Source organism: Lucilia sericata, unplaced genomic scaffold (assembly GCF_015586225.1).
Source record: "Lucilia sericata isolate MDLA Ls3-8-SP2 unplaced genomic scaffold, ASM1558622v1 Contig000500F_arrow, whole genome shotgun sequence".
NCBI lineage: Eukaryota > Metazoa > Arthropoda > Insecta > Diptera > Calliphoridae > Lucilia > Lucilia sericata.
In genome coordinates this window covers 15141-76088 of record NW_023994514.1, presented here as the reverse complement: position 1 = coordinate 76088, position 60948 = coordinate 15141, and the positions used below count along the sequence as shown (strand labels likewise).

General features: G+C 30.1%; 1 protein-coding gene across 1 annotated transcript; it reads right to left on the bottom strand.

Moving 5' to 3' along the window:
* Positions 1 to 3202: 3202 nt before the first annotated feature.
* Positions 3203 to 26889, bottom strand: LOC119605598 (mushroom body large-type Kenyon cell-specific protein 1). The gene is made up of 5 exons (XM_037958806.1): positions 26452 to 26889; positions 26058 to 26380; positions 23894 to 24089; positions 23608 to 23815; positions 3203 to 6970 (listed from the first exon to the last, which is right to left on the bottom strand). Exons 1-5 carry the CDS (start codon positions 26864 to 26866, stop codon positions 4165 to 4167), a joined length of 3948 nt encoding a protein of 1315 aa, XP_037814734.1. The 5' UTR covers positions 26867 to 26889; the 3' UTR covers positions 3203 to 4164.
* Between the last annotated feature and the right edge of the window lie 34059 nt (positions 26890 to 60948).

Here is a 60948-nt window from a genome sequence, read left to right as displayed (position 1 = left end):
TTATAAATTTTTATATTTTTTTGTAATACCAAAAGTATGTTTTTGTTTACTATAATTTATTTTTAAGCCAAACATTAATTTTTTTATATAAAAATGTTTTTTTTTACAAAATTTATTTTTCAGCCAAAAAAGTGCTTTATTTGTTTTTCGAAAGAAATTCTAAAGGAAATAGTTATTAAAATTTTTAAAAATAATTTATGTTTTTTGGTTTAAAGTAGGGTTTAAAGTTTTGGATCGTTTTTTTTTTTTTGTAATATTTTTGATTTTGTTGATATTTTGTGTGCTTTTTTTAAATATTTTTTTTTGTTATTTCTGAATATTTTAATATGTTTTTGTTTAATATTTAATTATTATTTTTTTGTTTTCTTTATATTTTTTTTGTAAAATTTGAAGGCAGCTTTGTTTATTGATTTCCGTTTTCTTGTTAAAAATCAAAATGTGTTTTTTGTTTGTCTAAAAATAATAATTATTTGAAATTATAAAAAAACTTAAAAATTTCAAAATGAATTTTGTTATCTGCTTTGAATTTGAATTTTAGTTTTTGAATTTTGAGTTTATTTTTTGAGGGTTTTGGTTTTGGTTATTTATTTTTTTTTAAATATTTTATTGTTATTGCTGTTGCTGTTATTGGTTGTTGTATTATTTATATATTATTTATAATATATAAATTTGATCGGATATTGTTGTTGTAGTTGTTGTTGTTGGTAATTATTATGTAACTATTGTAAAAAATATAACAGTTAATTGAAATTGTATGAAAATAAACAATATTTGCTAAAAACGTAGCTTTAGAAATCTGTTGTCTGTATTGTAATTGTTGCTTCAACATGTTGCTGAACTCAAATATTGTTTAAATGTATTTTTAGTTTAAATTCAAATATGAATCATGGGTTGTAATAAATATTAATAAAAACTCTTTTTATAAATATGTATGTTTGTTACGAAAAATGTTCGTTTAAATCGCCTTTGCAACATGTTGCTGCTACAAATTTGTTTTTTTTTTTTTTGTACAAGTTAACAAAAAATTTGATTTGATTTATTTTAATTGCGATTACTTTTTGAGTCTCAAAGTTATTTTTGGAAAAATCTTCAAGAATTTTAAATTTTCATTAAAAATGTTTAATGGCAACATGTTGCCACAACAAATGTAGTAATTTTGCAATATTTTTCTTTAACATTTGTACACAGGCCAACCAATTTTATACCAAGTTTACTTTTCTAAAGGATTGAGCATTGCTAAATGTTAATCTGGCCTTAGAATATTATCTCCATCACTTTAGGTTTTTGAGATATCATGTCTTATTAAATCTCAATTTTTCGCTATATTTGAGTCGTGATAACAGTGCGTAGAAATCTTTGTTGATAAAATCTGTTATGCCGTCTGAAAGTTCAATATGTTGACTTTAAAATAACACTTTAATCTTCGTCATATCTGCATGTTTCTTCGAGATATTTTAAACTAAAGTTTTTGGGGGATTTATAGTTAAATCAAGCCCTAAGTTAAAATATCTCGAAGAATGATGAAGCTATGACATTAAATGAGGTTAAATCCTTATTTTAAAGTCCACAGATTGGATTTTCAGACGATATAACTGATTTTATAGATAAAGGTGTCTTCTTGCTTTTATAAGGTCTCAAATATGGTCCAAATATGAGTTATTTTCAGCTATTAGAACCCATTATCTCAAAACCCTGATCTGATAGAGGAACTCTGAGGCCAGATTCGGATTTAGCGATGTCAAATCCTTTAGAAATGTATACTTAGGTCTCTAGATTTCGACTTTTTGCAAATTATGTTGCCTAAGTTAGTATACAAAGCAACATGTTGCTTTAAATAGATTATATTGAAACATATAAAGATATGTTTCTGAATTACTTTGCGAGTTACAGAGCTTTAATAATAAAGCTTTTGAAGGTATTAAGAATTGCTGATAAGATGTTTATGCAATTAACTATATTTAGAATGTTTCTGTAAACAAAATGGTTTAATTTTTAGAAATAGCAACATAGTTTTTACTTGATTTTAAATAAAAAACTTCTACAAGCAACATGTTGCTTAAACAAAAATAAAACATATATACGCTGCTCGCAAGAAAACTTTAGTTTAAACTCATTAAAGACATTTACAAAGGTTGATTGTTAAAGTTAGGTTGTTGGCAACATGTTGCAAATATACAAATGTTTCAGAAACCATTTATTTTTCAAATAATTAAAAAAAATATTTTAAATTTGAATTGAAATCCTATTATCGATTAAAAAAAAATTATTTAAAATTTGTTGCTATATACATGTTGCTAGCGATCATATTTAGTTGAAAAGTTAAAAATACCCAGGAACCTTGCAAGGTTTTAAAGATCTTAAAACAAAAAAACAATTTCAAAACTGTTACATTTCAGAACGTAGAATTATTGCTGTTTGTTGCGGTTGCAGTTGTTGTAGTTGTAATATTAGTAGTATGTATTGTATATTTTGTTTTTGTATTTTGGTTAAGTTTGTTGTAGTTGTAGTAGTATATTTTATAAATATATTGTTTGTCTGTCTAATTGTTGTAGCTATTGTTTGTTTAGCTGGTTTTTGTCTTGGCTTTGTTATTGGTTGTAGTTTTAACTATTTCATTTCTGTTGATTTGCTGTTTGATTCTCATCTTTATCAATTGTTTAATTAAATGTCTCATTTTGTAGTTGTAGTAGTGTTGTTATAGTGAATAAATTTAAATTGAAATTAAAAACAAAAAAAACATTTTTAAATAGAAAACGAAATTTTGTTGTTGTTTTGTGTAATATGATTATTTTAGTTAAAATATTTATTTGTTAATTTAACCAATTTATGATTAGATTTATTATTGTTCTGTTTTAGTTTAATATTGTTGTTGTTTTTTTTGTTAATATTGTATATAGTTTGTTTGTTTGTTTTTCTTTGTCTATATTTAAAAACACAATATTTTCTTTTGTTTAAAAAAAAAAAAAAAAGATTTTTGTACAAGTGCCTATTTGTTTATTATTTATTAATGATTTTAATTGTTTTAATTATTTGATTTATTTACTTATTTAAGTTGTTTTTGTTTCTTCTGTTTTGTTTGTCGATTGTCAAAAAAACAAAATGAAAGAGAGAATCATAGAAAATTGAAAAAGTAAAAAATAAATACAAAAAATATTAAAGATTATAAACACATACTAACAGAAATAAATAGTAGAGTTACTTATTTATTTATTTGTTTATGTATGCATTTATATATATTATATATATAGATGTTTGTATATACTTATTAGAAAAACAATAATTTTTTATAATATACATACATATGTAAATAGATTTATATACTATGTATATGTATATAAAGAGAATGTTTGTCTTTATAATAATCTATATAGTACTATTATGTTAAGTAGTTGTTGTTGTTATTATTATTATTAACTATATTTGTTTTGGGCTTAAAAAAAACATGTTTAAAACATTTTTTACTTTTCTTTCTTTTTTTTTGCTCTGTACAAAGATCATGTTTCTTCTTTCTTTTTATTTTAACTTGTCTTCACTTTTCTTTAGTTTTCTTTTTATATTTATGTGTATGTTTGTATTATTTTTTAAGTTTTTTTTTCTTTATTAAAATCTATTTATATATTTAAATTTTGTGGGTTTTCTGTTTAAATTATTGGTATTTTTTGTTTTTTATTGTTTCTTAATTCTTGTTTAATAAACAAAAATAAATTTTGACTAAATCCTTTTTACTTCCTCTTTACTTCACTTGCTCTCTTTAGAAATGTTTTTTGTATAATAAATGTAGTATGTTCGCACTTCAATTGTTTACTTTTGTTATTTTTGTTGTTTAACTTAATTTTACTAAATTTAATTTGTTGTCTAAAATATTCCCTACACATTTGGTTGACAAATATTTTAGAGCAATCAGTAACTGTAATAGTTATTAGCTAATGTTTCATTACTACTTTGGCCGGGGCCCAAGGCACCGCCCACTCCAGCATACCAGTTGGCATGAGTTTGATGTTGTGGCTGTTGAGGCTCATACCAGGTGTGTTGCAGATGAGCATGAGAATGCTGATGATGGTGGGGCTGGTGATAGTGTTGGCCTACGTAATGTTGTGGTGCCATAATGCCTACTACTCCTCCTCCTCCTCCGCCTATACCTGCTGTTCCATATGGCATTTGCTTCTATAAGTTTTCCTCGCTCTCTTGCTGTTCGGCCTTGATTTGTGAGAGTTTCTCTTGTAGTATAGAGGTGCCCGTTTCGAGGTTAGGAATTTCGGTTTTAACATTAACGCCGCCACAACTACTGCTACCACCGCCACCCACTCCAACTCCATTTATATCCAGCATATTGATGGCACTATTGCCATTATTGTGATGTCCCTGATGTTGATGGTGCAGTTCACTTTTCAAACTGCTGTTGTCCGTTTCGGAGTTGGAGTCTCGTGAACCCAAACGACTGCGCTGGCTCAATGAACTCTTCAAGCCGCCGTTACCACTCTTGTTGTTGTTATTCTCGTAACTCTCGTCTACACCACTCTGGGAAGTTTCGTCGTCATCATCACTAGCTGGGCCACTGTGTGGCGAATTACGTTCCCGTTTAATGGAGGTTCCACTAAGTGAAAGTGGACTGCCCGAACGTTTGATGGCTCCTAAGTGAGAGGGTGATAATGAGTTGTACTCATTGCTACGATTGTTGGTAAATGGTAGAGGGGTCTTTTTCATCAGCAACTGATCCAGCAGCACACCACCAGACGTACTGGTACTGGCCGCACTCACTTCATTACTTTTGCGATCGAGGGATTTGCGTATAATACCGTCGAGAAATGAAGCTCCATTGGCCGCATTACTTTCATATAGCTCTCGCGCTCTATTGATATCTTGACCCGATAGTATGGGACTCGATACCGGACTGGGACCATTGGAGGAGTTTGTTGTGGTATTACCACCTACGCTGCCAGCTCCACCACCACCTCCTCCCGTCATATCTTGATATCTCTGCATGTGATTCTTGAGTATGTCACTGTTGGCTTCATTTGGTGAGGTGGCTGAAGGCGCTGTGCTATTGCGGTTGAAGTCCATTTGAAGCTGACTGAATGCCGCCGCCTGGTTGTGTTGCCAAAAGAGGGGTGATGTATACTGCAAGTGGGCTAAAGAGGGGTCGAATATTGGCAGTTTCATGCCATTTGCGGCATTACCCGGAAAAGCGTTCGCACCAGTGCCTCCATTGTTTTTCATACCGGCGCCACCCAATTTCAAATTGGAATTGGCGCCACCATTTCCGGCCTTCAGTTTATCAAGACCCGTTAGTCCTGCAGGAATGTTGGCATTTGTTTTTGAACTATTGCTAGTGCCGTCTAAGCCCGGTTGGGGCTTGGGCTCCCGTTTGCGCGGTCGCATTAGATGGCGTTCTTTAACCTTGTACTCTAGTGTCGAATGTGGAACTCCGTAATAACTACCAGCTCTATGCACCGACATTTCACCACGCTGCACGGCTTTAACGGCCTCTACCAAGCTATCGCGATCGTAGTTACGATATTTTCCACGTTTGGGTCGGGTACCTTTGCCAGCGGCCAGAGCGGCCGCCTCTTGGCGACTTAGATGGTGGGCATGTTGTAAATGAGCGGAGTGATGGTGGTGTTGCACCAAATCTGCTGCTAGCAGGTTTGGTGCTGTACCAAAGCGTGAGGTGTCCGTGCCTCCTATATTCTTGACTACCGATATGGTGGGCTTCTTATAATCGCCTGGCGTCGACATGGACCCCACACTATTGCGTTCAGTGTTCGCACCATAGCCAAGGAGGGAAACAGAACCAGCATGCACAGCCTCCTTGTTGACCTGCTCGTTCATGGTGCGATGTATGCTATTGGCTATGACATCACTTATGCGCAAGGACTGTGGTGACTGGTTATCGACGCCAGCGTGTAGTAAAGGAGGTGTAACTGAGAGGTTTTTACTGCTTAACTTTTGGGCGACTGCTGCCGCCAGCAGCAAAGGTCCGGGACTGTCGCCGTTGCGATTCGAGTTGCTGTTGCTATTGTGACACACTAGTGCTGGAGAACCACGCGAACTGCTGGGACCCATGGAGTTGGAAGGTCCAGCCACTGGAGTATAGGACGGAATTTTCAATATCGCCGAGGGGTCATCGCAGGCCTCATTCGGGTCCAGTGAAGAGTTCGTTTCGGGTGTATCAGACTTTGGTAGGCGCCGACCGCTAGCAAACGATGTCGGTTGCTGCTGTTGTTGCTGCTGCTGTTGCAACAACATCTGTAAGAGTGGACGGTAGTCCTGCTGTTGATTTCCATTATTGAGGCTATTATTTTCACTACCACTGGCCGCAGCAGCACTGTTAGCAGCTGTTGTAGCTCCCAACAAAATATCCTTCAAATTATTGGTGGAATTGAGAAGCAGAGCACTAAAGACATCTCTTAGGTTTTTATCGGACAGCAGGAGAGTTTGCAAAAGTAGCGGTAGTGCGGCATCCAAAGCTGTTATTTGGGCTTGGGTATTGTGTTCAGGTAGTCCTTCCGTGGTTTGAGGTTTCGAGGATTCCGCATGAGCTGGTTTGGGTGAGGCATGTAACATAGAGTTTTGATCCTCTGGGTGACTACCAACTTCCAAGCCCTCACCATTATTGATGCATAATTTTTTCAGCAAATTTGGTGTTGAAACGCGCGTTACGACCACATCATCCGGTTGAGGCGTTGATGAATTACTCTCCAGCTCTGGTTCTTCATCGCCGGACATTTCTTTTTCGAGTTCTTGCTGCAACTGTAACAATTCAGGCGAAGCTTGTTCGTTATTACGTTTCGCCTCGGTTGTTAGTTTGTATATCTTATTGCGCAGCGTTGAACGAGGTACATTGAATTGTACGGCCGCTTTGCGCGTGCCCAGTCTACCGGAGAGAATTTCTTGCAGAGCGTTATTTAAATCTTCTTCACTATAGGTGCGACGTGTTGAAGGAACCGGTGTAGCACGTGATGATTTTATTCTGCAAGTTGATAGAGACATTGTAATGATTATTAACAAGTTTAAAGTAATTATTATGTGTATATTAATTAACTTGATGAACATAAAATTTGGCTTTTCTTAAAGGACTGATTAATTTCTACCTATTGTCGGGGGTTTTTAAAATCTTTAAGACTTTCAAAAATAATTTGCAAATATCGCTTTGTATCTTATATTGCTTAAAAATTACATCATTTTTAAATCATTTTTTTATTATTATTATTGTTCGCTATTATTATGCAACATTTTGTTGCTATATTCTTTATGCAATTATTGTTTCTGGCGTAGAATTGATTGCATTGATTGACGAAATTTGAACTGATAAATGAAATTGAAGGCAATTTATATTAAGAAATTCATTCATGTGTTGTTGTTATTTGCTACGATTTTATACGCAATTTTATTGATATTCTCATAAATATTGTGTCATGGTTTTTTGGAGTTGTGATAAGATTTTTTGTTGTTGCCATTGCATTGTCATTTTTGTAATAAAAAATAATGAGGACATTGATATTTGTGAAATTAAGGAAAAAAAATAATAATTGAGATAGTATTTATGTATGTTATCGTTCATTTGTCCCCATTGCTAAATGTACTGGAGCTTATAGGATTAGTATTAAATTTGGAAAGGTAGATAACCACACTAATTCATAGTAAAAATTAATAGCAGAAGTGCTTTAAACATAAATTGTAAATATGTTCTAAATTTTTAGAACTTGAACTAAAGTAAATCTAGCCTAAAAATTCTCTATAACAGAACTGGAACTAAATCAGAACTGAACTAGAACTGAATTAGAACAGAACTAGAACAGAACTAGAACAGAACTAGAACAGAACTAGAACAGAACTAGAACAGAACTAGAACAGAACTAGAACAGAACTAGAACAGAACTAGAACAGAACCAGAACAGAACTAGAACAGAACTAAAACAGAACTAGAACAGAACTAGAACAGAACTAGAACAGAACTAGAACAGAACTAGAACAGAACTAGAACAGAACTAGAACAGAACTAGAACAGAACTAGAACAGAACTAGAACAGAACTAGAACAGAACTAGAACAGAACTAGAACAGAACTAAAACAGAACTAGAACAGAACTAGAACACAACTAGAACACAACTAGAACAGAACTAGAACAGAACTAGAACAGAACTAGAACAGAACTAGAACAGAACAGAACTAGAACAGAACTAGAACAGAACTAGAACAGAACTAGAACAGAACTAGAACAGAACTAGAACAGAACTAGAACAGAACTAGAACAGAACTAGAACAGAACTAGAACAGAACTAGAACAGAACTAAAACAGAGCTAGAACAGAATTAGAACAGAACTAGAACAGAACTAGAACAGAACTAGAGCAGAACTAGAACAGAACTAGAACAGAACTAGAACAGAACAGAACTAGAACAGAACAGAACACAGAACAGAACAGAACAGAACAGAAAGAACAGAACAGAACTAGAACAGAACTAGAACAGAACTAGAACAGAACTAGAACAGAACTAGAACAGAACTAGAACAGAACTAGAACAGAACTAGAACAGAATAGAACAGAACTAGAACAGAACTAGAACAGAACTAGAACAGAACTAGAACAGAACTAGAACAGAACTAGAACAGAACTAGAACAGAACTAGAACAGAACTAGAACAGAACTAGAACAGAACTAGAACAGAACTAGAACAGAACTAGAACAGAACTAGAACAGAACTAGAACAGAACTAGAACAGAACTAGAACAGAACTAGAACAGAACTAGAACAGAACTAGAACAGAACTAGAACAGAACTAGAACAGAACTAGAACAGAACTAGAACAGAACTAGAACAGAACTAGAACAGAACTAGAACAGAACTAGAATAGAACTAGAACAGAACTAGAACAGAACTAGAACAGAACTAGAACAGAACTAGAACAGAACTAGAACAGAACTAGAATAGAACTAGAACAGAACTAGAACAGAACTAGAACAGAACTAGAACAGAACTAGAACAGAACTAGAACACTAGAACAGAACTAGAACAGAACTAGAACAGAACTAGAACAGAACTAGAACAGAACTAGAACAGAACTAGAACAGAACTAGAACAGAACTAGAACAGAACTAGAACAGAACTAGAACAGAACTAGAACAGAACTAGAACAGAAATAGAACAGAACAAGAACAGAACTAGAACTGAACTAGAACTGAACTAGAACTGAACTAGAACTGAACTAGAACTGAACTAGAACTGAACTAGAACTGAACTAGAACTGAACTAGAACTGAACTAGAACTGAACTAGAACTGAACTAGAACTGAACTAGAACTGAACTAGAACTGAACTAGAACTGAACTAGAACTGAACTAGAACTGAGCTAGAACTGAACTAAAAAAATTATTAGTTGAAATATTTTTGAGTAAAATAAATATTTGAAAACAAATTAGCCTTTTTAATATTTTTCTGATACCCATTTCTAAAAATAGAATAAAACATTTATGGTTATTAAAAAACTCCAATCAAGCAACAAATATAACTTTTTGAAGTTCATTTCACATATTTTTGTTTTATTTTGGTTAGTAAATGATTGGTTTTGACAGTTATTTTCTTTATTACTGTTTTAAAGCTTCTTTTTGAATTGTTGCATGCAACATTCAAATAAAAGTACTGATTTGAAGTGACTTCATTACGAAAGAAAAAAAAAACAACTTCATTTTTAAAATTCTTTTTTATTTTTGGTAAAGTCCCCTGATGATTTTAGGAAACAGAGACTATAAAGACAAAGACAAACAAGAGTAGGTTTTTTTGCTAAAAATCTTGGACAGGCAGCAAAAATAAAAAAAAAATTCCCTTTGCTTATATAAAGGATGAATAAAATTCTGTTGCTTTTTTTTTGGAGGGAGATACCAAAATACTTGATGGAAATAATGTATGATGACGAAAGTAATGACGATGACAATGTTCATTATGAAGAGAATGATTATAATGATGGTTGATGGGTCATAGAGAGATATAAAGATGACAAGTGTTGTTTTCAAACTAAGAAGACATCTAACATCTTTTTTTGAAGTTCATTAGATGACAGTTCTTTTCTGTTGCTTTCTTTGTTTGTGATTTTTTCATAACTGTTTTTCATTTGCACTTGAAACATGGAAAAAAATGTCGGAAAATGTTTTCAATTCAACTGCATGTGCATGTTACAACAAATTTTAGGGACACTTCCTGCAACCATACAAAAAACAAAAAAAAATCTTCCCAAAAAGGATGTTTTTAAACATGTCCGCATGTGTTTAAGCTAAAAAAGGTAAAAGTAACATAGAAAAACAAAACGTAACGGAAACTCCACATCTTTATGCTGCAGTAAACCGGAAAGTGACTACGATTTTTGTGTGTTGTTTTTCTTACATTGTTCTCTCAATTCGTAACAAAATTGTATAGAAAAAAAACACATTTAACAAAAAGACTTTTGCTGGAAAATGAAGGTTATACAAAAGATGTCGGAGATGTAGGTAAAAAAATACCAAAACAACAAATTTTTGACAGACTACTTCTTCTATACAGCCAAACGTACTTATAGATGGGGAGCCAAGGAAACACGAAGGTTGACTGACTGGTTGGTTGTACATATAAAGATTTACCATACCCGTGTTTTTGTTGCAAATTATACTCAGACTTGTGAGCAAAGCCAGACAGGTGAGGAAGCTGTTGTTTAAAGCATGTCGAATTTGCAAGTCCTTAACATCTTGTCACAGACAAATAATTGTGCATGTATTTTATTTTATATTTTGTTTAGGGTGAAGACCAGGGGAACAGGAGTTCTTAAATGTTATTCGAATTATTGGAAACCTTTTTAGAAAATTTGGATAAAAATTAAAAAAAATATTGTTGTTGCTAATTGTCTTAAAGAAGATTTTTCAAAAAAAAAAAAAAAAAAAAAATTCCAGTTATCGATAAATTTTTATAAAAAATTGTAGATATCGATAATTTTTCCAGAAAAATCGTGATAATGTTATTTATTATAGAGAAGTTATCGATATAATATGTTTTTTTCATACTAAAACTTATTATTGAAAAAAAAATCTATAGAAGACCTAAGTTATCGATAAATTTATACAGAAAATTCTAATTATCGATAAATAATCTATAGAAAATTGTAGTTATTGATAAATATTCTATACAAAATTCTAGTTATTAATCAATTTTCTGTAAACAATTCAAGTTATCGATAAATTTTCTATCAAAAATTCATGAAAATTTCAGTTATCGCCATATTAGGTAAATTTTGTTAAAAAAATTTTTATTATCGATAAATTTTCTGTAGAAAATTTTAGTTTTCGATAAATTTAAAAAAAAATTCTTTAAATAAAATTCCAATTCTCGATAAATTTTCTAGAAAATTTCTCATAAACTTAAATTTTTACAGAATATTCTAGTTATTAATAAATTTTAATAGAAAATTCTGGTTATCGATAAATATTGTATATAAAATTTTAGTTATCGATAAATTTTCTGTTGATAATTTTAGTTATCGATACATTTTCTATTGAAGTTTTCAGATATTCTATAATTATAGTTATCGATAAATTTTTGCAGAAAATTGTAGTTATCGAAATATAATTTTTACAAAATTTATACTAGTGATACATTTCTTGTAGAATATTTGAGTTATCGATAAATATCTTATAATAAATTCATGCTATCGATAAATTGTCTATATAAAATCCTAGTTTTTTACAAAATTTTAGTAATCGATTGATCATCTAAAGAAAATGTCAGTTATCGATAAAGTTTCAGTAGAAAATTTATGTTATCGATAAATTTTCATTAAATAATTCATGTTATCGATATGTTATTTAAAAATTATGCAATATAAGAGATTTTCTAAATTTTTTTTTAAAAAATCCAATTCCAAAATGTTGTTTGCGAATCTCTGTTTTTATTTTTTTAATTCATACATAAATATACAAGTTAAATCAAAATGCATTCATTGCATTCTACCAACAACAACAAAATATGCAGCATTTAAATACGAAAAAAATACATCATCATTCTGCTGTCTGGAGGTTTGGGTATTAAAAACATAAAAACCATTTGGATTTTTGTCATTAAATACGTTTTCGTTTTTTTCCGTCAATTTCTTTTTTGTTGCATTTTTTTTGGGTTGTAATTTGGTGATTTTTATTTACTTTTTTTCGTTGTCGTTGTTGTTGTTGTTGCTGCTACCAACTGCCATCTCTGCTCCTGCCATTAAAACCCCTCTCTCTAGTGTGTCTGTGTTGAAAATTGCAACAGCAAAAATGCAAAAAAAACTTTGTAATTTGCAGTGAAATAATAATAAAAAAGAGAACACAGTATAAAAAAAAAACAAATAAAAAAGAACACTGTTCTAGGGGAAAAAAACGAAAAAAATATTCAGTGTCGCTTGCGTGTGTCGTCTACCTTTTCATCATCATCATCATCATCATCGTTGTACTTGTGTTCACAGACACACTTTTAAACTGCAATTGCTGCAGTTCTTTTTTTTTTGATTTTCATTTACTATTTGCTGGGGTGTGTGTGTGTGTTTGCTCTGTTGCAATTGCAGTTGTAACTGCTTTTGTTTTTGTTGCACGATTATTGCACTATGTTTTATATGCTGCTGTTGTTCTTGTTGTTGTTGTTGTTGTTTGCTTTCGTTTTTTTTTTCCTAATAAAAACACACGCATGTAATACAATTGTATGCACAAATCCATTCCCACTCATATTCACTCATTTATTTATTCTCATTTTTCCGTTGTTGTTACTTTTTTTTGGGGGTTTTTATATAGACTGCGTTTATTTCTGTGTTTTTTGTCGTTTATTTGTGTGCGTGTTTTAGCATTTTTTGTATAATATGTTTATGTTAATGTGTTTGTGTGTTTTTCAGAAATTTCGTTGCAATTTGTGTTAAAATAAAAAGGGTTGATTTTTTGGTTTTTTTTCGGCGCATTTTTCGTTGCATCCCACACTTAGTAATGTGTGACGATTGCAATTTGTTGGTCTGAACAATGAATGCAGTTTTCGTTTTTGTAAATTTATTACATGTTGTTGTTGCTGTTGGTTTTAATACCGTAAAGGTATGGAGAAATGTTAATTGTAGTATTGTTGTTGTTGTTTATTGCACATGACTTAATCTGTATCTTTAAAAAAAAATCAACCAAAAAATGGTTTTAAACGATTTTTGTAATTAAAGTTGTTGATATGTATTTGTTGTAAAAAAGTATAAGTTAACTGCGTAATAAACCTATAATAAACGATTGATAATTTTATGAATGAGGGGTAAATTGAAAGGGATTTAAAATTTAAAAAATCCATAAGTTAACAAAGAATTTTTGAAATAAACACAAAAAATATTGAGTTTTAGTTAAAAATTGGACACAGTCCGACAAATTTTTAACCCAAACACTAAAATATACATTTCTAAAGGATTGATCCGCGCTTAATTCGAATCTGGCCTCAGAATTTCTTCATCACATCTAGGATTTGAGATGTCGTGTTTTTGGCCCAGCACCAAGATAACTTTATTTATAAAACGTACAACATTCTGAAAGTCCATTCTGTCATCTTCTCCAAAAAGCTTGATATAACAATAAATTAACAAAAACTTTATTTGTTCTACATTTCGCCTAAATCTTTCCTATGAAACTACTTTTTGAATTGTTAAAAAAACTGCTGTAGTTTCTGTGATATCATCCATTGAAATTAACGGACGGACAGACATCGTTCAGTCGAAACAGAAAGCGATTTGGAGTCGATTGGAACAATCTTAGATAGCTGTGGATGCAATCTTTTGCTCGTTATAAACAATATTTACAAAGCATAATAATCTTCGAACTATAATAATGTATGGAATAAATACCAAAATATACCGAAAACAATGAGTTTTCAAGATTTAGGTGAAGTTATCTCGAAAAATAAGGAAGATATATCAGATGTTAAGCCCTCATTTGAAAGATGACGGAATAGACTTTCAGATGGCCTACAATATTTTATAAACAAGGTTGTCTTGGTGCTGTTGTAACGTCCAAAAAAAAACCCAAAATTTCAGGACACAATCTCGGATATGATGAAGAAAATCTGAAGTCATATTTGGATTTGGCGGATCAAAAAATAAGGAAGATATATCAGATGTTAAGCTCTCATTTTAAAGATTACGGGATGGACTTTCAGAAAGCGTACAACATTTTATAAATAACATTGTCTTGGTGCTGTTGCAACGTCTCAAAAAACCCCAAAATGTTAGTACACAATATCTCAAATCCCTGATATGATGAAGAAAATCTGAAGTCATATTTGGATTCAGGTTTCAGCGTTTCAATCTATTAGAAACGTCTAAGTTGGTCTCAGGGTATAAAAAATATTTTATCGGCCTGAGTTATTAACAACAAAATTTCTTTGTAAGAAATTATATTTTTATCGGTTTCGTTATCGATATTTTTTGTTTATCGATAAACTTTCTACTGAAAACTTATGATATCGCAAAAGTTTCTTAATAAAGTTTGTTAGGCTTTTTAAACAAAGAAATATTAAATTGTTTTAAAACTATTTTTTTTTGTTCATATTTCTGTCTTAGTGATTTAGTTTTTTTTTTTGTCGGGAATTCAAATCAATATTTTTTGCGTTCGTCTGTGTAAATAATGGAAAACTTCTTTAGCGTGGGTTACTTTAATGCATAAAATAGAAAACTTCAAAAAAAGTCTATCCTTTTCAAAAACTATGACAAATTGCAGCTTTTTTTGTCCTTCGTTTGCTTTAAACTAAAAATTCTTCTTCCTACTTTAACAAACAAAAGTAAACACATACACAAACAATGTTTACTAAAAACATACTCTCCCGCACAAACACACAATTACGTAAAATAAGGTGAGTATGAGTAAGGGCTTAGAAGGACATTTATAGTGTGTGTGTGTGTGTGACTCTTCTACTATTTTTACTTGTGTTTTATTTTAATGTTAGTCGTTTTGACATTTGGGTCGGTGGACTTAAGGAATATACAACAAGAACAAAAAAAACTGCATAGACAGACAGTGACATAGACAAATCATACTTATAGAAAAACGATTTTTGTGCACATTTTATTTTCTTTACACATTTTCTAACGTCTTTTTTTTGTGTTTAAAATTTATAATAAAAAAACCGAAAGACATTATAAAAATGTAATAAAGAAAAAAGCACGTTGTGGTTAAAAAAAATAGTACCAAAAACAACTACAAAAAACTGCCAACGAATTATGAGTAGAAGAACAACATGAAAGAAAAAAAATCAGAAAGTGAAGGAAGAAGAAAAACAAAAAAAATACATAAACGATCGATATGATGCACTCATTTCTGTCTGGTGCGCAGTGTGAAGTGCATGGCATCCAATGTTTTCATTTCATATAAACGCACACACATCCAAAATCAAACTTACACACATAGACTCAATTATTTACACACAAAAAATATTCAGAGCTTAAAAAAAATAACGTACTTTTTTTGACTTAAACTGACACCAGATGATGTTGATGAGAATGACGACGTTGTTGAGGGAAATGAAAATGAAGACGATGACAAAAATTACGTTACAAGCTACAACTGCTGTTGCTGCAGCCACAGCCGCCACAAGAACAGGACAATAATGAGAATGTTGTTGTGTTAGTGATAGTAGTCAGTCAGTGAGTGAGAGAGGTCTATAGGTGCCTTCGAAATTTCCACACAAAAAAAAAATCACCATAACAAAATGAAAGAATATAGAAATATTGTAATAATGCAGCATAATAATAGAAAATAATAATAAACGTTCAAAAAATCAAAAATTTTTGCAACGTCAGATTTTTTGTAAAGTGGTTCTTAATTGTGTTGTCCTCGTGTGTGTATATGTGTAAAACACACATACCACATACTCAGACATTTTTTTACATTTTACAAGAAAAGTCTAAATATTTCATTCTTCATATGTGTTTAACGGGTGGTATGATGAATTTGGGTTTTTTGTCATAGAAAAAATATTCCACATACTCATGTACTCTATGTACCAGGCATGGAAAATTTAAATTTTTAAATGGTACTAACTTACAACGAAATAAATAAGAATAAGCCATGGCCGGCTATATGATACCCTACATCTGTGATTATGTTACAAATGTGTAATATTTTGAAGCGTTATATGGGGGCTAGGCGAAATAATGGATCGCTTTTAACCATATTCGGGCAAGAATAGAAAAAGAGCATAGACTATAGACTAGACTATAGACTAGACTATAGACTAGACTATAGACTAGACTATAGACTAGACTATAGACTAGACTATAGACTAGACTATAGACTAGACTATAGACTAGACTATAGACTAGACTATAGACTAGACTATAGACTAGACTATAGACTAGACTATAGACTAGACTATAGACTAGACTATAGACTAGACTATAGACTAGACTATAGACTAGACTATAGACTAGACTATGACTAGACATGACTAGACTATAGACTAGACTATAGACTAGACTATAGACTAGACTATAGAGACTATAGACTAGACTATAGACTAGACTAGACATAGACTAGACATAGACTAGACTATAGACTAGACATAGACTAGACTATAGACTAGACTATAGACTAGACTATAGACTAGACTATAGACTAGACTATAGACTAGACTATAGACTAGACTATAGACTAGACTATAGACTAGACTATAGACTAGACTATAGACTAGACTATAGACTAGACTATAGACTAGACTATAGACTAGACTATAGACTAGACTATAGACTAGACTATAGACTAGACTATAGACTAGACTATAGACTAGACTATAGACTAGACTATAGACTAGACTATAGACTAGACTATAGACTAGACTATAGACTAGACTATAGACTAGACTATAGACTAGACTATAGACTAGACTATAGACTAGACTATAGACTAGACTATAGACTAGACTATAGACTAGACTATAGACTAGACTATAGACTAGACTATAGACTAGACTATAGACTAGACTATAGACTAGACTATAGACTAGACTATAGACTAGACTATAGACTAGACTATAGACTAGACTATAGACTAGACTATAGACTAGACTATAGACTAGACTATAGACTAGACTATAGACTAGACTATAGACTAGACTATAGACTAGACTATAGACTAGACTATAGACTAGACTATAGACTAGACTATAGACTAGACTATAGACTAGACTATAGACTAGACTATAGACTATAGACTATACTAAGACTATGACTAGACTATAGACTAGACTATAGACTAGACTATAGCTAGACATAGACTAGACTATAGACTAGACTATAGACTAGACTATAGACTATAGACTAGACTATACTAGAACTAGACTAGACTATATAGACTAAGCTAGACTGATAGACTAACTCTAGACTAAGACTAACTATAGACTGAGACTATAGACTAGACTATAGACTAGACTATAACCTAGACTAGACTCTAGACTAGACTATGACTACTATGACTAACTATAGAAACATAGACTAGACTAGATAGACTATAACTAGACCATAACTAGACTATAGACTAGAAAGACTAGACTATAGACTAACAACTAGACTAAACTAATATAACTAGACTATAGACTAACTATAGACTAAATATGATAGATATACTATACATAACTAGACTAGACTAGACTATAGACTAGACTATAGACTAGACTAGAACTATGACTAATATAGACTGACATAGACTAGACTATAGACTAGACTATAGACTAGACTATCTAACTAGACTAGACATAGACTAGATATAGACTAACTATAGCTGACATAGCTAGCTATAGACTAGACTATAGACTAGACTATAGACTAGACTATAGACTAGACTATAGACTAGACTATAGACTAGACTATAGACTAGACTATAGACTAGACTATAGACTAGACTATAGACTAGACTATAGACTATAGACTAGACTAGACTACTGATCAAAAGTTTATAAGTTAGAAGAAGTACCGAAAATGTCCTAGGGTTATCGCTATTAAAAAAGTACTAAAGTATTGAATTTTCCTTGCCTGCTATGTACTAAATTAAAGGTAGAAGTTTACACACACATTTATTTTGAGATCAGAACTTTAAAGGTTAAATAATTTTGGTATAAAATTCAAGTTTGGATCCCAAAAATTTCCAAATTAGCTGATATCTGTACTATTTCAAAAATTCCCATATTTACACTTAACATCATATTTTTCTTTTAATATTTAAAATTATAGAATTTAATCTAAACAAAGAAAACTTTCTTAAGAAACTCTGTATAGGGGGGTACTATATGTATGTAATATGTGTATGTGTAAGAGAGTGTTGATTTTTTTCTCCTCTTCATTATTTTTTCCTTATAATCATAATCATATGTACATTGTACATACATACATACATATGTATGCATGTGTGAGATTGTGTGTTGAAAACGTGTCTTTGAAGTAATTTGCCGGGTATTTTATTTCTATAATTTTTCAAAAACGTTTGTATGTATGTAAGTCTATATGTATGTTTATAGAACGTTATATGTATGTGTAGACAAGTGTTCCCATTTTGTTGTTTAGATGTTAAATAACCAGCAAAAACTTGGTAATGATTTACGACAGTAACCGCTTACATGTTCAATAACTATTATATATCATCCTGATGATATAGAAGTAGTCTAGTAATGTATTTTTAAGACTTTTTAAATCATTAGTCATCATTTCCGTGAATTACTTGTAAGCGTTTGTGTTAAGACCTTACCATTTGATATCACCTTGTTAAAATAAGGATTATTTTTTTACATTTAAACCCCTTAATTGGTAATGAAAGTTTTTGCTGGGTATGTGCTTGTGTCTGTGTCTATAAGTTTTCCTTTTTTTCTATTATTTAATAAACAAGTGTTAATAGAAAACTAGTGTTTATTGATTTTAGTTCAATGTTGTTTAAAAAGAAATTAAATACAATATTTTTAATGCATACCGAATGAAAAAAACGCAATTTGTAACAAAAATATATTTTTGTTTTTGTTTAATAGTTTTGGGTTTCTTAAAACCAAACCACTAACAATAATAAAACACTAAACAATAAAGTCTTTTGTTTTATTATAAACTATTTGAAATTATTTTGTTATTATTATTGCAGCGTTTTGTTGCTTTTCTACATGTGGACATGATTCATATAGACGGACAGATGGGGGAATGTATTTGAAACAATTAAAAATAAGCAAGACTATAATTGCGATAAGAACAAATTGAGGTTTTGAAAATTTCCGTGAATCAGTTTGTATAAATGTGATTCATTTAATTTGTTGAAATAAAAATCATTTGATTTGTTTGTGTGTTTCGAATTATTTTTTTTTGCGAGATAATAGTTAACAGAAAAACAGAACAGATTTATGGGATAAATAAACTAATAAAAGGTCTAAAACAATTTAAGAATTCCGTATTTCTTAAGAATATTGATCAGGCCAATATATGCTGTTGTGGACGTGTGACGTCACAAATTTATTTTAAATGATTTTGTTCATTTTAAAGTTTAATAAAACCTTTAAAAAAATTGCAAGCCCTGCCTCCTCCGCCCCAAAAGAAACATTTTATAATGAGATGAGCTAAAACCGAGTTGATGTTAATATATTTTTTTCAGTTTTGAATGCAGAATGAGGAAAAGGTTTCACAAAATGTTAATTCACATAAAACACACTGCAACAACAACAACAAAAAAACGTATAAAAAACTGAAAATACTAATTGCGCAAATGCAAAAAAAGTACAAAAAAGCATACCCGAAATGGGGAAAATATTCGTAAAAAATGTTTTATACCAAAAAAAAAGAAATATATACATTTACAAAAAAAAAAAAAAAATCGCAAGAGGTGAGAGAGGTGTTGCTAGTAGATGATGATGGTCCAAAACATTTTAAAAATCAAGCTAAAGTTAATTTCTGTAAGCAGGCAGTGGTAGTGGTGGCAGTTTAAAAAAACACAACACCAACAACCACAAATACAATGTTTTCTACTATATATAACAGCAACAACAACAATAATAATAATAATGACAATAATAATAAAAGTGCAACTGACACTGTCCTTTAAATGACAGGGAAACAAACAACAGCAACAACAACAACAATTATAATGACAACAACAGTTATAATAACAAAAAAAAAATAATAACGAATATTATAATAAGTAAAGTGGAGAGTAAGAACAACAACAAAACCAAAATTATAATAAAAAAAATTTAAGAGAAATAATAATTTGGGAAAAATTGAGCAAAAATTACAACAAGGTGGTCTGGATTGTGAACTAAAGGGGATTTAAATATAAGTTCATGAATGACTCTTGAATGATATTAAAAACTTTATAAAAGCTGCTTTTTAAATTTTAAATAAAAAAGTTCTGATGATAGAGCTTTTTTATGAAAAAAATTTTTATGAATAAAATATAAAATAAAGACTTTTAACAAAAATATTTTTTTCAGAAAGCTATTATTTTTTTTGAAAAAGCTTTTAATCAAATTTTCTTTTTAATTTTTCTATAAGAAAAAACTTTTTTATGAAAAATCTTTTTTAATAAAAAAACTTTTCTATGTGTTGATTTTTATGAAAAAGCTTTGTATCAAAATGTTTTTCTATGCAAAAGCTTTTCAACTAAAACTTTTTTAAATGGAAAAGACATTTTAATTAAAATTTTGCTCTAATAAAAAATTTTATTACAAAATGTTTTTCCTATTAAAATGCTTTTTATCTAATGCTTTTGTTAAGGAAAAGCTTTTTATTTACCTTTTCAATGAAATCATTTTATTTAAAAAACTTTTTCTTTAAAATAGCTTTTAATTAAAATTCAATGAAATAACTTTTTATAAAAAAAAACTGTTCCAAAAAAGCTTTTTTTATGCTGAATTAATCTTGAAAAATTTAAAAAGGCAATTTTAATAAAAAACATTTTCTAAGAAAAAGCTTTTTTATCCAAAATTAAAAAAAAAAAAAATTTATAGACTAGCTTTTTATCAAACTTTTGTCTGCGTTAAACCTATTATAGAAAAAAGCTTTTAAAGAAAACATTTATAAAAAAGCTTGTTGAAAAAATATTCTACTTATATAAAAGTTTTTTCAAAAATGTTGTTCCATAAAAAGACTTTCGTAACAAAAACTTTTAATAACTTTTCCTATGCAGCTTTTTCTGCGAGTTAACTTGTCTATAATGAAAAGGCTTTTTATAAAAAACTGTGATCAAAAAAATTAATGAAAAAGCTTTTTCTAAGAAAAAGAAAAAGCTTTTTATCCAAAATTAATAAAATTTTTGTTTGTTAAAAGCTTTTCTGATTAATTTTTTTATAAAAATTTTTCTGCGATAAACCTGTTACAGAAAAAAGCTTTTAAAGAAAACTTTTATAAAAAAGCTTGTTGAACACACATTGTACTTATAAGAAAGATTTTTCGAAAATTTTGTTCTATAAAAAGACTTTCTTTACAAAAGCTTTAACAACTTTTCCTATGAAACTTTTTCTACGAGTTAACTTGTCTATAATGAAAAGGCTTTTTATAAAAAAACTGTGATAAAAAAATTAATTCAAAATTATTAAAATTTTTGTTTGTTAAAAGCTTTTTTGATTATTTATAGACTAGCTTTTCATCAAATATTTTTCTGCGAAAAACCTGTTACAGAAAAAAGCTTTTAAAGAAAACTGTTATAAAAAATCTTGCTGAAAACACATTGTACTTAAAAGAAAGACTTTTTTCCTAAATTTTGTTCTATAAAAAGACTTTTTTTAAAAAAGCTTTAACAACTTTTCCTATGGAACTTTTTCTAAGAGTAAACTTGACTTTAATGAAAAAGCTTTTTATAAAAAATCGTACTAAAAAGCTTTTTAACACTTAACAGTATAATTTTTGCATAATAATATAAATAAGTCAATGAAAAACATTTTCTAAAAAAAGCTTTTTATCGAATTTTTTTATCAATATTTTGTATGAAAAAAATTACAATTTTTTGTAAAAAAGCTTCTTGAAAAAAAAAAAAAAATTTTACAAAATGTTTTTTATGAAAAAAATTTTTTGCAAAAACTTTTAACAATTTTTTCTATGAAACTTTTTATTTGAATAAACTTTTCTTTATTGAAAAAAGCTTTTTATATTAAGCTGTACTAAAAGCTTTTTTTATCCAAAATTATTTTTAAAAATCTCAATAAAATCTTTTTCTGTCAAATTAAAAATCAATGAAAAAGCTTTTTTCTAAAAACAAATTAAATTTTTTCATAGACTAGCTTTTTATCAAAAATATCTGCGAAAACCCTGTTCCAAAAAAGTTATTAAAGAAAACGTTTTTATTATTTTTCGTACTAAAATCTTTGAAGTCTTTCTTTTTAGGAAAATAAATTTTAATAAAAAATATTTAGCATGAAAAACATTTTAATCAAAAACTTTTTTATAAAACTTTTTTATGAAAAAAAATTGCAAAAAATTCTAAAAACTTTTTTCATTAAACTTTTACGCTCAAAAATTTTATCAACTTTGCAACTTTTTGAGCCCACTGTACCACATATTATTTGTGCATGGGTAATGATAAATAAAATATATGTACATTTTTCGTAAATTTACTCCCATACAAACACCCTGAATACATAAGTGTTATTGTTGTTGTTGCTGAATGTGTTAAAAATGCTTTTAACATTTTAGGACTTAAATTTCATGAGTTTTTTTTTACATATGAGTACATATTTTTTGGTTCATAGTACTTATTTATATTTTTCTATATTTATTTTTCCAACAAAAAATTATATTCCTACTAACTAAAACAGTAATAACAAGAACAACATTTCAATTGTTTAGCATAGCTGCAATGCTGTTGTAGATGATGCATCATGTCGTTACTGTTGTTTAGCACCTATTCATGTTCAAGTCTAGTCTATTATAAATTGCTTTGCTGAAAACCCCCTTCTACTACTAATAAACCCCTGCTCAACATTTCCCCATTTTTTTTATTTTGGAAGGTTTTTCATAGAATTATTTTTTAACATTTAACAAAAATATATTTTTGTCTTGTTTTATGTAGATTTAATCACACCTTCGTCTGTAGCTGTTCGGAGGTACTTGTATAATGCTTGCTACACATTCTCAATATGATAAACCACCTTACCCACCCTCTACAGTTATTGAGGCCACAGTCTGCAAATAACAACCCAACAACACAAGTGAGTGCATCTTTTACTTAATTGTTGTTGTTGCTGCTGCTGACGTATTGCATTTCCCAAATGTCTGAAAATACGTGCAATAGCAACAAAAAAATTATGTTTTTCACAAAAAATTGCGAAAAAAAAAAATTCCATATAAATTTTCAATGTTGTCGCGACATGTTGTAGCATGTTTTAATTGCTGTATTAATGTTGACTGTAATTGTTGTTGCAACAGACAAAAATCTAAAAGAAATTACTTGACTTTATATATATTTTTTCTCTTTCAAACAACAATAATTTTTACTAAAGGGAATTCTTTCAAAATCTTCTGTAGATTGAGATTTTCTTTTAAATATAACATGACAAGACAGCGAAGTAACTAAACTAAAGTAAATTCTTTTATTTATAAATTTAAAAATATATAAATATATATATATATATTTCTTTAAAATAAAAACTTACCTAACACTCTTCAAATCACCACTAACTGATGAATTTGGAGACGGTTTGGAACTTAAATCTAAAGGCTGTTCACCGGTGGCATCACTGGGACTTGGTGAATCCTTTAGAGAGGGACTTATTGCGGCGGCTGATGTATCTGAGGTAGTTGGTGTAACCGAATCTGGTTGAGATTGTTGCTGTTGTTGTTGTTGATTCATCCAATTGAAATCTGGTGAAAATTTTGTTTTAATAAATCGAACATTTAAGATATAATTGATTTGTTATATTAATATTAATTAATACCCACTTGGTAACATTGATTGTATGGCGGCAAATTGTGCTGCCACTGAATCCATTGAAGCCATTTTTTGCGTTAGTAACTTGTTTAATCTTACACGATTATTATCCGTCATTGACTCGGTGGTACCAGTCATTAATGGTAAATTACCATTTGTATTGGCGGCAACGGATGAGGATTCGTTTGAATCACTTTCGCAATCCAACTGTTAGGAAAAATTAATTAATAAAATAAAGTTATAAAAACGTCTTGAGAACAAGAGCAAGCTTTTCAGGAAAATATTGTAATTTTTTTTTATGGAAAAGCTTTTTGCTTTAGAATAAAAATTTATTCTTTGAAAAAAAAAGTTTGGAGCAGAATGTATAAAAAGTCTTTTTCTGTCGAAAAATTAAAAAAAAAAATTCTATAAAAAACTTTCCTAAAGCTTTAAAAAACTTTTTCTATGAAAAAAAAAATTTTAACAGAAACTATATAAAAGTTAAAAAAATGGTTTCTATGGAAAAGCTTTCAAAAATATTTTATATGAAGAAGCTTTTTAACGAAAACTGTTTATGCAAAAGCCTTTTTGCTTTAAAATAGCTTTTTAAGAAAAACTTTTACTTTGAAAAACTATTTGAGCAGAATGAGATCAATTTTTTATGAAAAATCAATTTTTTATGAAAAAAAAGCTTTTAAAAAAAAAGTACTCTATGCAAAAGCTTTAAAAAATATTCTATAAAAAAACTTTTTAACAGAAACTTTACAAAAGTTAAAAAAATTGTTTCTGTGGATAAGCTTTAAAAAATATTTTCTATGAAAAGCTTTTTAACAAAAACTCTCTATTTTAAAGCTTTTTTGCTTTAAAAAATCTTTTTAAGAAAAATATCTACTTCGAAAAACCTTTAGAGCAGATAATATAAAAAAACTTTTTCTGTGGAAAAGATTTTAAAAACATTTTCTATGAAAAAGCTTTTTAAATAAACTTTCTCTATCCAAAAGCAGAAACAGAAACTATATAAAAGTTAAGAAAGAAATGTTTTCTGTGGAAAAGCTATTAAAAATCATTTTCTATAAAGCAGCTTTTTAACGAAAACTATCTATGCAAAGGCACTTTTTTTAAAAGCTTTTTAAGTTAAACTTTTACTTTGAAAAACTTTTTGAGAAAAAAATATAAAAAAAATTTTTTACGTGGAAAAGATTTTAAAAACATTTTCTATGAAAAAGCTTTTAAAATAAACTTTTTCTATGCAAAGGCTTTAAAAAACTGAAAAAAGATTTTTAACAGAAACTATACAAAAGTTAAAAAAAATGTGGAAAAGCTTTCAAAAGTATTTTCTATGAAGAAACTTTTTAGCAAAAACTTTCCATGTCAAAGCCTTTTTGTTTTAGAAAAGCTTTTTAAGATAAACTTATTCTTTGAAAAACCTTTTGTGCAAAAGATATAAAAAAGTCTAAAAACCTATTTTCTGTAGAAAAGCTTTCAAATTAATTTTATATGAAACAACTTTTTAGCAAAAAGTTTTTCTAGGCAAGAGCTTTAAAAAACTTTTTCTATAAAAAAAATTACCAAAAACTTTGCAAAAGTAAAAAAATTTTTCTGTAGAAAAGCTTTCAAAAATATTTTTTATGCAGAAGCTTATTAGCAAAACCTCTCTATGTAAAAGCTTATCGCTTTTCCATAAAATTGTAGTTTTTCTTAACTTTTTGTTAAAAAGTTATTTTATAAAAAGTTTTCATTGAAATAGAAAAAACAATATTAATTAAAAGTAAAAAAAGCTTTAAGAAAAACTAATACAAAAATAAATTTTATTTTTGTGAAAAAGCTTTTTAGAAAAATACAAAAACTTTCAAAACATTAAAACTAACACACATCCAAACATACGTTTTTTTCAAAAAGCAATGTTGTTGTTGCTTTTATGTCAAAACATGCAAACAATTTTATTTTTTTAATTTGCAAAGCTTGTCTCGGATTTTTGCTCATATCTCCCTTATTTATAGATAGATTTTGCTGATTAAAAATAGGAAACTTCTCGAAAGCATGTCTTCACAAAATTGATTTCAACTCAAAGACGGATCCAATTACAAATGAAATGACAAACTTATATAACTATACCCTTCCCACGAAAGTGAAGAGTATAAAAATGTGAGATAATTTTGCTACAAAAGTAAAGTTGAAATCCCCCTACAAACTTACTTTTTGTATGTGGTCCGTTTCAGACCCGGTAGGGCCAGATTCGGCCACTAATTCTCCTTTAGCGTTCACTGTGAGTAATTTACCGTTAACACAAAAATGACACTTATCATTCGGTTTCCAATCGATGGGATCTGGTGGTGGTGGCGGTGACGTTAATGGACTTTTAGCAGATAATGATGATTCTTCAATTAATTTTAAATCTTTAACGGTGATGTCTGATGATGCTGCTGCTGCTACTGTTGCTGTATTATTGTTATTGGCGATTTTAAGTGATGAATTATTATTGTTAGTATTAACAGTTTCTGGGTTTTCCAATTGTGATGCTAGATTGTGTATAAAATTATTAAGAAATAAAAAAAAATTTTGATATTTTTAGAAAAAATGAAAAAACTACCTGTTATAATTTCTTTAGTATCCTTTTTATCTTCTATAACCTGTTTGTTTTCTATTTTATTTTGTGTTTTAATGTGATGTTTATTATCTTCTGTTACTGTTTCTTTTTCTATTTCCTGTTCTTGTTGAGTAGGTTCCTTAACGCTCTCGTGCTCTTGCTCTTTATGTTGTGGTTGCTGCTGCTGTTGTGTTTGTTGTGTTAAATTTTTCTCTATATTTTTGCGGTGGTTTTCTTCGAGGTTTTGGGTTTCTATTGTTGCTGTTTCAATGATTTCTATAAATTCACCGTTTTTAAACTTATCCAGCTCTTTCTTCAGTTCGATATTGTTGTCTTCGATTGATGCAACAAATTGGTCGGAATTTAAGTGGGTTCGCATTAATGTTTCTTGATATTGCTTCCATTTCCTGCGCCCCATTAGCTCCTCAGCGACCCGTTCTAAGCCTGTAGTAAAGAAAAAAATATTTAATAAAAGTATTTAAATTTTTATTAAATGAAATCTAGTCTTAATTATTTTAAATAACTGTATGCGTATGTAAATATCTATATATAAATGTATGTGTAAATAATTACCTACTATTATATTTTTGTTTATATGCGTGTCATTTATTTGGTTTCTGTTTATTTGTTCTTTTTTTTGTAAAATTTCTTAAATATGTATAATAATTTTCCATTAAAATTTTCATTGGCTTATATATTTAAATTACAGGGTGTGTTTAGTTATACATTTGAAATAAAAAATATTTTATGGCTTTACAAATGAGTTACATAACTTTCAAATACTTTTGAAAAATGTAAAAATTAGCAATTTTACAAGTCTTCCCATTTTTACACCACAACTTTTATGAAAGTAGCTAATTTACTTTAGGTTTAGTAAAATGGAGACTTATAATTCTCATTTAGTTCGAAATGTATTTTACACAAATACCACTTTCTCACTTAAGTGATTTTTAAGTTATATTATTTCTTTGTAAAACCATTTTATTTAGGTTTACAACTTCTTTAAGATTTTTGTTTGAGTGAGTAATAGTAATTGACATATTTGTTTCTCTTTTAATTTACTATTGTTGTATGCAAAAACCACAAATTAATTATAGTCATTTTGAATTAGCTTGTGTAAAAATATGTAGTATTTATTATTCTTTCTAGTATGAGTTTGAAATGTTTCATTATTTACCTATAAAGGATTTGTTTTGAGAAGGGAATACCTTTCTAAGGGAGACACTCTAAAGAACTATTATTAAATAACAGAGCCTATGAACCCTCTAATTAATATATATTTTCTCCAATTTAGACTCTATAGTTCTTTAAACAGACGAATGTGTGCAATAGCTTGATAGTGTTAAAATATTCTTCGAAGTCAATGAAAAATATTGAGCTATGTTTTAAACAATATGGTAAAATTAATTTAAAATCATAAATTACAGCAATATAAGACACACTGTGCTTTGTGCTGTAGGAAAAATTAACTTTTGTTTTTACATCGAGGATATTGCTACATGTTAGATATGTATTTGGAAAGGAAATACAATGTTCTACCTAAATATGAAAAAAATTCTCTCTTTTTTATGACCCTAAAATTAAAGAAATTTACAAGAAAAATATTTGCAGCAAATGTAAAGAAGATAAACAAAGAATACACAAAATTGATAACTTCCTTGCTTATCAACGTATGATTAACGTAATGACACGAAGTAATTGTTAATAAAGTATAGGCACCGCTCATAAAGCTTTCGATCGTACTCAGGCACGAAAAATTTAGAAAAGTATCAGCTTAAAACAAATTATAGTCTAGTCTATAGTCTAGTCTATAGTATAGTCTATAGTCTAGTCTATAGTCTAGTCTATAGTCTAGTCTATAGTCTAGTCTAGTAGTCTATAGTCTAGTATAGTCTAGTCTATAGTCTAGTCTATAGTCTAGTCTATAGTCTAGTCTATAGTCTAGTCTATAGTCTAGTCTATAGTCTAGTCTATAGTCTAGTCTATAGTCTAGTCTATAGTCTAGTCTATAGTCTAGTCTATAGTCTAGTCTATAGTCTAGTCTATAGTCTAGTCTATAGTCTAGTCTATAGTCTAGTCTATAGTCTAGTCTATAGTCTAGTCTATAGTCTAGTCTATAGTCTAGTCTATAGTCTAGTCTATAGTAGTCTATAGTCTAGTCTATAGTCTAGTCTATAGTCTAGTCTATAGTCTAGTCTATAGTCTAGTCTATAGTCTAGTCTATAGTCTAGTCTATAGTCTAGTCTATAGTCTAGTCTATAGTCTAGTCTATAGTTTAGTCTATAGTCTAGTCTATAGTTTAGTCTATAGTCTAGTCTATAGTCTAGTCTATAGTTTAGTCTATAGTCTAGTCTATAGTCTAGTCTATAGTCTAGTCTATAGTCTAGTCTATAGTCTAGTCTATAGTTTAGTCTATAGTCTAGTCTATAGTCTAGTCTATAGTCTAGTCTATAGTCTAGTCTATAGTCTAGTCTATAGTCTAGTCTATAGTCTAGTCTATAGTCTAGTCTATAGTCTAGTCTATAGTCTAGTCTATAGTCTAGTCTATAGTCTAGTCTATAGTCTAGTCTATAGTCTAGTCTATAGTCTAGTCTATAGTCTAGTCTATAGTCTAGTCTATCTAGTCTATAGTCTAGTCTATAGTCTAGTCTATAGTCTAGTCTATAGTCTAGTCTATAGTCTAGTCTATAGTCTAGTCTATAGTCTAGTCTATAGTCTAGTCTATAGTCTAGTCTATAGTCTAGTCTATAGTCTAGTCTATAGTCTAGTCTATAGTCTAGTCTATAGTCTAGTCTATAGTCTAGTCTATAGTCTAGTCTATAGTCTAGTCTATAGTCTAGTCTATAGTCTGTCTATAGTCGAGTCTATAGTCTAGTCTATAGTCTAGTCTATAGTCTAGTCTATAGTCTAGTCTATAGTCTAGTCTATAGTCTAGTCTATAGTCTAGCTTCTATAGTCTAGTCTATAGTCTAGTCTATAGTTTCTAGTCTAAGTCTAGTCTATAGTCTAGTCATAGTCTAGTCTATATAGTCTAGTCTATAGTCTAGTCTATAGTCTAGTCTATAGTCTAGTCTATGTCTATCCTATAGTTCTAGTATATAGTATAGTCTATTAGTTCTAGTCTATAGTATAGTCTATAGTCTAGTCTATAGTCTAGTCTCTAGTCTAGTCTATAGTCTAGTCTATAGTCTAGTCTCTCGTCTAGTTCTATAGTCTAGTCTATAGTCTACGTCTATAGTCTAGTCTATCGTCTAGTCTTCTAGTCTAGTCTATAGTCTAGTCTATAGTCTAGTCTATAGTCTCGTCTATAGTCCTATGTCTAGGTCTATAGTCTAGTAGTCTAGTCTATAGTCTAGTCTATAGTCTAGTCTATAGTCTAGTCTATAGTCTAGTCTATAGTCTAGTCTATAGCTAGTCTATAGTCTAGTCTATAGTCTAGTCTATAGTCTAGTCTATTCTAGTCTAGTCTATAGTCTAGTCTATAGTCTAGTCTATAGTCTAGTCTATAGTCTAGTCTATAGTCTAGTCTATAGTCTAGTCTATAGTCTAGTCTATAGTCTAGTCTATAGTCTAGTCTATAGCCTAGTCTATAGTCTAGTCTATAGTCTAGTCTAGTCTATAGTCTAGTCTATAGTCTACTCTATAGTCTAGTCTATAGTCTAGTCTATAGTCTAGTCTATAGTATAGCCTATAGTCTAGCCTATAGTCTAGCCTATAGTCTAGTCTATAGTCTAGTCTATAGTCTAGTCTATAGGCTAGTTTATAGTCTAGTCTATAGTCTAGTCTATAGTCTAGTCTATAGTCTAGTCTATAGTCTAGTCTATAGTCTAGTCTATAGTCTAGTCTATAGTCTAGTCTATAGTCTAGTCTATAGTCTAGTCTACAGTCTAGTCTATAGTCTAGTCTATAGTCTAGTCTATAGTCTAGTCTATAGTCTAGTCTATAGTCTAGTCTATAGTCTAGTCTACAGTCTAGTCTATAGTCTAGTCTATAGACTACTACACTATATACTAGACTATAGACTAGAATATTGACTAGGCTATTTTATTATAAGAAAATTTCATATACATAAACTTACAACAATATTGGTAATAACAGAACTTCAATTCTAACAACAAAATGCAGTTCTGCCCATTATTGTTAAAATAAATAGTTATTGTTAAAATAATAGTCTATAGTCTACTCTATAGTCTAGTCTATAGTCTAGTCTATAGTCTAGTCTATAGTCTAGTCTATAGTATAGCCTATAGTCTAGCCTATAGTCTAGCCTATAGTCTAGTCTATAGTCTAGTCTATAGTCTAGTCTATAGGCTAGTTTATAGTCTAGTCTATAGTCTAGTCTATAGTCTAGTCTATAGTCTAGTCTATAGTCTAGTCTATAGTCTAGTCTATAGTCTAGTCTATAGTCTAGTCTATAGTCTAGTCCATAGTCTAGTCTATAGTCTAGTCTACAGTCTAGTCTATAGTCTAGTCTATAGACTACTACACTATATACTAGACTATAGACTAGAATATTGACTAGGCTATTTTATTATAAGAAAATTTCATATACATAAACTTACAACAATATTGGTAATAACAGAACTTCAATTCTAACAACAAAATGCAGTTCTGCCCATTATTGTTAAAATAAATAAATCTTCCAGTTAAAGCATAACATTTATAAAAACATGTGCGTGAATTAAAAGGATAATAAATGTCCAACATTTCAGGCAATTAAAAATAAAACAACAATTACTCTAGTACAGACTAAAGTTATTTTCAAAATAAATATGCAAATTCACATAAAATGTGTGCATTTCTGCGGAATTTAAAAACAAACAAAACTAAATAATATAAAATTAGAAATAAATTTGAAAAAAAAAATTCGAAGGAAAAAAAAACACACACACACAAAATAAACTAAAATTATGCAAAATTATGAAAGAAAAATATAAATTTTACGCATCAACAATAATTTAAAGTTTGTTTTTATAAGGTTTTAATTACAAAAAAAAAGATCATCATCATTGTCGTTCTTTACACGCACCTTAAATTTTACTTTAAGGAGTAAACAAACACATACACACTTTTTCACATATACGCACGCTTCCATGCACGCACACACAATTATTTTAGTTTTTCTGTAGGTTTTTTTATAAACAAAAGTTTTTTTCTCACTCTCTCTCTGTTGTAGCATTGCTCTCCCACTTTTGGGTTTGTTTATATGGTGGTATGTTAGTGTGTTAGTGATATTTGTTTAGACGAGATTTGAAATTTGAATTTTTTTCAAAACAAACCGGAAACTAAAACTAACAACTATAAAAAAGGAAGACATAGCAGAAAATATACGCAAGAGTAATAGCAACAAACAGTGGGACAAATACATCAATTTAAATATAAGTTTCCCAACATAAAAAAACATTTAAAAAGCGGTGAAATGTGTGTAAAAAAATAAGTTAAAATTTGGTTTTAATCTTAATTTAATAAGTTTTTTATGATAGAAAATCTCCTAGTACCACTGTTTAACATTAAAAAAAAAACTACTAAAAACTTGTAAATAATGAAATTGCATGTAAAAATCAGGTTGCCAGAACACCTGCAGCATGACGGCCACCTAGAAAAATAAAGTGAGGAACGCAACTAAATGCCAAACCAAACCAACCAAAGTTTCAGTACCTTCTTTTTTTATAGCAATATTCCTTTTTATTTCGTTCTTGTTGTTGTTGTTGCAGCAAAAACTTTACAAAAACAAATATGCATACTTCCCTTTTTATTTAGAAGTAAAAAACTAAAACTTGCATTTCATGTGTGTGTTGAAACTAATACGTAAACATGCAAATGTATGTTTGTGTGCGTATGTGTATACATGAATGTGTGTTTAATTTAGGACGTTAAGCTGTCGATATGACGTCTAAACTAACGTGACGCAACAACGTGTATTTTGTTTTAGTTTTTGACTTTATTTTCCACTTTTTCCCTCAACATTTCCACGTTTCAAACGTTGCATGTGCGTGCGTATGTGCGTGTAGATTTGGCCAACAAAATGCAGTTAAATAGAAAAAAAAAAACAAGTATAAAATTTAGAAAATAGAAGAAAAAAATGCAAGCAGAACTTTTTAAACTTTTGTTTTGAAAATGGCTTGAGTATGAAATTACAAACGAACAAACAAACAAAAAAGGGGTTAAGAAAATATGGCGCCATTTTTTGTTGTAGCACCAATACCCTACAAAATGCTGAAAGGATAGTTAGGTTTATTAACTAATAAAGGATTAAGTAAATGATTTATCGCACTTACTTATATCGACGCAATATATGTCTTCATATGATTTATTCTAATAAATTTATACTCTTTGAAATTCTGTAATGTTCGATCCATAGTTAATTCAAGGCTTTCATAAAAAGTCCTTACCCGAAATAGGAATCTACTAAAAAACGGTTATTTAAAAAAGCTTTAGCTGTAGGGCTTACGGATTTTCCATTATGACCAATACAACTATTTTTTCCTTTTTTTACCTTTCTATACACGGCATTGTTAATGGAAAATACATATATTTTAGAAAAAATCAAACAATAATACAGAAAAAACTGCCTTTTATATAAAATTCAATGAAAATTATAGAAAAAAATATAAAAAGCTGAGAAAATTAATAAGAAAACTTATAAAAGAAATTGTTCATACCAACATGCATAGGTATGTATGTATGTTCTAAAGCTCAACAAATCTGGAGGGAACTTAATTTAAAGCAGCAAAAACTAGGGTTAAATAAATATAAAAACATTAATGTTTTTAGTTAAACACTAAAAAAACACAACAAGAATAACAAATACAAAAATTCACGTGTTCTAAAATGAAAATGTCCAATTCAACAGTACAAAACCCCAAACTCTTTATGTTGCAAGTACAAGAACAACAACAATAAGTAAAACTTACAGAACATTGTCTGCAACTTACTAAACTAACAAAGTTTTCTTTTTTTTTTTTGCGAAAGTGCCTGCCTAACAGTGTGTGAGTATTTCGTAATGGGCCATATTTATGTGCGATGCGCCACAAAAAGGTTAATGTCCTCCAGAGACTTAAAAATTCAAAGTTTTTTCATGAATTTTTTGTGTGCATGTGTGTGTTAAAATGCAAAATTTTTTTGTTGTTACGTTTAAAAACGCATAAAATGCAAACGCATTTTATGTTTGCTGGAATTAAAAAATAGGGTTGATACGACAACATTTTGTAGAATAATACAAAAACAAACTTACACACATTTTCAGCATATAAACCCAAAACATTGCTGCTGCATACATTGACATACCCACACGCATATGATTTACAATTATACACACAAATATACTTACATATGTATAAACATTCATACATACACATGTACATATGTATGTATGTAAAATACATTGTATTGCACGTATGCCTATATGTGCATTTATTTATTCACCAGCACATCAAAGTTTGTTTCGTTTGGTTTTTGTTTAAAATTTTTTTTCTGTTCATCGTTCATACATAAATTTACTTTTTTCATTTGCAACTATCTACTGCACATACACTTTTTTAACTCCCCATCTCTGGCAGGAGTAGTATGCCTTCACCCCAACCAAAAGTTTTTAACATCTTTCTCAGTTCCCTCCAGTTTATTAAAATGTCCCTCTCTGCCCTCCTTAGCATGCTTTTTATATTGCTTTAATATGAAAACGGTCGAGAAATTATTTTAAAAGTAAAAGTAATATTATTTCTTTTACTTTGCGTAAGTTTACAACTCTGCTACATAAAAAAAGTAACTTCGATCATACGAATCAAATGACTATAATCGAAATAGACTAGACTGTAGACTAGACTATAGACTAGACTATAGACTAGACTATAGACTAGACTATAGACTAGACTATAGACTAGACTATAGACTAGACTATAGACTAGACTATAGACTAGACTATAGACTAGACTATAGACTAGACTATAGACTAGACTATAGACTAGACTATAGACTAGACTATAGACTAGACTATAGACTAGACTATAGACTAGACTATAGACTAGACTATAGACTAGACTATAGACTAGACTATAGACTAGACTATAGACTAGACTATAGACTAGACTATAGACTAGGACTATAGACTAGACTATAGACTAGACTATAGACTAGACTATAGACTAGACTATAGACTAGACTATAGACTAGACTATAGACTAGACTATAGACTAGACTATAGACTAGACTATAGACTAGACTATAGACTAGACTATAGACTAGACTATAGACTAGACTATAGACTAGACTATAGACTAGACTATAGACTAGACTATAGACTAGACTATAGACTAGACTATAGACTAGACTATAGACTAGACTATAGACTAGACTATAGACTAGACTATAGACTAGACTATAGACTAGACTATAGACTAGACTATAGACTAGACTATAGACTAGACTATAGACTAGACTATAGACTAGACTATAGACTAGACTATAGACTAGACTATAGACTAGACTATACTATAGACTAGACTATAGACTAGACTATAGACTAGACTATAGACTAGACTATAGACTAGACTATAGACTAGACTATAGACTAGACTATAGACTAGACTATAGACTAGACTATAGACTAGACTATAGACTAGACTATAGACTAGACTATAGACTAGACTATAGACTAGACTATAGACTAGACTATAGACTAGACTATAGACTAGACTATAGACTAGACTATAGACTAGACTATAGACTAGACTATAGACTAGACTATAGACTGAGCATTTAGACAGGCTATTGCGAGAATGTAAGCAAGACAATAGATGCTGTGATAAGACTATAAAGAGCTTAAATGCAAGACAATAAATATAATTAGGATTATAGCGTTACCACAGACAAGATTATATTGAAACTATAAACAAAATCATAATGAGACTATAATATAAACTATCATTAAAAATTATTTTAATTTTGGCCCTCGTATATACGCATACGCATGCAACTGCAGCGTAAAATTGCGTATGATAAAACAAAGCAAAGCAAAAAATACAAAAAACGGCAAAATAATTTGAAATATAAAAAACGGCAAAAAGAAGTTTAAATCAAAAGCTTGTCTACTGTAGAGTCATATGCATACAAACATATAAACCTAGTAAATTAAAGTACACATACATATATACAAATGTATGGATGTATGTATGTACATGTCAACATATACTTAATGATATAGACATAGACATACATATAAGCTTCATTGCCACCTCTCACTAAAACCATTAAAAAAACAGTTATTTTTTGTTGTTGTTAAACAAGCTCTAGCATATTTACTAGAGAGTGAATGTGTGTATGTTTCCTGTTGTTTATAACATTACATTTAGGGAGATTCCTTTAAAATAAAAAAGAGTCAAAAAGATAGTAAGAGCATGAGAAAGTAGTTAGAGTGAATAAATATGTATGTATGTATGTCTGGTGTTTGAGTTTAGAGAGGATCCTTTTGTATAAAATGCTAAATAGAATTTCTTTTTATTACAGTTTCTTGTATAGAATTTTATTTAGCTAGAGGTTAACTGTAAGAGTTTTATGTCTGCGTATATTTGTATAAGTGTTTTCTTTTTTCCTTCTGTTTCTGTAGCCTACCATTAGGAGCATATTTACTTATGCATGTGTTTGTTTCAAGTATGTGTCTGTGTAATGATATGTGTCTTTACTGTCCCACTTGCTAAGTTTTGTCACTTTTTTTCTTAAGTTAACGTTGTTTGGTTTATTTTTTCTTATTTGATAAATTTAAAATAAGTTTCAAAACCGCCACGCGATTTTGTATTATATTTTATTTTATTCCTTTTTGTTTCGCTAGTGTATGAGACATTAAATCTTGTAAAAGTAATTATGGCAACAAGTATTTAAAAAACATACATTGTATATAAGTTAGACAGTGTTGAAAATAATAAAATAATGTAAAGTTCAAAGTAAAAAGGTATTACTGTCAACTTGGAATAGTCTACAGTAAATGCTGAATGACAATTTATTGAATAAAATTAAGTTCTGAAAATGATGGTTAGATTTGAAGAAATTTTACTCGTGAAAAAAGCACGACATTTATAAATTAAATACATACATACGTATATCGACAATAGTCTTGGATATAGTCTGCATATAGTCTCCTTGTAATCTTGTATATAGCTTTCTTACAGTTTACTTTATTTTACACTAAACTAGTCTAGACTATAGCCTAGACCATAGACTAGACTATAGACTAGACCATAGACTAGACTATAGACTAGACTATAGACTAGACTATAGACTAGACTATAGACTAGACTATAGACTAGACTATAGACTAGACCATAGACTAGACTATAGACTAGACTATAGACTAGACTATAGACTAGACTATAGACTAGACTATAGACTAGACTATAGACTAGACTATAGACTAGACTATAGACTAGACTATAGACTAGACTATAGACTAGACTATAGACTAGACTATAGACTAGACTAGACTAGACTACTATAGACTAGACTATAGACTAGACTATAGACTAGACTATAGACTAGACTAAAGACTAGACTATAGACTAGACTATACACTAGACTATAGACTAGACTATAGACTAGACTATAGACTAGACTATAGACTAGACTATAGACTAGACTATAGACTAGACTATAGACTAGACTATAGACTAGACTATAGACTAGACTATAGACTAGACTATAGACTAGACTATAGACTAGACTATAGACTAGACTATAGACTAGACTATAGACTAGACTATAGACTATAGACTAGACTATAGACTAGACTATAGACTATAGACTAGACTATAGACTAGACTATAGACTAGACTATAGACTAGACTATAGACTAGACTATAGACTAGACTATAGACTAGACTATAGACTAGACTATAGACTAGACTATAGACTAGACTATAGACTAGACTATAGACTAGACTATAGACTAGACTATAGACTAGACTATAGACTAGACTATAGACTAGACTATAGACTAGACTATAGACTAGACTATAGACTAGACTATAGACTAGACTATAGACTAGACTATAGACTAGACTATAGACTAGACTATAGACTAGACTATAGACTAGACTATAGACTAGACTATAGACTAGACTATAGACTAGACTATAGACTAGACTATAGACTAGACTATAGACTAGACTATAGACTAGACTATAGACTAGACTATAGACTAGACTATAGACTAGACTATAGACTAGACTATAGACTAGACTATAGACTAGACTATAGACTAGACTATAGACTAGACTATAGACTAGACTATAGACTAGACTATAGACTAGACTATAGACTAGACTATAGACTAGACTATAGACTAGACTATAGACTAGACTATAGACTAGACTATAGACTAGACTATAGACTAGACTATAGACTAGACTATAGACTAGACTATAGACTAGACTATAGACTAGACTAGACTAGACTATAGACTAGACTATAGACTAGACTATAGACTAGACTATAGACTAGACTATAGACTAGACTATAGACTAGACTAGACTAAAGACTAGACTATAGACTAGACTATACACTAGACTATAGACTAGACTATACACTAGACTACACACTAGACTATAGACTAGACTATAGACTAGACTATAGACTAGACTATAGACTAGACTATAGACTAGACTATAGACTAGACTATAGACTAGACTATAGACTAGACTATATACTAGACTATAGAGTAGACTATAGACTAGACTATAGACTAGCCTATAGACTAGTATATAGACTAGTATATAGACTAGTCTATAGACTAGACTCAGGTATGTATATACTATAGTCTTAATTAAGTGTTAACTATAGATTCCTTAATTTTTCCAAAATTAATATGTACAATTTTAAAAATCCACCCTAAGATTCTAATTATGACTAGTTTTCCAAAAATTATAATTGTCTAAAAAATATCTATGTTTGCTTCTCCTATATAACATGTGACTAGTTTAGGAAATAGCACAGTATTACAAATAAAAAAAAAATTACAAACAAATAAATAAACAAACACGTTGTGCATTTTATGCACATAATACCAATAAAATGTTAGAAATTTATAATAAATAGTTTAACGTCATTAGAATACAATTGGCAAAAAATATAAAAAACGCACGCTTACTCACACACACTTAGAGATACACATACATAACGTAAAAGTTGTTTACATTTATTTGTTACACGTTAGTTTTGTTAAATTTACTAACAAATATTTGATTGTAAAAATATTTGCAGTTGGTGTTTTTTTAAGATTTTCTTTTTGGTACCAAAATCTAAAAGCTCAACGGTACACATTCTCTCTTATTTCATAATACTTTTTCAACACCCATATATTGGTTGTTGTTTACAATCATTCGTGTGTGTGTTTGTTTACCCCCAATATTCCTAGTTAACGCACACGAAATAACAACCAACAAAAAAAAAATATTGGTGTATTTGGTGACAGTGTGTTTCTCCACTTAATAAATGTTATGGAGCACGAGTTAAAAGTGGAAAATGTAAAAATGGAAAAATGCACAGAAACCGTTAAGTTTTTATAAAAAGTGTGTGAATGAGTGCGTGCGAGTGTGTATGTATGTGTGTTTAGGTTTGTAGGTGCAGTTTGGGTTTGAAAATAATGTAGAAAAAAAAATAAATATGTATTGTATATGTATGTAAATATACAACAAACAAAAACAAATAAACGAAAAAATGCAATAACAAAATACTTTTTTCGTAAACGTGTGTTCAGGAGTAAGAGAGTGGGTATATTACCCAACAATACATTTTATTATTAAAATTCTAATGAAAATATTGTATTATATTTACATACATATGTAGATAAAGAGTTGTTGACATATTTTTGTATATAGTACATTTCTGCTTCCTACTTAGATTCCAATAGCAGTTCTATCCTTTTTTGGACTGTATGCCTGCTCATACTCAATTTTGAAAATCATTCCATGGAATGTGTTATACACTGGAATTTGCTTTATAAAACTAAGCTGCTATGTTTGCTGGGTTAAAAAATGCATTTTATTTTTGAAATTTCTACATGACTGTCAGAAATTTTTAGGGTTTGAGAATTAAAAAAAATAAAAGCAAGAACCAACTAAAAAATACTGTACTTGGGATTTAGTACAGCGAATACAAAGAGACGTCATACATGTTAAAATGCGTTTTTAACGATTTGTGCATTGACTAACACACACAACCATAGGCCTGTATATGTATATACATAGATATGTATGTATGTTGGTATATACAACTGTATATTTTTGGCATTCAAAAAACAAATATTTTTCGCATTTTAATTTCGCATTTCGTTTTTCTTTTTTATTAAATTTAAAAGTGTGAGGGTAGTGGGAAAAAGTTTGCTATATACTTTAGGTAAATAATATATGTACATACGCACGTTCGGACATACTTATGTATAATGCTTTATATTATATACTTAATTTTATAAAATTAATGTTTTAAGTCTGTATTGACATGTGTCCCTCTTTGTGTATTGTATACTTTTTTGTTAAAATGCAATTATATTATATACATACATATGTATGTATATACATAAATACGTTTATATTCATATACATATGTATGTATGTATTTTGGTTAATATACACATTTTATCTCACTTGCATATGTGCATACTTACATACACACATTGTATTCAGTTTTTTTATTATTGTTAAATTGGTGAATTAATTTTTTTGTTGCTGTTGTAGTTCGAAAAATTTAATTTTTTTTCTGTTAAAAATTCATTTGTTTGTTGTCATATTGTGAACAAAATGTCATGTCAGCAGGACGATGTTTTAACGAAAGGACATTTTGCTATATCAATGTGTATAACAATGTTAATGTTAATATAATGTTAAAATACGAGTGCTTAACGTTAATGTTTGTAATGTTAGCAGTTTGGGAAAAGCAATCCAAAATAACTTGATAACCCAATGAAGGTTTTCTCGATAAAACTGAAAAAAAAATTAATTTTGATTAATTGCAAACTATTTAATATAAATAAATTTATAAACTGTCTAGTCTGGTCTATAGTCTTGTATATATTCTAATCTATAATTTAGTCTATAGTCCACTATATATCCTAGTGAATAATTGAGTCTACAGTCTATTCCATAGTCTAGTCTATAGTGTAGTCTATAGTCTAGCCTATAGTCTAGTCTGTAGTCAAGTCTATAGTCTAGTCTGTAGTCAAGTCTATAGTCTAGTCTATAGTTTAGTCTATAGTCCACTATAGTTTAGTCTATAGTCTACTATATATCCTAGTGAATAGTTGAGTCTATAGTCTATTCCATAGTCTAGTCTATAGTGTAGTCTAGAGCCTAGTCTATAGACTAGTCTATAGTGAAGTCTATAGCCTAATCTATAGACTAGTTTATAGTCAAGTGTATAGTCAAGTCTATAGTCTAGTCTATAGTCTAGTCTATAGTCTAGTCTATAGTCTAGTCTATAGTCTAGTCTACAGTCTAGTCTAGTCTAGTCTAGTCTAGTCTATAGTCTAGTCTATAGTCTAGTCTATAGTCTAGTCTATAGTCTAGTCTATAGTCTAGTCTATAGTCTAGTCTATGTCTAGTCTATAGTCTAGTCTATAGTGTAGTATATAGTCTAGTCTAGAGTCTAGTCTATCGTCTAGTCTATCGTCTAGTCTATCGTCTAGTCTATAGTCTAGTCTAAAGTCTAGTCTATAGTCTAGTCTATAGTCTAGTCTATAGTCCTAATAGTCTAGTCTATAGTCTAGTCTATAGTCCAGTCTATAGTCTAGTCTATAGTCTAGTCTATAGTCTAGTCTATAGTCTAGTCTATAGTCTAGTCTATAGTCTATAGTTTAGTCCTATAGTCTACTATATATCCTATGAACAGTTGAGTCTATAGTCTGTTCCATAGTCTAGTCTATGCCTAGTCTATAGTCAGTCTATAGTCTAGTTCTAGTCTAGTCTAGTTGTCTATAGTCGAGTCTATAGTCTATAGTCTAGTCTATAGTCTAGTCTATAGTCTAGTCTATAGTCTAGTCTATAGTCTAGTCTATAGTCTAGTCTATAGTCTAGTCTATAGTCTAGTCTATAGTCTAGTCTATAGTCTAGTCTATAGTCTAGTCTATAGTCTAGTCTATAGTCTAGTCTATAGTCTAGTCTATAGTCTAGTCTATAGTCTAGTCTATAGTCTAGTCTATAGTCTAGTCTATAGTCTAGTCTATAGTCTAGTCTATAGTCTAGTCTATAGTCCTAGTCTATAGTCTAGTCTATAGTCTAGTCTATAGTCTAGTCTATAGTCTAGTCTATAGTCTAGTCTATAGTCTAGTCTATAGTCTAGTCTATAGTCTAGTCTATAGTCTAGTCTATAGTCTAGTCTATAGTCTAGTCTATAGTCTAGTCTATAGTCTAGTCTATAGTCTAGTCTATAGTCTAGTCTATAGTCTAGTCTATAGTCTAGTCTATAGTCTAGTCTATAGTCTAGTCTATAGTCTAGTCTATAGTCTAGTCTATAGTCTAGTCTATAGTCTAGTCTATAGTCTAGTCTATAGTCTAGTCTAAGTCTATCAGTCTAGTCTATGTCTAGTCATTAGTCTGTCATTAGTCTAGTCTATAGTCTAGTCGATAGTCTAGTCTATAGTCTAGTCTATAGTCTAGTCTATAGTCTAGTCTATAGTCTAGTCTATAGTCTAGTCTATAGTCTAGTCTATAGTCTAGTCTATAGTCTAGTCTATAGTCTAGTCATAGTCTAGTCTATATCTAGTCTATATCGTCATAGTCTAGTCTATAGTCTAGTCTATAGTCTAGTCTATAGTCTAGTCTATAGTCTAGTCTATAGTCTAGTCTAGCAGTCTAGTCTATATCTAGTCATGGTCTAGTCTAGTTAGTCTAGTCTATAGTCTAGTCTATAGTCTAGTCTATAAGTCTAGTCCTATAGTCTAGTCTATAGTCTAGGTCCTATAGTCTAGTCATAGTCCTAGTCTATAGTCCTAGTCTATAGTCTAAGTCTATAAGGCCCCGAGTCTAGTCTAGTCTATAGTCTAGTCTATAGTCTAGTCTATAGTCTAGTCTATAGTCTAGTCTATAGTCTAGTCTATAGTCTAGTCTATAGTCTAGTCTATAGTTCTAGTCTATAGTCTAGTCTATAGTCTAGTCTATAGTCTAAGTCTATAGTGCTAGTCCTATAGTCTAGTCTATAGTCTAGTCTATAGTCTAGTCTATAGTCCTAGTCTATAGTCTAGTCTATAGTCTAGTCTATAGGTCTAGTCTATAGTCCTAGTCTATAGTCCTAGTCCTATAGTCTAGTCTATAAGTTCTAGTCTATAGTCTAGTCTATAGTCTAGTCTAATAGGTCTAGTTCCTATAGTCGAAGTCTATAGTCTAGTCTAATAGTCTAGTCTATAGTCCTAGTCTATAGTCTAGTCTATAGTCTAGTCTATATAGTCTAGTCTATAGTCTAGTCTATAGCTAGTCTATAGTCTAGTCTATTAGTCTAGTCTTATAGTCTAGGCGATGTCTAGTCATAGTCTAGTCTATAGTCCTAGTCTATAGTCTAGTCGTATAGTCTAGTCTAGAGTCTAGTCCTATCGCTCTATAGTCTAGTCTATAGTCTAGTCTATAGTCTAGTCTATAGTCTAGTCTATAGTCTAGTCTATAGTCTAGTCTATAGTCTAGTCTATAGTCTAGTCTATAGTCTAGTCTATAGTCTAGTCTATAGTCTAGTCTATAGTCTAGTCTATAGTCTAGTCTATAGTCTAGTCTATAGTCTAGTCTATAGTCTAGTCTATAGTCTAGTCTATAGTCTAGTCTATAGTCTAGTCTATAGTCTAGTCTATAGTCTAGTCTATAGTCTAGTCTATAGTCTAGTCTATAGTCTAGTCTATAGTCTAGTCTATAGTCTAGTCTATAGTCTAGTCTATAGTCTAGTCTATAGTCTAGTCTATAGTCTAGTCTATAGTCTATAGTCTAGTCTATAGTCTAGTCTATAGTCTAGTCTATAGTCTAGTCTATAGTCTAGTCTATAGTCTAGTCTATAGTCTAGTCTATAGTCTAGTCTATAGTCTGGTCTATAGTCTAGTCTATAGTCTAGTCTAGCCTATATAAGTAGTAACTGATCGGATATGATCAACTACTGCTGTTATTTTATGACGCCTTAATATTTTATATATTTTGATCTGAAAATATAAGTATATATAGACTAAATATATGAACATAAATATTTATCAAACATTTTACAAATGTCTATGAATAAGACCCCAATTGTTTTGAACATATTTGCAGCTTTAGTTAGATCTAAATAACTGAAATTCAAATAAGATATTATATATAAGTTGTAAGAGGCCAAACCCTTAACAAATATATAGTTATTATTCAAAGTGTATAAATTTGTCTACTTAACTTAGGTATATGTTATAATTTTGTAAAAATTTTCAGCATGCCCTCGTATATCGGTTAAACATTGCATGTTTGGTTTCCACCAAAAAAAAATGCAACAACAAAAAAGTATTAATGGTATTTTTTAATTTTGACATTAACAGAAAAAAAAAACGAAACGAACAAAAACAGTCAAAACGACAACAGCAGCAAACATTAAAATTCAGTGAATTAATAGAGAAATGTAAGGGAATATACATACATACAGACATATGTATACATATGTACATATACATATACATATGTATAAGTATATACTCAAATATCTATATACATGCATACTAAATGTATGTGTGAGAGTGAGTTTTTGTACATAGAAAAATCAATAATTGTTTTTATTTCCAATAGACTTTTTGTATATAAAATTGTTAATATTTGTTTTTTAATAAAAATTCATTTGTAAATAGTATATAAGAAATTATATACATACATATATACTCATTTACATACAAATGTACATATGTACAAAAGTAGTATTTAAAAGTTGTATATTGTAAATATTAAATCTTTAAAACCTCATGCAATTATATGACAGTGTATAAGTGTCGCCAATTTTTAATAATCTTTTGAATTATTGTTTCAAACAAATAATTTTATAAGTCTATAAAATTTTTATTTATTTGTATTATTGTTGTATGGAAACAAATTAGATTATATGGAGGGAACCGAAGACCCGCAACTGCTATACTACAATTTTACCGGGTTATCTATGTAAATAAATTTTATATAAATAATTATTTATTATTAAATGTTCTTATAAATTTAAACATTTAAGCAATTTAAAAAAAAGGAATAATTTTAGTTTTTTGTGACTTTAAAAAAAATTTAAAATTTTAAAAACTTGCATTTTTTGATTACTTTTTTTTGGAGCTTAAAAGTGCGTAGTTGCGTATATTTTTTTTGGGCGAAATATGTATATGTACATATTTTTAAGGTCACTAAAATTTTGTTTAATGTTTATTTTTTGTCAAAATTTTATGCTGCTCTAGCAACTAGAAATTTATTTATGAATGTAGGCATAATTCATTTAAGACTGTTTATTCTGCTTTAGACTAGTTGACATTAAAAAAATGGAAGAATAAAAAATTATTCAAAATATTGCAAAATTTGAAAAATAAAATAAATAAAAATAAAGATAAAAAAATTCTGACCCTATATATAATAATCGTGATAAAATCAAACACATAGTAGTTTTATATAAAACCAGGTATGGGAAATTCAGAACTTTTGATAGCGAATGTCTATAGTATAGTCTATAGCCTAGTCTATAGTCTAGTCTATAGTCTAGTCTATAGTCTAGTCTATAGTCTAGTCTATAGTCTAGTCTATAGTCTAGTCTATAGTCTAGTCTATAGTCTAGTCTATAGTCTAGTCTATAGTCTAGTCTATAGTCTAGTCTATAGTCTAGTCTATAGTCTAGTCTATAGTCTAGTCTATAGTCTAGTCTATAGTCTAGTCTATAGTCTAGTCTATAGTCTAGTCTATAGTCTAGTCTATAGTCTAGTCTATAGTCTAGTCTATAGTCTAGTCTATAGTCTAGTCTATAGTCTAGTCTATAGTCTAGTCTATAGTCTAGTCTATAGTCTAGTCTATAGTCTAGTCTATAGTCTAGTCTATAGTCTAGTCTATAGTCTAGTCTATAGTCTAGTCTATAGTCTAGTCTATAGTCTAGTCTATAGTCTAGTCTATAGTCTAGTCTATAGTCTAGTCTATAGTCTAGTCTATAGTCTAGTCTATAGTCTAGTCTATAGTCTAGTCTATAGTCTAGTCTATAGTCTAGTCTATAGTCTAGTCTATAGTCTAGTCTATAGTCTAGTCTATAGTCTAGTCTATAGTCTAGTCTATAGTCTAGTCTATAGTCTAGTCTATAGTCTAGTCTATAGTCTAGTCTATAGTCTAGTCTATAGTCTAGTCTATAGTCTAGTCTATAGTCTAGTCTATAGTCTAGTCTATAGTCTAGTCTATAGTCTAGTCTATAGCTAGTCTATAGTCTAGTCTATAGTCTAGTCTATAGTCTAGTCTATAGTCTAGTCTATAGTCTAGTCTAAGTCTAGTCTATAGTCTAGTCTATAGTCTAGTCTATAGTCTAGTCTATAGTCTAGTCTATAGTCTAGTCTATAGTCTAGTCTATAGTCTAGTCTATAGTCTAGTCTATAGTCTAGTCTATAGTCTAGTCTATAGTCTAGTCTATAGTCTAGTCTATAGTCTAGTCTATAGTCTAGTCTATAGTCTAGTCTATAGTCTAGTCTATAGTCTAGTCTATAGTCTAGTCTATAGTCTAGTCTATAGTCTAGTCTATAGTCTAGTCTATAGTCTAGTCTATAGTCTAGTCTATAGTCTAGTCTATAGTCTAGTCTATAGTCTAGTCTATAGTCTAGTCTATAGTCTAGTCTATAGTCTAGTCTATAGTCTAGTCTATAGTCTAGTCTATAGTCTAGTCTATAGTCTAGTCTATAGTCTAGTCTATAGTCTAGTCTATAGTCTAGTCTATAGTCTAGTCTATAGTCTAGTCTATAGTCTAGTCTATAGTCTAGTCTATAGTCTAGTCTATAGTCTAGTCTATAGTCTAGTCTATAGTCTAGTCTATAGTCTAGTCTATAGTCTAGTCTATAGTCTAGTCTATAGTCTAGTCTATAGTCTAGTCTATAGTCTAGTCTATAGTCTAGTCTATAGCTTAGTCTAAGTCTAGTCTATAGTCTAGTCTATAGTCTAGTCTATAGTCTAGTCTATCGTCTAGTCCTACTGTCTAGTTATAGTCTAGTCTCTAGTCTAAGTCTATAGTCTAGTCTATGTCTCGTCTATAGTCTAGTCTCTATGTCTAGTCTATAGTCTGAGTCTACTAGTCTAGTTATAGTTAGTCTATAGGTCTAGGTCTATAGTCTAGTCTTATAGTCTAGTCTTATAGTCTAGTCTATAGTCTAGTCTATAGTATAGTTATAGTCTAGTCTATAGTCTAGTCTATAGTCTAGTCTATAGTCTAGTCTATAGTCTAGTCTATAGTCTAGTCTATAGTATAGTCTATAGTCTAGTCCTATAGCCTAGTCTATAGTCTAGTCTATAGTCTAGTCTATAGTCTAGTCTATAGTCTAGTCTATAGTCTAGTCTATAGTCTAGTCTATAGTCTAGTCTATAGTCTAGTCTATAGTCTAGTGTATAGTCTAGTCTATAGTCTAGTTATAGTCTAGTCTATAGTCTAGTCTACAGTCTAGTCTATAGTCTAGTCTATAGTCTAGTCTATAGTCTAGTGTTATAGTCTAGTCTATAGTCTAGCCTATAGTCTAGTGTATATTAGTAGTCTATAGTCTAGTCTATAGTCTAGTCTATAGTCTAGTCTATAGTCTAGTCTATAGTCTAGTCTATAGTCTAGTCTATAGTCTAGTCTATAGTCTAGTCTATAGTCTAGTCTATAGTCTAGGTCTATAGTCTAGTCTACTAGTTATGTCTAGTCTTAGTCTTATAGTCTAGTCTATCGTCTAGTGCTATAGTCTAGTCTATAGTCTAGTCCCTATAGTCTATGTCTATAGTCTAGTCTATAGTCTAGTCTATAGTCTAGTCTATAGTCTAGTCTCTAGTCTAGTCTATAGTCTAGTCTATAGTCTAGTCTATAGCTAGTCTATAGTCTAGTCTATAGTCTAGTCTATAGTCTAGTCTATAGTCTAGTCTATAGTCAGTCTATAGTCTAGTCTATAGTCTAGTCTATAGTCTAGTCTATAGTCTAGTCTATAGTCTGCTATAGTCTAGCTAAGTCTAGGTCTATAGTCTAGTCTATAGTTCTAGTCTATAGTCTAGTTCTATAGTCTAGTCTATAGTCTAGTCTATAGTCTAGTCTACAGTCTAGTCTATAGTTCTAGTCTATAGTCTAGTCTATAGTCTAGTCTATAGTCTAGTCTATAGTCTAGTCTATAGTCTAGTCTATCGTCTAGTCTATAGTCTATAGTCTAGTCTATAGTCTAGTCTACAGTCTAGTCTATAGTCTAGTCTATAGTCTAGTCTATAGTCTAGTGTATATTCTAGTCTATAGTCTAGTCTATAGTCTAGTCTATAGTCTAGTCTATAGTCTAGTCTATAGTCTAGTGTATAGTCTAGTCTATAGTCTAGTCTATAGTCTAGTCTATAGTCTAGTCTATAGTCTAGTCTATAGTCTAGTCTACAGTCTAGTCTATAGTCTAGTCTATAGTCTGGTCTATAGTCTAGTGTATAGTCTAGTCTATAGTCTAGCCTATAGTCTAGTGTATATTCTAGTCTATAGTCTAGTCTATAGTCTAGTCTATAGTCTAGTCTATAGTCTAGTCTATAGTCTAGTCTATAGTCTAGTCTATAGTCTAGTCTATAGTCTAGTCTATAGTCTAGTCTATAGTCTAGTCTATAGTCTAATCTATAGTCTAGTCTATAGTCTAGTCTATAGTCTAGTCTAGTCTATAGTCCAGTCTATAGTCTAGTCTATAGTCTAGTCTATAGTCTAGTTATAGTCTAGTCTATAGTCTAGTCTATAGTCTAGTCTATAGTCTAGTCTATAGTCTAGTCTATAGTCTAGTCTAGTCTATAGTCTAGTCTATAGTCTAGTCTAGTCTAGTCTATAGTCTAGTCTATAGTCTAGTCTATAGTCTAGTCTATAGTCTAGTCTATAGTCTAGTGTATAGTCTAGTCTATAGTCTAGTCTATAGTCTAGTCTATAGTCTAGTCTATAGTCTAGTCTATAGTCTAGTCTATAGTCTAGTCTATAGTCTAGTCTATAGTCTAGTCTATAGTCTAGTCTATAGTCTAGTCTATAGTCTAGTCTATAGTCTAGTCTATAGTCTAGTCTATAGTCTAGTCTATAGTCTAGTCTATAGTCTAGTCTATAGTCTAGTCTATAGTCTAGTCTATAGTCTAGTCTATAGTCTAGTCTATAGTCTAGTCTATAGTCTAGTCTATAGTCTAGTCTATAGTCTAGTCTATAGTCTTCTATAGTCTAGTCTATAGTCTAGTCTATAGTCTAGTCTATTAGTCTAGTCTAGTCTGTAGTCTATAGAATAGTGTAGTTTAGTCTGTAGTCTAGTGTATAGGCTAGTCTATATTCTGGTCTATAGTCTGGTCTATATTCTAATCTATAGTCTAGTCTATAGGTTAGTCAGGAAAATCTTTTTTTTGGGAATGTTATTTATAGACCGATTTTGCTGATTTTACATAGGAATCTTTTCGAAGGTATGATAGAATTATAGAAGATTTTAGGGCCATTAGAAAAATGTTTTTAAAAACCCAGGCATTGGCAAATGGACATTGCTAAATCGATTTCGCCATCTATGAAGATTTAGAAAATATCGAAAATAGTTATCTTCTCAAGAGGTGGAATATTATAAGAATATAGAAGTCTGTTTGCATGTATTGTGATGTTATATTTGTGTTTGTAAATATTCACTTTAAGGCTTTCCTATGTTATATGTATGTACAACATCATGATATATATTTATGCATAAAAATGCAAATTAAAAGAATATAAAGGATATTTATTCTGTGGAATACATTGATACCGTGTTTTCAGCTTTTGAATTTGAGGAACATTAAAAAGAAATTTTTCAAGAAAAATTAAAATTTATTGTAATTTTAAACAACATTAAAAAGCTAGTTTAAAAAATCTAGTGCCATTTTTAAGAGTTCTGAAGAACTGAATTTAGATGTTAAACACCACAGAAATAAAAACCAAAAATAATTTTGTTTAAATAATTTACATAAATACATTATATTTATGTATTTAAAGACATATGTATTGGTTTAGTTATGTGTGTATAAGTATGTAGCTACATATGGCTTTTTGGTCATAGAAAAAGTTGTATTAAAAAGTAAAGACATCAAATAGTGTAAATAAAAGTACAAATTACATATATACACATACAAATTACTTTTACATAGCCATACATACATATGTATATAATTGCGTATATTTACATATGTGTATGTATAAGTATTTGTTTATATAGACAAAAAGTGCGTAAACTTATAACCTCCTCACTCTAACATACAAATATCCTTAGAAAAAGGAGAAACTTTTTTATAGTTCCATATTAGGCTGGTCCCGTTTCTATGGAGAAACAAATCAATACCTTGATGTTTCCGCCGAAAATATAAATTTAGTTCATTCTAAGATGTTATTTCCTAAAATGTTTGTCCTGGAATAAATATTTGGTTAGTTTGGTCAAAGGATAAGAATGCCCTTTTTAGTGTTTTTTTCAAATTAAAATTTCGACCTAATGTTCACACATACATACATACACACATACATGCACATAAAGAGTATATATATATGTATGTATCTATGTATATGAATGTGCATATGTTTGTATGTGGATTTCTATACATACGTTTGTATTTATAGCACACTTAGTTTGAGTATCATTGTATAGAAATTTGAAACAACAACAACAACAAGAAAACAAAATTTACATTTCATACTCTATATACTCATTACATGACATTGCATATTTTATACCAGTATATGCATATAAATACTATTATTGTTTGTGATTACAGCAGATGTTTAAAAGAGTGAAATGTTAAAGAAACTAAATTGAGTTTCATAAGAGGAATTGTGTCAATTATGGATTGATTGTCATAGAATTTGGAATACATATTTAGATCCACTACAGTTTATTTGCGTTCAATTTCATTTATTACTGTTCCTTGTAAATGGTAAAGGTTTAAATTTGGTCGCAGTGTAGGAGCTAGGTGTTATCTCCCACTAATTTCGTTCAAATCAGATAAAAATATAATTTCATTATATAATTTCAAAATTGTGATTTTTAGTTTGTTTAATTAACTCCTTTACTTCTTTAACAGTTTTAGTTTTAGTTGTTAAAAGTAACTTGGCTCAAATGCAACACATGACGACTATAAATTTCAACTTAAAATTTGAATGTTTATTTTTCGATAGAAAAAAGTAAACTTTTTTTGTTAAATTTCATTTAGAATCCTTTAAAATGCACTTTACTCATAGCATACAACAACACAAAAAAGTGTGGGTGTGTTTCTAAAATGTTTTTATTTATTTATTTTTTGGTAAGGGTGAGTTTTGTTGTTGGTTTTGTATTTTTAAATGTGCATTATTGTTGGTTTTTATTAAAAGCACTCACACACACACAGTTACACTAACACACACACACATACATAGATACAAAAACAAATGCACAAAATACCCCAACAACTACAAGAACAGCAAAAACTATCATCACATGCTATCTCTTTCTTTAATATTTTAGGCTTATTTAAAGCTTTATGATTGGCCAAAAAACTATATAAATACAACTATTTTTTAACTTATTGCCTTTTTTGTTGTTGTAGTAGTTGTTGGCTTTTTATATTTTTGGTATTGTAGGGATTGTATTTTCGGTTTTGGTTTACTTATTTTTTGGGTTAAAATAAATATTTATATGTACATCGACTAACAATAGTTAGAAATTTTGGTGGAGAGCATTTATTGTTTGGCTAAATGCAATTTTATTTGTTTATGAATTGAATTCAAAATTTATATGTAGAGGTTGATAAGTATATAACATTTTGAATTAATTACCCAATTTTGCCTATTTAAAGGTAATTATACCCTGAACCTTCATGATAAGTGTATATACATATGTATATGTCAGTATTTTCCAGCTTATAATTCCGACCCTATATAGTATATACATTTAAGTATTCTATATCCTTATAGATAACGAAGTCGATTAAGCCATGTCCGTTTGTACATCTATCTGTCCATCTGTCAGTTGAAATCAATTTTATGACGACCCGCGATATCTTTTGGGATCTAAATCAAACATGATTTTCTATTTAAAATCAGCATCATCGGTTCATATATAATGGAGATATGAGCAAAAACCCGGGACAACCTCTGAAAGTTTCGTCAATAAGAAGAGTAGAGCAAGAAAACAACAACAACGTTGCGGGAAGAGAATGTTGGTTAAAAGCATGGTAAACCGTGAAGTCTATATTTCTGGATAAGTTCGATGCTGTTGCCGACACTACAGAGGAGTAACTGTGGAACTAAAGTTGGAAATGGGTTGGATGTTAAGCAATGGTTCAAGGGACTAGATAACTGGAGTACTTGCGTATATAATACATATCTCACCTTCATGAGAAGGTACATATGTTTAAGTTTGTCATTCCGTTTGTACTTAATATCTCCAATATAGTTTTCAGACCCCATAAAGTATTTACATTAGGGTTCTAACTTTTATGCAATTTTTTAAATTTTCTAAGCGTCCCTATCCATTCTATATAGAGTATAAAAAGGTACGTCGAAAAATTTTATCACTTTTTCCCCAACGGTAAAAAAAATGCTTTAAATCTTTCTTCTGCTTTCTTCTAAACTAAAATTTAAAAATTTTTTAATACAACATCGAAAAAATTCGATATAAAGAAGTGTCATTGTTTGACCCACTATATTTACAGGGAGAAAAAGCAAGAATAGGGGCTGTGGTTTATTCCTCTTCTAAATGTAATACTTAAACTTGTACACCGAGGGAAAAAGAAATATACACGCCTGGTACCAAATTGACACCAAACTGTTTATAATTTTTCAATACCATCCGTTGTCAAAGTATATACATACATACGCACGACAACACTATGTAATGTTGACAATATTGCAACAATTCGTTGTCGAAATCTAAATTTTATACACATCCATTGTCTAAATGTTAACAAATGTGGTAAGCTCACTATTGGCAACGGATTGTTTGTCAACGTTGCGTTGTCAACATTACATAGTGTTGTCGTACGTATGTATATACTTTGACAACGGATGTTATTGAAAAAACTCTTTGGTGTCAATTTGGACCAGGCGTGTATATTTCCTTTTCCCTCTGTGTAGATTATATTATTAAAAATTCATGTAAATTTGTTTGTGAATGATTAGCTGCAAAAGGTTTTTGCATCAAAATATCTCGAGAAAAAGGGTTTCGTTATCAGAACGCCACTAATTTTATTAGTTATAACCTGTATGTATATTCTGGATACTTACATATATGTAGATAGCGGAGTCGATTAAACTATGTCCGTCTATCTGTCTGTCCGTCTGCATGTTTATTGAAATCGATTTTCTAAAGACCCCAGTTATCTTGGTTCAAAAGATAGCATGAATAATACGTTACGTATGAAGCTGTTTGTTTTGCTTTTATGATATAGCCAAAAAGAAATAAATTAAACGCATTAACAATTTTTTTTGTAATAGAAGTGGTGGAGGTCTAATTTCAAAACCAAAGCTTTAAAGTAGTTGAACGAATACATTCACAGAATTCAATTTCCTTTAGAAAACTCAACTAAATAGACAGACAGCTTCCAAAAGTCCTCAACACTAAACTACAAAATCAACAACTAACTCTGAGCACGAACAACAGTTTGAGTGTAGTTTACGGTTGTTTAGTTGTTAGATGCAATTGAGAGTTGAAAGAATGAAAAAAGGCAAAAAAAAAAAAAAAAAAAAAAAAATACAAATAGTTTTGTTTGCCACTTGTTGCTGCAGTAAAATTTCATTTCAGATTGTTTTGTACAGATAAAAACAGCAACAACAACAACAACGACAATGATGCTGCCGATGACGACAACTAGTATGAAGGTCTTTTTCCAACAATATACATACATACATATAACTTTCGTTTGTTGCTGCTATGTTGAAGCAACAGCAAACAGTCTGCCAAAAAATAGTTTAACTAAGAACTATTTGTTAAATTTAATGCTGTTGGCATTACTTCACTCGTAAAGATGCTGCAGCTAATGATGGTGGTGGAGAGAGGTATGGACAAGAAATTAAATTTTCTCCAACAATTTATGCCTTGTTAAAGAAATTGAAAAACTTTTGGGGGGGGGAAAAATAAAACTGATTCGTTTGGCAAACAACATTATGTCATCTAAGAGATGTTGTTGGTTTTGTTGATTTTCTTTGTAGAGTTGCTGCAATGGAATGTTTTGTTGGAAGTTAAGAATTTAAGTGATATTAGGGGTAAGTAAATATTTTATATCTTCTAACAAATGTTTAACTGTTTAACAAGTTTTTTCCTTAATCATATTTTATATTTATCAAAGATTTAAGAATCAAACAATTTTGTTTAATGGGATAAAAGTATTTTATTTCAATTTTTTACTTATTGCATTCACTTTTTAATTTCAAAATTTCATTTAAGTTTTACAACTACCTAATAACTCTTACCCCTAGACAACAATTTTAGCATCACATGATCAAATATTTATCTGTCGGCACTTGTTGAAGACAACAATTGTTAGGAGTAAGCTGCACATACAAATACACACACATACAACTATTATTTGCAGCAATATACATATACACACATACTATAAACTGTTCTCAAAGCTTGTTGCATGCAGCAGCAATAACAATTCATATAAGAAAAAAACTAAACAAAAATTTTATGAATGAATTTGTCTATAGTATGAATGTATATGTAAAAATTATTGTATGTATTGTGTGTGTACTCAGTCAGTTTTTTGTGTATCTAAATATTTCAAATACAACAATTTTCTAGTAAATATAATTTAGTTTTGTTAGTATGTAAATGTATAGTTATATAACATCTATGTATGTAGTATATGATTTTATATAACTATATTTAGATATACATACATACGTTTGTTTGTATTTAGGAAAATATTCAATAACATGTTGTGCAACAGGCATTTGTTTTAGAAATACGTTTTACGCACATACATACATGTATAACATGCACATATTGATATTTTTTCTATGTTTGATATATGTATGAGTGTGTGTTCTGGCAATATAGAATGAGCTTGCAACTCCCAAAAAAAAAAAATTTTAAATAAATAAATTGTTATTGTTGTAGTTTCAATAAAAACTCTAATAACTAAATCTTCAATTGCTTTTTAGATATTTGTAATAAATACGACATCAACAGGAAAATTCTGCGATTGGATTCAAATTTAACGATTAAAAGAAAAACTGAAATACTTTATCTCATAATTCTTAACATAATAAAAAATATTTTCTAATTTTTAGTCCAATTTTCTGATAGAATTGTTGAAGAATTGGATTCGAAGATATCTGGGGTCTTCAGAAAATTGATATGGTCTATTAGGGGTTCACGTGGTGGCTGTGGTATTTTGATTAAATGACTGATAATCGGTGAAATCTATACTTTTGGATAAGTTCGAGGTTGTTGCCGAAATGACAACAAATTCCACGCAGAGGAGTAACTATGGGTCTAAGCGTTCGAAATAAGTTAGTGTCATGTGTATATGATACAGAGTCTTACCCAGCCGTATACCTAGAACTAATTTGTCGGATTTGTACTCAATGAATTTTTCTTCAGTTTATAATAAAACTCGTGAAAAAGAGTTTTATAACGAGAGAATTAAATAAAATTGTGTGCACGAATGTAAAATTTTCCTACTCTTACCGAAACCCATGTTCAGAGAATCTGATTATATGAAGCCTAGGTAAAATAATGAACCGATTTCAACCGATTTATGAAACAGAAGTAGAAATGACAAATGAAAATCGATCTTTAAATATCAGTTTTGGAATTCCTCACCATTAGACAACAGGCCCAATAGAGGCCTAGGTATAATTCTTCGGAATTCCGAATTCCTCCTTTTAAACTCCTAACTAAAATAGCTTAAATTTTTGTTTCCTAACTAATTTCAAGTTCTCCCTCGTATTTCAAAGCTCTCCATGAATGTATAGCCATCCCATTTATCTAGTTTTGTGTAAAGTGTTGTTTAGTTTGTTGCAACATGTTTAGATAGACCCAATTCCTGGATAGTGTGTCTGTCTATCTAACCAACTAAATGTCGGTCTGTCTGTCCGTCAGTCTTTCCTAATGTTGAAGTACATCCAGGCATTTATTTCGGTAGAAAGCTGGGTATTTACTTCAATGTGTGTGTGTATAGATTGTGCAGTGGTGTTAAATGTTTAGATGGGTATTAAAATAACAACACACTTTCCTGGTTGTGATGTAGCCGTTTGTAGTTGTTGCAGTTGCTGCTGCTTCACCTAAATTGAATTTCCGAATTCAATGAATGAATGAATGTGAATGAATAAAAACGTTTTTTCTTTTTTAAACTACTGAATGGAATTGTAAATAGTTGTTGATATTAGATTTAATAGTTTTGTTGTTATTGTTATAGCAATAGATGTTATTGTTGTAAATTTATTTATTTTAGTTATACTATTTTAGAGCTAGAGCAAGTTGTGGAAAGAGTGTGAGTTTAGTGAATATATGTTTAGAATTGAATAGATTTTAGTTTTAGGATTTTTTAACCTGTTGCATATAGAATTCAATTTTCAATTGTAGGTATATTAGTATGTATGTATATGTGTCTGAAATTTTAAAGTGTGGATTTTTTTTAAACATGTTAAGAGTTATAGTTTTCAGATATATTTATGTACATATGTATATGCATATGTATGTAGCCAATATTTTAGTATAAATGTCTAAACTCTATTTAAATAAAATACTATTTTATTTTCGTTTATCTCTAGTAACTTTACAACAGCGCTTGTGTTCGTTTGTATTTCGTTACGTTTTACTTTTTTTGTATCATTTTATTTATTTTATTCGAAACTTTTATTTGTATTTATTTTGAAACATTAGACATTTCACAGGAAATTGAATTTTCTACATCAATATGGTTTTATTTGTTTGTAGTTTTTGTCCTTATTTATGTCAGTTTAAAATGTATTTTATGTCAAAAAGGGATACAATTATTGAACGTATCGTTGCGTTTCATTGTTTTAAGGATAGAATAAAATATAAAAATACTATTTCGTAAAATGTTAGTAAAACATGGATATAAGTAAAGCAAAAGTATTCCTGTTATAAAACAAGTAGAACGAAAAATGGAACTGATGCAGAACTGGTTTTATGATTATTTTTTGGGTTAATAATTGAATCTATTTCGAAAACATGTTAATTTAAAGTGGTGATAAGATAATAGAAGAAAATTAACATTCTGGCTTTCGGTTGTATTGGGGATAACTGATCGATATCAACCAAAATCAATAGGGGCAAATCTCAAGAATTCTTTCCCGAATTTGATTACAACGAGGAAAGACGGACTATTTCTAGTTCAGTTCTAGTTCAGTTCTAGTTCAGTTCCAGTTCAGTTCAGTTCTAGTTCAGTTCTAGTTCAGTTCTAGTTCAGTTCTAGTTCAGTTCTAGTTCAGTTCTAGTTCAGTTCTAGTTCAGTTCTAGTTCAGTTCTAGTTCAGTTCTAGTTCAGTTCTAGTTCAGTTCTAGTTCAGTTCTAGTTCAGTTCTAGTTCAGTTCTAGTTCAGTTCTAGTTCAGTTCTAGTTCAGTTCTAGTTCAGTTCTAGTTCAGTTCTAGTTCAGTTCTAGTTCAGTTCTAGTTCAGTTCTAGTTCAGTTCTAGTTCAGTTCTAGTTCAGTTCTAGTTCAGTTCTAGTTCAGTTCTAGTTCAGTTCTAGTTCAGTTCTAGTTCAGTTCTAGTTCAGTTCTAGTTCAGTTCTAGTTCAGTTCTAGTTCAGTTCTAGTTCAGTTCTAGTTCAGTTCTAGTTCAGTTCTAGTTCAGTTCTAGTTCAGTTCTAGTTCAGTTCTAGTTCAGTTCTAGTTCAGTTCTAGTTCAGTTCTAGTTCAGTTCTAGTTCAGTTCTAGTTCAGTTCTAGTTCAGTTCTAGTTCAGTTCTAGTTCTGTTCTAGTTCTGTTCTAGTTCTGTTCTAGTTCTAGTTCTGTTCTAGTTCTGTTCTAGTTCTGTTCTAGTTCTGTTCTAGTTCTGTTCTAGTTCTGTTCTAGTTCTGTTCTAGTTCTGTTCTAGTTCTGTTCTAGTTCTGTTCTAGTTCTGTTCTAGTTCTGTTCTAGTTCTGTTCTAGTTCTGTTCTAGTTCTGTTCTAGTTCTGTTCTAGTTCTGTTCTAGTTCTGTTCTAGTTCTGTTCTAGTTCTGTTCTAGTTCTGTTCTAGTTCTGTTCTAGTTCTGTTCTAGTTCTGTTCTAGTTCTGTTCTAGTTCTGTTCTAGTTCTGTTCTAGTTCTGTTCTAGTTCTGTTCTAGTTCTGTTCTAGTTCTGTTCTAGTTCTGTTCTAGTTCTGTTCTAGTTCTGTTCTAGTTCATGTTCTAGTTCAGTTCTAGTTCAGTTCTAGTTCAGTTCTAGTTCAGTTCTAGTTCAGTTCTAGTTCAGTTCTAGTTCAGTTCTAGTTCAGTTCTAGTTCAGTTCTAGTTCAGTTCTAGTTCAGTTCTAGTTCAGTTCTAGTTCAGTTCTAGTTCAGTTCTAGTTCAGTTCTAGTTCAGTTCTAGTTCAGTTCTAGTTCAGTTCTAGTTCATGTTCTAGTTCTAGTTCTAGTTCTGTTCTAGTTCTGTTCTAGTTCTGTTCTAGTTCTGTTCTAGTTCTGTTCTAGTTCTGTTCTAGTTCTGTTCTAGTTCTGTTCTAGTTCTGTTCTAGTTCTGTTCTAGTTCTGTTCTAGTTCTGTTCTAGTTCTGTTCTAGTTCTGTTCTAGTTCTTTCTGTTCTAGTTCTGTTCTAGTTCTGTTCTAGTTCTGTTCTAGTTCTGTTCTAGTTCTGTTCTAGTTCTGTTCTAGTTCTGTTCTAGTTCTGTTCTAGTTCTGTTCTAGTTCTGTTCTAGTTCTGTTCTAGTTCTGTTCTAGTTCTGTTCTAGTTCTGTTCTAGTTCTGTTCTAGTTCTGTTCTAGTTCTGTTCTAGTTCTGTTCTAGTTCTGTTCTAGTTCTGTTCTAGTTCTGTTCTAGTTCTGTTCTAGTTCTGTTCTAGTTCTGTTCTAGTTCTGTTCTAGTTCTGTTCTAGTTCTGTTCTAGTTCTGTTCTAGTTCTGTTCTAGTTCTGTTCTAGTTCTGTTCTAGTTCTGTTCTAGTTCTGTTCTAGTTCTGTTCTAGTTCTGTTCTAGTTCTGTTCTAGTTCTGTTCTAGTTCTGTTCTAGTTCTGTTCTAGTTCTGTTCTAGTTCTGTTCTAGTTCTGTTCTAGTTCTGTTCTAGTTCTGTTCTAGTTCTGTTCTAGTTCTGTTCTGTTCTAGTTCTGTTCTAGTTCTGTTCTAGTTCTGTTCTAGTTCTGTTCTAGTTCTGTTCTAGTTCTGTTCTAGTTCTGTTCTAGTTCTGTTCTAGTTCTGTTCTAGTTCTGTTCTAGTTCTGTTCTAGTTCTGTTCTAGTTCTGTTTCTAGTTCTGTTCTAGTTCTGTTCTAGTTCTGTTCTAGTTCTGTTCTAGTTCTGTTCTAGTTCTGTTCTAGTTTCTGTTCTAGTTCTGTTCTAGTTCTGTTCTAGTTCTGTTCTAGTTCTGTTCTAGTTCTGTTCTAGTTCTGTTCTAGTTCTGTTCTAGTTCTGTTCTAGTTCTGTTTCTAGTTCGTTCTAGTTCTGTTCTAGTTCTAGTTCTAGTTCAGTTCTAGTTCAGTTCTAGTTCATGTTCTAGTTCATGTTCTAGTTGTTCAGTTTTCTAGTTCTGTTCTAGTTCTTTAGTTTGTCTAGTTCTGTTTCTAGTTCTGTTCTAGTTCTGTTCTAGTTCTGTTCTAGTTCTGTTTAGTTCTTTCTAGTTCTGTTCTAGTTCTGTTCTAGTTCTGTTCTAGTTCTGTTCTAGTTCTGTTCTAGTTCTGTTCTAGTTCTGTTCTAGTTCTGTTCTAGTTCTGTTCTAGTTCTGTTCTAGTTCTGTTCTAGTTCTGTTCTAGTTCTGTTCTAGTTCTGTTCTAGTTCTGTTCTAGTTCTGTTCTAGTTCTGTTCTAGTTTTGTTCTAGTTCTGTTCTAGTTCTGTTCTAGTTCTGTTCTAGTTCTGTTCTAGTTCTGTTCTAGTTCTGTTCTAGTTCTGTTCTAGTTCTGTTCTAGTTCTGTTCTAGTTCTGTTCTAGTTCTGTTCTAGTTCTGTTCTAGTTCTGTTCTAGTTCTGTTCTAGTTCTGTTCTAGTTCTGTTCTAGTTCTGTTCTAGTTCTGTTCTAGTTCTGTTCTAGTTCTGTTCTAGTTCTGTTCTAGTTCTGTTCTAGTTCTGTTCAGAGATGGAGAACCTTCTCAGCTTCTCAGCCAATTAATTCTGCATATTAGAAAACAATGCAAACTGAATTAGATGTGAATCGTATAATAAATATGTATTGACTCTTATTTACCAAGCATTGTACAAAATTAAAATCCAATTAAGATTACAATACTTAATGATATTAAACGAATACACTTTAAGCAGAAAAACTGCCATACAATAAAAGACCGTGAATATTTTGGCACTTTTATTATCTCCCATCCAAAAAAAAAAAAATCGAACTGCAGACTACAACATACTACAAAAGAGCACTTTGAAAATGCAGTTACAAAAAATAGCAATATAAATATGTACATTTCCAAAAAAAAAAGAATAAAAAGAACCACCAAAAAAATATTTTTTCCTCACAAAAAATTCAGCAGACAGTAAAAGTAGACAGACAGAAAAATCACACAAAATGAATGAATAAATATGCAAACAACATGTACGTGATGATGATGCTGATGGCGCTGCAATGAAAGCCAAAAAAAATATGCAGCTTCATTGCAACATTTAACAGCACTTGATTGTAGATGTAATTTTTTGCGAGTACAGTTACAATAAAAGCGCCTAAAAACAGACAATATGTTTTCCCCAATTTTTTGTTTCTCTTTGTCCTGAGTATGTGTGTGTTTTTTTTTTTTTTTTGATTTTTTGGTAATACATATCCTGCAATTTTTTTTGGCGAAGGATTTGTTTGATGTTTTTATTTTCATTCTTTGGCCTGATTGCATTTTTGCCATGAATATGGTGGGCATATTTTTATTATCCTTTTTACTTTTTGCGCAAATTTTTATTTGGTGGGTAGAGAAAGTCATTTCTAATAGTAAGTAATGCAGTGAAAACATGGTAATGACTTGTACTTATCCAATAACTTACTTTTCAATTCACAACTTCTGCATTACCTAGAAGGAATAGATTTTCAACTAAAAAACCAATTTTTCACCAGAAAAGTTATGATTAAAAAATGGGATGATAGTGGTGTCATTTTGCAATAAAATATGAAAGTTTCGAAATAACTTTTCAACTCAACCAATATTTTTAGCAAACAAAAAAATATAAAAAACATGGCCGGCCAGACAGACAGACTAGCAGGACTATCATGCATGGCGTCAATTGCCCAATTCAAATTT

Excerpts from the sequence above, each read along its gene's own strand:
- LOC119605598 (XM_037958806.1), bottom strand. The coding sequence starts at position 26,866 with ATGGGGCGCAGGAAATGGAAGCAATATCAAGAAACATTAATGCGAACC. Across the intron at positions 23,816-23,893 it reads CATACAATCAATGTTACCAA|ATTTCAATTGGATGAATCAA; the intron begins GTGGGTATTAAT and ends AATTTTCACCAG. Across the intron at positions 6,971-23,607 it reads GGTGATTTGAAGAGTGTTAG|AATAAAATCATCACGTGCTA; the intron begins GTAAGTTTTTAT and ends ATCAACTTGCAG.